The sequence below is a fragment of the Scomber scombrus genome, chromosome 4 (genome assembly GCF_963691925.1).
Source record: "Scomber scombrus chromosome 4, fScoSco1.1, whole genome shotgun sequence".
Classification (NCBI taxonomy): Eukaryota; Metazoa; Chordata; class Actinopteri; order Scombriformes; family Scombridae; genus Scomber; species Scomber scombrus.
The window spans coordinates 29492284-29558368 of NC_084973.1; the positions used below are offsets into that span (position 1 = coordinate 29492284).

Sequence of the window (66085 nt, forward strand, 5' to 3'; positions counted from 1 at the left end):
GGCGCCTGGGCCTGCTGCTGCTGCTGCCTGCCCTGGTAGACGGGCGCCTGGGCCTGCTGCTGCTGCTGCCTGCCCTGGTAGACGGGCGCCTGGGCCTGCTGCTGCTGCCTGCCCTGGTAGACGGGCGCCTGGGCCTGCTGCTGCTGCTGCTGCCTGCCCTGGTAGACGGGAGCCTGGGCTGCCTCCTGCTGCTGCCTGCCCTGGTAGACGGGCGCCTGGGCCTGCTCCTGCTGCTTGCCCTGGTAGACGGGAGCCTGGGCCTGCTCCTGCTGCTGCTGCTTGCCCTGGTAGACGTGAGCCTGGGCCTGCTGCTGCTGCTGCTTGCCCTGGTAGACGGGAGCCTGGGCCTGCTGCTGCTGCTTGCCCTGGTAGACGGGAGCCTTGGCCTGCTGCTGCTGCTTGCCCTGGTAGACGTGAGCCTGGGCCTGCTGCTGCTGCTGCTTGCCCTGGTAGACGGGTGCCTGGGCCGCCTCCTGCTGCTTCTTGCCCTGGTAGACGGGTGCCTGGGCCTGCTGCTGCTGCTGCTGCTGCTGCTGCTGCTTGCCCTGGTAGACGGGAGGCCGGTGCTGCTGCTGCTGCTGCCTACCCTGGTAGACGGGCGCCTGGGCCTGCTGCTGCTGACTGCCCTGGTAGACGGGCGCCTGGGCCTGCTGCTGCTGCTGCTGCCTGCCGTGGTAGACTGGAGCCTGGGCCGCCTCCTGCTGCTGCTGCTGCTGCTGCTTGCCCTGGTAGACGGGAGCCTGGGCCGCCTCCTGCTGCTGCCTGCCCTGGTAGATGGGCGCCTGGGCCTGCTGCTGCTTGCCTTGGTAGACAGGAGCCTGTTCCTGCTGCTGCTGCCTGACCTGGTAGATGGGTGCCTGGGCCTGCTGCTGCTTGCCTTGGTAGACAGGAGCCTGTTCCTGCTGCTGCTGCCTGACCTGGTAGACGGGCGCCTGGGCCTGCTGCTGCTGCTGCTGCCTGCCCTGGTAGACGGGCGCCTGGGCCTGCTGCTGCTGCTGCCTGCCCTGGTAGACGGGCGCCTGGGCCTGCTGCAGCTGCTGCCTGCCCTGGTAGATGGGCGCCTGGGCCTGCTGCTGCTTGCCCTGGTAGACGGGAGCCTGGGCCTGCTGCTGCTGCCTGACCTGGTAGACAGGAGCCTGGGCCTGCTGCTGCTGCTGCCTGATCTGGTAGACGGGAGCCTGGGCCTGCTGCTGCGGCCTGATCTGGTACACGGGCGCCTGAGCCTGCTGCTGCCGCCAGCGCTTGTACATGGGCGCCTGAGCCTGCTGCTGCTTCTTCTTAATACTGTTTGCTTTGTAGTAATCATATCCCCATCTAGGATCAGATTGGGCAGAAGAGCCAGAGCTAGTGGGGGAACCAATTCCAATGGCAATGTAACTTACAAAGCCATCATATGGAGCTAAAAGACAAGTGTAGTTGATTATTTGAACATGTTTCACAGCTTTAGTTGTGAGTTAACATTTTATGTTTAAAAAATAAAGTGATTTTATTTTGAAATCTTACATTTAATGCGTGCTTGAAGCTCTCCAGCAAAGAGCAGCCATAGCAACACCACACTACAAAAGAAGTTCAAATTCAAGCAACAATCTCATTCATTTCAAATACATATTGCAAAACATCTTCATGGAGCACCATTAAAATAATTTAAAAATACCGTAAAATAAGTCCCATGGCTTGTCAACAGAGACGTGTCCACAATTACGGTTGTCGTTCTTCAGCAGACCCAACACAACCACAACTCTCTTGCTCTTGCTTAATGAGTGATTGATTGGAAACAGGTGGATGTAATAGGGTTGGGCTCATTGTGATACACCTGTGTTCAGAAAAAGTTAAAAATAGTTTCTTCAAAATATCTCATTAATATTTGTCATAAATAAAGTTGTCATCAGTCATGTTATTGCTGTCACGACCAGAAACAATAGGACCCAGAGCAGACTCATGGGTTTTCTCACAGGTCATGGGTCTAAACCTGGTGTTGGTTTTAATGTTTTGCCTTTAATATGGGATGAGTTTCCAGAATATGGAGCTATATGTATTCAACCACTAAAACCATTTTGTTGCGGTGACCAATGTAGGCATCCATGGTGATTAATCTGCTATTTTGTAAATGCAATGACAAAAGATAGCCAGCAGATGGAGCTCAGCCTATACAAGGAACAAAAGGGACATTAATTCAATGGTCTAAATAAAAAAACTGTAATACCAGACCCTTTCTTAATTTAGTTACTGCCAGTGATAGAAGAAGTACTCAGATTTCAGGATATGTAGAAATAATCTGTTATAAGTAAAATTCCTGTATTCAAATACTCACTTAAGTAAATGTACAAAAGTGTCAGCATCAAAATATACATAACCCTCCTGTTGTCCCTGAGTCAAGGAAGGAAGGGAGGAAGAAGGAAGGAAAGTAGGGAGGGAGGAAGGAAGGAAGGAAGGAAGGAAGGAAGGAAGGAAGGAAGGAGGAAGAAGGAAGGAAAGGAGGGAGGAAGGAAGGAGGGAAGGAAGGAAGGAAGGAAGGAAGGAAGGAAAATTAAGAAAAGGAGGGATGAAGGAAGGGAGGGAGAAGGAAGGAAAGGAGGGGGTGAGGAAGGAAGGAAGGAAGGAATGAAAGGAGGAAGGAAGGAAGGAACGAAGGAAGGAAGGAAAGGAAGGATGAAGGAGGGGAGGAAGAAGGAAGGAAAGGAGGGGATGAGGAAGGAAGGAAGGAAAGGATGAAGAAGGAAGATAAGGAGGGAGGGAGGAAGGACAGACGGAAGGAAGTAAGGGAGGAAAGAAGGAACAGTCAAAACAGACGGGGTCAATTTGACCCGGGAGGACGACACGAAGGTTAAAGTACCAAAAGTGAAAGTACTCAGTGCACAGAATGACCCATTTTGGAACAATGATCATTATTTTATCCCTTTATTATTGGATAATTGGATTACTTTTAAGCAGTAGTATATAAATATTATCAAGTACCTAGGTACAGTACATTACAATACATGAGTTAATTAACTTGTGTCAGCCCCTGCTTTCTGTTAACCTGTCATTAAAAAGACAATGATTTAATTTATATTTGGTATGTACATGAGCATACCTTGAAGGTTTTTGCTCATATGCCTGAAATAGAGTCAATGCACTACAATGAAGTTCAGTGTAATTATACTGATAACTTCTCTCTTCTTCTGTCTTACTTGTCCTCAGAGAAACACAACAGCAGTCAGTGTCTTTAAGATTAGCAATAAAATGTTAGTAAGTGGCTCTGAAATAGACGATCGCCATTCTCTTGTAATCATCCTAGCCTGTAATGTAATCATGCATATCATAACTGTTGTATGTAGATCTATTTTCATCATTAAATAGAATTGGATATTCCGACTTTTTATTTGTTTGAATACAGTGTTGGCTTATCTATATTTTATGCTTTGTTTTGTAGATATTGCATACATGTCTAAATATGCAGCAAATATCTACTTCAAACCTCATCAAATATTGATGTAACAACAGGGTTGTTTCTGATGGCTCTTGGCACATTAATTAAAAAAAATTAAAATTAATTCAGATTTTTGTGAAATGAGTTCCTATATTTTGCCACTTATTACAAACAAAGAGTTTGTTGAAATACGTAAACCTGGCCAGACCTGGAGTGGGATTTTTATCACTATTGCTCAGGTGTGTTGATGCACTAATATTTTGTCTTTGCTCCAATTTTTAAGTGGATTCTTTTACTTTCAGTGCAAAAACTCCATGGTTACAGGTAGTCTGGGTTTGTCAGAATAACGTGCATTAACCCACCTGGGCATGTTTTCTTTACACAGTAAGTTCTCATATCTGTATCAATTTAGCAACGTAAGCTCAAGTACACTCCTGAGAATGTTAAATCATTATTTTCATTTCAGTTTATTTCTTGGTTTTATGATCATCACAATTTTTGTAATGGCCATGACCTGTAATAATCAGTCATTCTGTTATTTCTTTAGCCTTCACTGCTGCAGCGATGATATAGTTTTCCCACAGGGAACACAAAGGTTTCATTAAATGAGACTCTCTTCTCTGTTAAACTGCTGACTGTCAGCAGGACTGTAAGCTGGGAAGGCTAACAATGTTTTTTGGGATTAAGTGTGATAAATGGAGTCACTGCAGGATGAAAATGTATTGATGGTTAGGTTGCTAATTCTAGGGTGCTGCAGACAATGATTATCTCTTATGTGAGACGTGGCTGATTGAAACAAGACCTTGTGAGAAATAGTGTACCGTGTTGTTTGTACTCCACTTCACTACATTTCAGAGGGAAATATTGTACTTTCTATTCCACTACATTTATTTTTGCAGCTTTAGTTACTTTTCAGATGAAGATTTGACACAATGGATAAAATAACAAGCCTTTAAAATACAACAGTTGGGCTCACATTTCAGATGTCTATGAGTTGAACATGAAGCTCATAATAGCCTACTTATGTACTTTTACTGTAATACTTAATAGGGCTTAATGTAATACTATAACAAGCTCTTAATACGTATGTACTTTCACTGACTCTATATTATATATATTTTTACTATTATTGTTCTTATTGTTTTTCGTACTCATTATTTATGTTCTTTATTATTTTTCTTATTGCTGGTCTTCTATTTTATTGTCCACCTGCTGCTGTAATAATGCAAATTTCCCCATTGTGGGACTAATAAAGGAATATCTTATCTTATCTTATCTTATCTTATCTTATCTTATCTTAATACTTTAACTACGTCAGGCTCATAATACTTATGTACTTTTACTGTGGCAGGATTTTGCATGCATGTAATGGAGTATTTTTATATTGGTGTATTGGTATTTTTTACTAAGTAAAGGATCGGAGTATTTTGGGATCGGTCAGCCCGCCAATGCAGGGAATATATTATATTATCTTATCTTATCTTATCTTATCTTATCTTATCTTCATACTTTAACTACATCAAGCTCATAATACTTATGTACTTTTAATGCAATACTTTAACTACATCACTCATAATACTTATGTAGTTTTACTGTAATACTTTTACTACATCAATAATACTTATGTTACTACAGTTTGCTGCTAATACTGATTTACTATTTTAGTTTTGCAGAATTTCTCATGCAGGACTTGTAAAGGAGTATTTTTTTTAAATAATGTTGAATTTTGTACTTTTCCTTTAGTAAAGCATCTGAATAACTTCTTCCAGGACTAATTGTACCCCTGGTGGAGGTGAGAGGCGTGTGAATGTGCTCCAGTCGTCCCACCCAGGATTAGATAATCAGTCTGGGACCAAGCTGTGACCTCAGGCTGACGTGCCTCTCCGGCCCTGCCCATCCTGCGATGCACACACAGCCGCTCACTGTCCTGCAGCCTCGCAGCGAGAAAACAATATTCCCACAACACATTGAGGACTAGCAGCTCCACCAGCCCGGTTACCTACAGCTACACATGCTTCCTATCGAAAACAGACCCACAGCATATCACCCTGGACAAGGTGAGTGTGTTTAATATGGATTTTAATGAGGCTTTTCTTTATTTTTTGTGGATGAAAAAAATGATGGCTCGGTCGGTCATAGCGGGGAAAGACGCAGCCTCGGCTTTCGACACATTTATTACCACATTTAACCACATTGTCGCCTTTTAAACTGATTGTTATTTGTGTGTCATGTTTAATTTTAAAGATGGTATTAAGAGGATTTGTGTTGTTGGCTTGGTTGGTGGTGGCGTTATGTGTATTTTTTAATTTTTTTTTATCGCAATGGCACAAAGGCATTGAAGCGCAGGGCTCTGACTGACATCTGCGGTGTTATGCGGGTTAAAATTCATCGCAGTTTGGATTAAAAAGACACAATTAGACAAAAACAGTCAGGTTATGTTCGTTTATTATACATTAAATGTTTTATATTGCTGACACATCAGCGGCCTGCAGCCCTGTTATCATCGTATTGATCCACATCTCTACAAAAAGCTTTTATCAAGTTCATTACAATGATGCGAGATGACTTCCGCCCAGGTCCTACAAAATAAAGGTAAAGGCAGCTTTATTTATAGGCTAAAGTGCATTTCATACACAGAGGGCAACTCAATGTGCTTTACATAAAAACAAAATATTAACCAGTAAAAATAATAAAAACAAGAAAGTCTAGTTATAATAAAAAAGAAAACAAAATACTGAAAAATAGAAAGAAAGAAAGAAAGAAAGAAAGAAAACAAAAAGCTAGACGGATTGGTTTATTAAAGGGACATTTCACCAGTTTTGATGGTAAATGTAGTTAATTGAAGCACTATATTTCTCAGTGTGTGCAGTATTGGCTGAGAAAGCTGCCTACATGTACCATGATGCATTGCGGTGACCATATCCTCTTGCATAGCTAATGCAGCCACAGCTTCAGCCTCTCTACGCTGCATTTCATACTTCGGCTTGAATATCTGAATATCTGAGTCAGCCAGAAACACTGTGAACTGTATCCTTGTTCATAAGATCTACTGCACCGATATTTTGGGATCCCATTTTCACTGTTGGAAATTTGGCGAGTCTGCAACGAGAACAAGACGTTTTATCTTTGAGTTGCCACTTCAGTTCAGTGTATTGTCATTCAGACATGTTAAATGTTACCCAGGTCCAGCAGCGTATCAAATAAATAACATTAAAACCTGTTTACCCAGAGTCAGAGACTAGAAATCCAATCCTGTATCTCTTCTTTACCCCCAACTATTGGCGCCACTGGTGCTAGGAGTCCAACAGACTTTTGTAGCTTCACCCCAGAGACAATGTTGAGGTAAACTGACCTCCCAATCTGAGCAGTTGTCCTTGGTAACTGTTTCACTTTCTAAAAAAGCTTGGCAGGTGATTGGATGAACCATCTGTCTATTATCGCCTTACCTTGTGAGGCAGTTGGGTTTTAGAGATCACCAGATCATGAGAGAATCCACACAGGACGCTCATTGGTCCGATTGGACTGATGGTTCGGACACAAGCACATAACTTGCAGCCTGATGAGATGGATCCTTGTGTGAGGTTATGATCTTGTGAATCTAGCTGCTTCACAAGCTAAGAGACACTAAGAAGCGTTTTTAAACACTATATCCCTAATCTTCATAGCTAGAGATAAGGTTGAAAATGGGCGAAATTGTCCTTTTTAATGTTGTATTCCAAATAATATGAATAGAAATTAACAGAATAATCAAGAATAGTTCAAACAATGTATAGAAATTAAAACAATTATGATTGTATTTATTAGTTACAGGACCTAGTGATATCCAAACACTAATTAAAAGAAGTCAAATTTAGGGAAAACAGTCATAAAACAAGACAACATAAACAGAAGGCATTTTTTTTATATGATATGATATATCTGTTGTGGCATATACCTCAAGAAACACTTCAAAAAATGAAGCCTCATTTACAAGACACCCCTGAAATTATTGTTTCTCTGTACATGTAACACTCCCAGCTTTTATTTTGATAGCAGACTGGTTGTACTTCCTGTTTGGTTTCATGCTGTTGGTGTGTCTTTGAGGTCCATTACATGCAACACTGTGGGAATGCAGATTAGTCTACTGGCCTACACACAGCTTATTAATGTCATGCACTAAGCAGTATGGTTTTGTAGCTTGTCTAGTAAATGAATTAAATGTATTATAATAGTTATTGTGAGTAGGTAAAGTGCTCAGAAGGAATCTAGTGTAAAAAAAACCCCTGCATGTTTCAGATACTTATTATATGACTGCAGCATTTATCATATTTCTGCAAACATCAGTACAACATGTAGGATTATCTACTGGGTGGTCTACTTACCTAACTGCCCCCATGCTGTTAGAGATGAACCGATAATACTGATCATCTCAGCGGGAGAGAAGAAGGGAGGAGACAGTTTAGTACATGCATATCCTCCTGTTAAGGTAAACATCTTGGTTTTTCCTCCAGAAGGATCAGATTTGTGTATAGAGTGAATTCACATGTGCACATGTTGGCACCCTGCATACTTGTTAAGTGTAATTATCACAACTTGTGTGCTAATTTAACAGAAAGTCACTGCCTGCAGAGTGGGCACATTGTGTTGTAGCTGTTAATATACGATAGAAAATATACAAATGTGGCAACTAGCCGTTAAAAAGCTTATTTGTTTCCATATTTGAGAAAGTTACAAACCTGCTTTCTGCGTCCACGAGTCTTTGGTAAAGTGGTATATGATGCAGCTTCCTGTCTTTTTATGAATTTCATCATCAAAGTCTCAAAGTGGTTGTTTCTTGATGATTGCACCACATGATATTGAATAAAATGGACGTCATCGGACAAAGTTTGTTTGTATATTATGATATAGATGCTTTGCAGTTTTGCACATGACTATAAAACACTGTGGAAATCATACTAAATAAGAAAGAAAAGTTTTTAAGACAGCAGTCATGGCCAGACGGTCGCACCACATGATGTTTTGACACCTTAAATAACAGTATGTATATCGGAAAGATACCACATATATATGGTATGTTTTTATCCATTTAAACCTTTTTTAAGACAGAAAATGTATGGGTCTGAGAATCTGCTAGTTGCAGCAAAGTTGAGGATTTTAAGCATCTTTCTGTCATAAATGATGATTAAAAATAAACTGAATATCTTCACATTTTGGATTGTTGATTGGAGATAAACACAGAACAATGTTGAATACATGTATGAAAGGTAACTTAGCTTGTACTTTGCACCAATCCAAACATCCCTGCTGCCCCCAGTAGAGCAGAAATGAACTGAACTCACTGATTAAAGACAGAAAGTTGAGCCAGCTTAGAGCTACATATAAGGTCACACACACTAAATCAACACTAGAGCCCCAAACTGCGTCAAACCAGGATTGAAATCCATAACGTTGTAATAATAACATTTGAATGTTGTTTCAGCAGAACTACAGCTATCAGATTAATGTATTCATCTTAAGCTAAATACAGATATGTGTTAGTTTGACTCTGCAGCTCAGATCAGTAACAGTTTCATAACATTTTAAAGGTTTTCCTTTTTAAAGCCTCAATCTTACAGTCTAGATCACCTGTACACCACCATGTCTTTATTTAAGGGCCACTTAGTTTAGAAAATAAAGAAAAATGATCAACTAAATTTCATGGAACCCAAAGCGACATCTTCAAATTGCTTCTTTTGTCCGATAAAGCAGCACATCTTCTCATTCTTTAACATTTGTGACTCATAAATCACTTTAACCTTTGTGTCGTTCTCCCGGGTCAAATTGACCCGTCTGTTTTGACTGTTCCTTCTTTCCTCCTTCCTTATGTCCTTCCTCCTTCCCTCCTTCTTTCCTTCCTTCTTTTCCTCCCTCCCTCCTTCTCTCTTTCTTTCCTGCCCCCTACTTTCCTACCTTCCTTCTTTCCTCTGTCCTTCTTTCCTTCCTTCCTCTTTTCCTTTCACCCTCCCTCCCTCCCTTCTTCCTTCTTTCCTCCCTCCCTCCTTCCTTCCTTCCTTCCTTCCTTCTTTCCTCCGTCCTTCTTTCTTTCCTTTCCTTTCCTTCCTCCCTTCCTTCTTTCCTTTCCTCCCTTCCTTCCTCCCTCCTTTCCTTCCTTCCCTTCTTCTTTCCTCCCTCCTTTCCTTCCTTCTTCCTTCCTCCTTTCCTTCCTTCTTCCTTCCTTCCTTCCTTCCTGCTTCCTTCCTCCCTTCCCTCCTTCCTTCCCTCCTTCTTTCCTCCCTCCTTTCCTTCCTTCTTCCTCCCTTCCTTCCTTGACTCGAGGACAACAGGATTGTTAAATAATTAACTTCACAATTAAAATGGATTGCGTCTCTGCTCATTCGGCTACGTCCGTCATATTGAACGTGATATAACGATCTTAAATCTCAGTGAAAGTTATTTACGGCGGAACTCAAAGGGACAGATGCTGAATCAGTCCACATCAAGCTGCAGTTGATTCAGTGTAACAGGGCGACGTTCCTGCTCTCAGTGTTCAGCTGCTCTTCCCAATCTGGGAATGTGTCTCTCTTCATGTTATGCAACTGAGTGCGTGCAGTGGCCGGATGTGCATAGTTTCAATGTGTGTGTGTGTTTATATATGTGTGTTTTACATGTGTGAGTGTGTGCTGTGATGTAAGCCGTCATGTGAGTATCTCAGACTGGTGATAGCACTGTATGCAGAGATCATGCAGGTCTTTAATACGTGTTATCTACTTTTCCTCCTAATAGAGTTTTTCCAACACGCTGTTATCTGCAGCTGCATTCAATCAAGAGAAAAAAAGGAGAAAAAAAGGCTTGATTTGGAGGCTGTGCAGTGTTGAAGGATAATTTTTCAACAGCGTGATTATTTTTAGAACTTTTCAAGTTGTGCCAAAGTCATCAAAGTCTTTTCTTTTTTATCTAAACTCTCCGCTATTGAAGTTCTGCAAAAGAAACCCACACAAAGGCGATTACAGTTGTGCTCAAACCAAAACATCTTGTTCCCATTGAGACTATTTTATAATTATTAAAAGTAAAAAAAATGTGATTTCAGAGGGTGAAAGCCTGAAATGACCAGGTTATATGAATGTAAGTTGATGTTAAATCCAGTCATATATTCACTATTCATCTTAAATCCATTGTAGTTGATGTTTCAGCTGCTCTAGCTTGGAACTGCTTCTGTGGGTTTCCTTTGATTCATCCTGCGGTTCAAAGTCATTTCAACAGTGCAGGCTATTAGTCTGCATTGGGTTATTGTGAAAAGGCGGTTATATAAAATTGACTTTTTTTTATTTGAAAGTGCAGTGGATTCAAAAGAGATTTCAAACCTGCAAACCAGACAGTGCTCAAAAACTCCTGACCTGTCGGCTCTCCCTGTTAAAAAGGATCAAACATTTAAAAACAGCCATTGAATTAGTCATACGACCGCATGTCTTCACAGGCAGCTGAACTGAACCCACATGTAACCTCCGCAGGCATTTAATGGCCTTCAGATGAACTTCATTGGGCTTTTGGAAGCACTGTTAAGGTCTCTGGACCAATAAAAGGTCTTTTTAAGAGCTTTCTCATGCTTTTTAAAGTGAGAGAGTGTGTGTGTGTGTGGCTGTAGTGGGACATAACTACAGTACATTAGCTCGTTAACAAGCGGCTGAAGCTCGTTAAGGGATTTGATAACGAGCTAATACTTAGAATCAGGTGTGTTAGAGTGGTGGAGATACTGTACCTAAAAAACATGCAGGGTGGTAACTCTACAGGAGCAGGGGTTGGACACCACTGATATATAGCAGCTTAGTTAAAAACAGATAAAGCAAGTCGGTTCTTACAACTCAGAAAGCAATAAAGATGAGAGTAGAAGACAATAAAACACAATAAGGAGTTGATAATGAGACGGATGAGATTTAAAGACAATAAAAACAGACAGTAACAATAAACAAACGACATCACATAAAAGGAAGTCTATAGAAATGAAGAAGTTACTGATTCTCGTTCCAGGTCGTTCCAAAGCCGAGGGGGCCCCTATTTCTGTATTTTTACATGAATGGAGGTGAAGGGAGGATGTGGCCTTTCTTATATTGTTGTATTTTTATTTTTTATTTCACCCTTACATACTGTTCAGGGTCTAATTTGACCCAGTTTTACGTTTGAAGGAAGAAAACACACCTTAAAAACTTCTCTTTTAGCCAGAAATTTGAAGACTTTTCCTAATGTGACCCAAAATATGTGAAATATTTCAACTTTTTAAAAACATTTTTGTGGAGTGTTTGACTCATATTTATTCAAAACTACTGTTTATTCACATTTATCAGATATATAGTGTTAGATATGTATTTTTTAAATGTTTTTTCTCCAACAAAAAGTGTAAAAACTGAAGAGTAAAATCTTAGGATCAATCACCAATTTATAAACGACTGATTAGGTTTTAATGAATGATTTGTGGTTCAGAAATGATGTATAGAGACTAATTATGAGAGGATATCGTGAATAGTATGTAAGGATTGAGAGAAACATTTGAATATTTCTTCCACCACTGCTGGCTGCAGGATTCTGAGTCAGAGCGTAAGAACATGGGCATCATTTCTGTGTCTGTGAAAGGAAAATAATTATGTGGATGGTGGATGTGTGCAGCTGCCTTTATAGAGACGTGTGAGTCACTGACACACACACACACACACACACACACACACACACACACACACACACACACACACACACACACACACACACACACACACACAGCCTTCTCCCTCTAGCTTGTTATGGTAGCTCTGTTCCTTTCATGGCTCCCGGCCTGCAATGCTTCACTGGTTAAAAGGCACCCAGACGACTGTTTGGTGTGTGTGTGTGTGTGTGTGTGTGTGTGTGTGTGTGTGTGTGTGTGTGTGTGTGTGTGTGTGTGTGTGTGTGTGTGTGTGTTCATTACAGGAGCAGATGAATGTGGCTCAGGCCTGCTCCTCTTGTATTCCTCGCTCATTTGTCCGGCTGTGAAAGAGCGCTGTGGGGCTGCTGGAACACTTTCAATATACAGTGGACATTTTCATTGTGCTGTTGCGTGGAAGTGAACAACAGTCTATGATGACCGGTGGCTCGGCTGATGAGTCAGGGGAGAGAGAGAGAGAGAGAGAGAGAGAGAGAGAGAGAGAGAGAGAGAGAGAGAGAGAGAGAGAGAGAGAGAGAGAGAGAGAGAGGGAGAGGGAGAGGGAGAGGAGAGAGAGAGAGAGAGAGAGAGAGAGAGAGAGAGAGAGGGAGAGAGAGAGAGAGACGGTAACTTTCTCCAACTAATACCACACACATATACAAGTTCAGGACAAATTTCAGTATTTAAGATTTCAATTAAAAGGGATAAAAATATAAATCTTTTAAGGCTCAGGTTGAACTTTTCCTTTCTTCAGCTTGATGAAGAGATTAATAAAGTTCCTTAGAGGCACAAAAAGGAAAGACTCAGCCAATGATAGACTTTTGCTTTTCTGCCACAGACAAATGTGAGGATTTACTGTCCTGTAAATTGAGCATTTTTGTGCTTTGGACTCTTGGTTAGATGAATTTGATGATGTCATCTTGGGTGATAAACTATATTTTGATGATTTATTGATTAAAATAAAGGCTGAAACTAACCATTACTTTCATTATTGATTAATCTGCCCATTATGTTCTCGATTGATTCATTAATTGTTAGAAATAAATATAAATAAATGCCTTTTATAATTACAACTTAGAAGTGACATCTTGATATGTCTTGCTTTGTTTGATCAACAGTCAAAAAAACCCCCAAAAATCACATTACCATCATGTATGATTAAGACAAGCATTAAATCATTACTTTTGCTTAAAAATGTCTTAAATAGTTGTTCAATTATCAGAATAGTTGCCCATTCATTTTCTGTAAATCAACTAATGATTAATTGATGAACTGTTGCAGCTCCAGATAATAGACTTATCAAATTAATTATAAAAATACTTACAAATATCCAATGGTTTTATCATTAATAAGAATAATCATTTAGCTATGGTGGCATAGCTATATATATATCATTTATGGAAGATATCCTCATTAAAATCATGATATCATGCAGTCTTACTATTTACTATCTCTACTCAAATTTAAATTGAACTCAACAACAGTGATTCATTGTGTAATTTAACCTGTAGAACTAGTAATACCTCAGTTTTAGAGAAGGAATCACTGTTACTAGCCTTTATCCTACAGTAAAAAGATCAGTGTGATGCTGCACATGAAGCACAGAGTCAACACAAGCTAACGATGTGAGAGGCACAATGACATAAAAGAACTCTTAAAACACTTTACAGAGCTATAATTTAATGAATCCAGAGGCAGAAAAGCAGACATGGCTGATAAACTGTCGCATAAGACAAGAGATTGTGTATTGAGGGAGCAAACCGGGTGAAACCATCTGCAGTCCATCTTGGTTAGATATTAATTTAGTATGTGTGGCAGCATGGGAGGAGAGAGAGAAGATGAAGGAGGGAGGGAGGGGAGAGAGAGAGGGAGGGATGAAGATGATAAGAGAGAGTCAGAAGTGGATAAAGTAAAGATGTATTACACTGCAGTGCACACACACACACACACACACACACACACAGTGGATGAAAGAGTAGCAGAGAGAAGTAGGGGAGCAGGGATTTAGTGAAGCTAAAGTAGAGGGGGGGGAGGGGGAGGAGAGAGAAGAGGGTGAGGCATGATGGATCGAAAGGAGGCCAGAAAGAAAGGGAGAGGTGTTTGGAGCCGGACCAGAGGAAGAGGAGGAGAGTGACAGAGTCAGTAAAGGGAGAGAAGAGGAAGAAATGAGATAGTTCAGTGTTGTTTTTGGTGTGTTTGTGTTGAAGCGAGCTAAGAAGCATTACGTCAGTGTGTTAATCATGCTTAATTAATCCCTGTGGGGAACGTTTGCTCTAAACTAACCTGCTGCAAGGCGCTGGGAAAAAGAATAACACCCCACACACACGCCGTCAATAAAGCTAAAGCACAAATCTTACAAATCCAAAAAGCCGAAAAAGTAATGTGAAAAGTGAAGTGCAGGTTTTTTTTCTCCCCTATTGGAGTCAGATCATTTGTGAGTGAAGTAATGCTGACAGTGCTGAGGCTGCGGCTGCGGCTGCTGAAGTTGTGTTAACAGCTACTTAAAGCTTGAGTTTATAATGAGATAGTGTTACCGCATAAGAGCAAAAGTGATCGTTCATAACAAATCCCATCAATTGGAATTTCATAGATTATGAGTTTGAGACTTTTATTTCAACTTTCTTAAGGTCTTAACACACTTTTTTCATGCGATTTAAGTCACGTTAAGCTGTTGTTTTTTTTGTGAGACTTTCAGGACAAGCTTGATTTTTCCGAGTTTTCACACAGAGAATAAAAGCATCAACTGATCGTGAACTGTAACCTGCACAAGCCCATAATGGGAGGGTTGAATATCCAGCTATATGTGTTATTTACTGTATGGATTGATCAGCTTTCAGTCTGTTTCCCTGCAGACAGAGAGGTAGACTCGCTCGCTACGGTGGGCGAGGAAATAAAAACCAATCAATCAATATATTGATTCACAAACACTGTGGATTTTTTTTCCTGTGGCGCTGACATGCAAACTATTTCGGTTTATTTAGAAAGTGCATGGCCGACAGGAAACAGGGAGAGTTGAACCGAGGAAGCTGCAATTATGTGGCTTGTGCGGTAACCGCTCGGATACCAAAGTGCTCCGGTTCAGAACATTTCTGTCAGTCTGAGATGCTGAATGCAGGTCGGAGTCAGTGTGGCGATGGATATTGAAGCTCTTCTCATCACTCGTTGACCAACTAATCATCACCATCATCATCATCATCATCATCATCATCATCATCTCAAACCTGCATTCAGCATCTCTGCAGCCGAAGCAGAATGAGCTACAAACTGTCACAAATTCACGTTACTGTGTTTCTGTCGTAAACTCGTATCGCTGCCAGTCTGACGAGTTTTGATGCAAAATATTCTCAGGCAAGTATTTTACATGTTTGTGTCGTTTATTCGTCGGCTCCGGTAACTTCTAAGGCCTCTAGTCTCATTAAACTCTTCAAGTCGCCTTAAATAATGTCACTGAAATCATCAGTAATCTAATTAGATCAACGCTTGTTTTAGCTCCTGAGAATTTTACATTTTTCACTTAAATTTGATATCTTGTTTTTTCAGTTTTAATCTTTTTGTGTCTTTTATTTTATTGTAATTGTTCTGAAAGTGACTTGTAAATAAAGTATAACAGTATTTTTAAGTTTATCCAGTGTTTACGCCTCATCATCAGCTTTTATAATTATTCTGGCAAACCAGCCGATCCTTTAAAATGTTAATAATCATAATTTTGGTCCATAGAAAACACACTGAAGTCCTACGCCCTTAAAGACCATTATCAACACTCAGTGAAGCTCTCATATATACAGAAGATGCCTCATCATTTATTAAAGATAAAGATTTCCTGCCTTGCTCTTTCCCCTCCTTGCTGTGTTATATGTCAGCTGACTCTAATACATGACCGTAGTGATAGCACGCTGCTCGACTTGTTACGTAAGGATCTGTAAGCTCCTCCAAGTTCAGGCAGAGAAACAAGCTAGGAGGGAAACTGTCGCTAAGCCTTCAGGGGAAGCTGGGATCAAGGCCATGTGCCCATCTTTAGCACGCTGAGAACACAACGGTAGTCTGAGGGATTGACGGGTATTTGTTGTTTGTGCTCGTGTACTTGCATTCAAAAGTATACAGCTCATGTATGTAGTGTTTCCCTGCAGGTTGAATTCTTTAGGGGGGGGTTGGTTTCCTTTTTGAAGAACGAGTAGAGGGAGAACGACTCACAACAATTCCACGGTAACGCAGGTGTTATTGTGCATTTCCTTTTAAAGCTCACTTCAGTCCGTCTCGTGGGATTTCTCTCCGGCTTTCGTCAAGTTCTGAGGAATTTTACAAGAAAAGGGAATACGCCTCCGCTCGGTTTGCTCTGGAAGAAAAGCACAGTTGGAGGTGAGGGAGGGTTGGTGGCTGAGCTAAAACACTTGGAAGTCACTCAGCAGTCAGACATGTCTTCATTTTCTCTTTTAAGAAAGGGCTGAGCGATAAGCTCCAATATCTTAAGTTGTGATTATTGACATCTGAAGCCAAAGACACGGAGACTTTAAATACTTTAAGGACTCAAGAATCTCTTTTCATGACAAGCGGCCAACAAGGTATTTTGCTTTATTTCATTTTCGTACCATTTTTCTGCCACTGACTCAACCACACACACACATTACACACTGTCCTATCCCTTAACCCTCCTGTTGTCCTCGAGTCAAGGAAGGAAGGGAGGAAGAAGGAAGAAAGGAAGGAAGGAAGGAAGGAAGGAAGAAGGAAGGAAGGAAGAAGGAAGGAAGGAACGACGGAAGGAAGGATGGAAGGGAGGAAAGGAGGGAAGAAGGAAGGGAGGAAAGGAAAGAAGGAAGGGAGGGAGGAAAAGAAGGAACGAGGGAGGGAGGGAGAAAAGAAAAGAGGAAGGGAGGAAGGAAGGAAAGAAGGAAGGGAGGAAAGAGAGAGGAAGGAAAGAAAGAGAGAAGGAAGGAGGGAGGAAGGACAGACGGAAGGAAGGAAGGGAGGAAAGAAGGAACAGTCAAAACAGACGGGGTCAATTTGACCCGGGAGGACGACACGAAGGTTAAAGCAGCTGTGCTACTCTTTATAACCATATCATCTATCATGTAGATGTCCTTTTTAAAGAATGAGGAGAGGGAGGATGACTCAAACAATTCCTCTGTCACAAGGGCGTTATCGTTCTCACACAGTGTTGAAAATGGAAATCATTAGTAGCCCGTTGATATTAATGATGGTGTGAAATTTTAGCAGCGGTGCTCATTATTTTTTAGCGGCGATGTGTAGCTGCAGGATGAATACACAGGAAAAACTGATGCTGAAGTTTATATATAGTTTATTTAGTTTATACAGTTATATAGTTGAAAACAGCTTCAGGTATCTGTGACCTGTAGAGGAGGCAAAGTGATGAGAGCATTTTCCTCCCAGGATCAATAAGGTTTCATATTTCGCTTCATCAACCAGTACATAGACATTAGTTTACAGCAGCATTATTCACTTCCACCTGTTCTTGTTTGTTCAACATCGACACTTTTACAGTTTACAGTCGCTCAACCTTAAGATATCACAATAAATAAGGAAATATAATAATATACTTTAATTCTATCAAGTTGAATGCTTCACATAATACAGTATTAACAGAATAACACACAAAAACACAATAAAAGCAATAAGCATGAATAGATGAGACATTAAATTTACATTATTACAGAAATGCCTGTCTGTATAAGTCTTTAACCTTCGTGTCGTCCTCCCGGGTCAAATTGACCCCGTCTGTTTTGACTGTTCCTTCTTTTCCTCACTTCCTTCCTTTCGTCTGTCCTTCCTCCCTCTTTCTTTCCTTCCTTCTTTCCTCCCTCCCTCATTCTCTCTTTCATTCCTCCCCCTACCTTCCCTCTTTCCTCTGTCCTTCTTTCCTTCCTTCCTCCCTTCTTCTTTTCCTTTCTACCTCCCTCCCTCCTTCCTTCTTTCCTCCCTCCCTCCTTCTCTCTTTCTTTCCTCCCCCCTACCTTCCTTCCTTCCTTCCTTCTTTCCTCCGTCCTTCCTTCCTTCCTTTCCTTCCTCCCTCCTACCTCCCTCCTTTCGCTACTTCTTCCTTCCTCCCTCCCTTCCTTGACTCGAGGACAACAGGAGGGTTAAAAGCTTTTTTTAAATGAGGCCCTGACTGTGCTGATCTGATGCAACACTAAAAGCCTGATATAGCATGGAGATGTAAATAAAATGGACTGAAAAGGTGGAAGAAGGTTGAATTGCTTGTTTTTATTGTGTCAAAGTGTCTCAAAGCAGACAGGAACTAGAAGAGGAAGCTTTGAAACTTTTAAAGGACGCAGGTTGAAATACATTTGTTTTGAATATACCCATAAACCAGTCTGTATGTGGTAGATATATATGGTTATCTTACTGGTTTTAACTGGGTTCCACATTTCTCTGCTCCATCTAACTCATTTTAGCATATAACAGCATATATTATACCTAATATGAACTATTGGATGGATTGCATTGAAATTTGACTCCGACATTTATGGCCCCCAGATAATGCATTTTAATGACTTCTCTGTCAAACATTATTGTCTAGCACTGTGGTTCATGTCAGGATCCCTTTTAAAACAAATGATTAAATTCCTTTTAGCCTCAGCTGTACTCTCAGATTAGTGCAAACATTTTTTATTACTGTGCCAAAATCCAACATGACAACACGTGGCTGAAATGTCCGACATTGGCCACCATACAAAAAACCCTTCTGGTCTAATTATAGCCATGTCCTCCGGTGCCATCGTCACGGAAACCGTGGCAAAGCTGTGTCCCAATTTTTATATCTCCACAAATATCAAAATTTGATTTGATAGATTTGAAGATTTGAAGCTTTTCTGTGTCATATGTGATAGTTTACTGGATATCTTCTTTATCTGGATGTTGGACTGTTGATCAAAACAAAACAAGACGATGAATTTTGCTCAAAAAAGCTGAAATCTGAAATGCAAAAACTGGCAGAATTGTAAGCTAAGAGTTAAAATGCATCGCTAGAAAAGCTGGAAGGTAAAAAATATAATACTGTCAAAGCTTGAAAGAAGAAATGCTTTGTAATAATATCGCACAGATGAAGTGAATTGGGAAACACTTTTGGGACATAAAAGGTCTGAAGAGAGCTGAGAGCTGCAAAGCGTTGCTGAAAATGCTGAAATATCAAATGAATTGCTGGAATTTGAAGGTGAGCTGCTTTATCGAAGCTGGAAGCTAAACTGTAATATTGTCAATGTGTTTCACTTCTATTGGGAGAAATTGTTGGGGGGAAAAAGCTTAATAATTTAGAAAGTATCAAAGGTAGAACAACTTCTTCTTTTTCTTATAACTCAAAAACTAAAAGTCACATTGAAAAAAATATTTCAGTTTGAGCAACCAGAGACTTCATTAATAAGATAAGTTATATGTCTGTAAGATTTAAAATAAAAGAGCTGTGACAGTTTATATATCATCATAATCTCCATTTTTAACAAGGAGACTCAGAGCTCAGATAACATTGGAGTGAATGAGACTGTTAGACAGCAATTTATTCAAAAACGGAGAGTCCTGCACTATTTTATAGACAAAGATGAAATAAGTAATGATCGATAGATAAATCAATAGTTAAAATAAATAAATAATTTTAGTGTACCTAGGCTCGGGCAATATAATATTACATCAATATCATGATATAAGAATAGATAACGTCTTAGAGTCTGGATATCGTAATATCGCTATAAGACAGAAGTTGTTTTTCCTGGTTTTTAAGGCTGAATTACAATAAAATGATGTAATTTTCTGAACTTTACAGACTGTTGTAGCTGTTCTGTTGTTTACATTTAACCACCTAGTCCTTAAATCCACATTACTGATGATTATTTATCAAAAATGTCATTGTGTAAATGTTTTGTGAAGGCAGCGATAGTCATCTCTACAATATCGATATGGAAGTATTTGGTCAAAAATAATGTGATTTTTCATTTGTCCGTATCACCCAGCCCTAGTTGTACTCCTTATAGCCTCATATAGCTGCTACTGTGACTATAAACTATTGTTATCTGTCTGTTAGCGTCACACAAAAAACTGTGCTGCTTTACAGTAATTTAACAGATGAGGAAAAAAGTAATTGTAGACCAAATATTATAATAGTTGGATAATATTTTGAGGATTTGCTGCTTTCCTCTGGTTTTATACTATAAACTGACTAAATTTGGATAAAAGAAACTGAAATCGGGAGTTTTTCGCTATTCTTTGACATTTCATAAACTAAAAGATGAATTAAGGAAATAATCATTAGCTGCAGCTCTAAATATTAATGCTAGAATAAATAAATGTTTATAAGTGGTTGAGTTTAGTAGTTTATGTTAACCTGTAGTTGTGTCTTGCGTAATCTGTCCAGGACTTGGCTGCTGTTGGTGGGAAAGTTGGAGGCTGAATACAAAGCTGAGTGCAGCGTGACATTGGGGTCATTTCCTCGTTGTTGTTTTTTTACTTTTTTCTCTCCTTCTTATCAGAGTAGATGTTTGATATGTTGTGTGTTTTCCTGGTTAGATAAAGAAAAACAAATTATGTGTTTTGTTAAAGTTTAGGAAAGTGATGCGATGGAGACAGACTTTTTTTTTTTTTTTTTTTAAAGTCAGAGCAAAAACTTCGAGGTGGTTCATGTTCAACATTCCTTCTTTTCTTTTTTTTTTAGCTCGTCCGCTCTTTTTGTTCGGCTTCAATGTGAGATGGTGAATGTGTGCAACAAACAAAAGCTCTTTCATTCGGTTCAACTACACACACACACACACACACATACACACACACACACACACACACACACACACAGAGAGAGCTGAGCCTGTAACTCAACAACCAGACAGCTAAGACAGAAGAGGGGACAGCAGCAGTCTGAACGGAGGCTAAATGGAATAAAACTGAGTTGGCAGTGACAGTGCAGTTTTGTTTTGCTTGACAATCAGAAGCAGCGCTGCAAATGTCTCTTCATCTTTAGCTCGCCTGTTCACCAAGCAAACCAAATCAAATCTAAATCAAACTTTTTAATATAAGCTGCAGGATATGTCATAGTAATCAAATATGCTTAATTATTGTATTAAAAAAGTTGCATTTTACAAACATTATAAGACATAAACCAACTGTGCAAATGCTGCTCAGAGCATCATAATACTGTAATCTAACAGGAATAGCAGCAGGAACACTGGACAGCACTCAAGGGAGGGAGAGTATGCTTCCATAAATGGCTGCAAAATGTTCAAAATATGTTTCTTTTCTGTGGGGCTTAAAACAGAAGCATCCAGATTTGGAGGTTAAAACTCAGCTGAATATGGTTGAAACTGATGTGATGGATGTCTATGTTGGCTATAAGTGTTTTAATAGCATTAAATAATCATATTTAAATGTGAAACTGATTCTAACTGTGTGTCGAAATAGTATAGTCTGTTAAATATTAATGAAACTGTCAGAAAAAAAAGATTTTAACCACATTTTAGATGTCAAAATGCCTGATTACACCTGCAAATTAGCCAAACCATGCTAGCAGTAGTCTTGAAGTTTAAAGTTGTACTGTTGTTATTTTAAGTCTCACCTTCATCTTTATTAAATTTGTGAGGTTTGAAGATATTGAGGTAAAAAATTAGCTGAATTTAGCTGAAAATGTAATGATGGATGTCTATGTTGCCTGAATCTGTAGCATTAATCACTCATATTTAAATGTAAAACTGTATGTTTTAATCAGGCGGGGAGTTCTGGTCCTCTGAAATGAGGCCAACGCGGAAGTAACTTAAAACTGCATTCTATCAAAAGGCCACCAGGGGGCGACCGTTTTGGTGTCAAAAGGACTTCCGTCTCTATACAAGTCAATGGAGAATTCACCAACTTCTCACTTGATTTCTAATCTAAACGTTTTCAAAATGTGTTTATGGTCTCAATCGCTAGTTTAAAGCCTTCTTCAATGCAGTATGATGTTCATTTGTGAAATGTTGGCCTCCCTGATTTTATAAGTGACGATAAAGCAGGGTATGCATTAGGGCGTGGCTACGTCGTGATTGACAGGTTGATTGGTTCACAGGTTCAGGAGGGCGCCTCATGCTCCTCCTGATACCCATATAAGTAGAATCCGTGTTTTTATTTTTCCCAGCATGCACCGGAAATGTTCAAGATGGCGCTGCCCAGATCCGAAACTATTGGTCTCCGAGCAGCAGTCCACAAACCAATGGGTGACGTCACGGATGTTACGTCCATTTCTTATATACAGTCTATGGTTGAAATATAGTCTGTTAAATATCAATGAAACTAATAGGAAAAAAAAGCCTTTTAACCCTTTATATTAACCAAACTATGTTAGTAGCAGTAGTCTTATCTTATCTGTATTATATTCTGTTTTTTGCTCTTAAGAGGCTAAAATATTTGTTTCAAACCTAGTTTATTGATCATTTTTCCCTCTTATGGCCATCTTCATCATTTTGGCATTGGTCTAATTTGACCTTTTAGTTCTTCACTCCTCCCTTTCTCCTGAGTTACACTGACATTAAACAGTCATTTTTTATAAAGTGAGTTAAATGTTGAGTGAGCCGTTAAAATGAGCTCTAACAGAGGGAAAATACTGCATCATTATGTGAGATATTGGTACAATCATTTATCATTATTTTTCACTTTTTTCTATTTATATGAAACATGCATAAAGTTTCAATCAATGGTGACTTTCCCCAGAAGAATGTGAATATGAAAGTGAGTCATGATGGTAGGAATTTGAGCTTTTGAACAAACTTTATGCTCCAAAAGGTTGTTTTTCTGCCCATTTTTGTGTTGTTCAAAAAGTCCGACTGCATTCAGTGAACATCCAGCTGTGATTCAGGCTGATCTGTCATCATTAGTATCATCCCCCCCCCCGCTGTGCCGTCTGTCCAGTCTGTCCCGTCTGGTGAGGGAGCGCCTTCCCTCGGATGCCCTCCTCCCAGTCTCAGCGTTATTACTGGAAGTACAACCCAGATGATATAAGAGGGAGGATATCCTTTGTTACTGCTTTTCCTTTTCCTCACTGTGTGTATGGATATTTGTGTGTGTGTGTGTGTGTGTGTGTGTATGGATATGTGTGTGTGTGTGTGTGTGTGTTTTCATAAATAGGTCGATTTCCCACCCTTTCTCTCCAAAACGATGACATACAGTAACGGGGTTTTTCCAGAGGATTCATTAAGGAGCAAAATCAAAGCCAATTATATTGTTTTTTTTTACATCCACCCTTCAATGAATCCCCAGTTATTAGAGTGTTGGCACAGACAGGAAATCCTGGTGTCTGTTTCTCTCGTTTTCTCATTTATTTTGTCTTCTTCTTCTGTGTTTCCTGTTTGAATGAAGAGATTAATGTGAAGCTGAATACACTCAGGATGTGTGTGTGTGTGTTTATGTTTTAGGCACAAAATTCATCTTCCAACTCTGAGTCTAAATGCTTAGTTGAACCTCACATAAATCTCCCATCAGTTTTACTTCTTTTCCTCCCTCGCTCAGTGTGGTTTTCAGAGGAGAACCGGACCTTTGAACGATGGCTCGTTTCCTCTCACAGTGACTGATTGTCTCACAGCCAATGTTTTCTATCCCCTTCTGTCCTCTATGCAAAGATGTATAACTTCCACAATACATGGCTCTGAGTTGAGAGAGAATATAGCTATAATAATCCTAACAAATCTGCCAATACTCATATTTAAGCATAATATTATAGATGTTCAACTTTCTGAATACAAACTATACCTATAAATGACCCTATATATATCATTAAAGTAATGAACTTAATACATTATGTGCTATATATGAAGAGCATGATGAGGTTAATTACATTATAATACTGTAACTCTGTACATCTGTAATTTGTGTGCAACAGATATTTCTTATCGACGACCAATCACATCCATAAAAGGTATTTCAAAAATAGTCCGAATATAAGAAGCAGGGTTGCAATTTAGGGTTAGGGTTTATTTAGTGAGCCAATAAAACCTTCTTTCTTTGTCCTATTTGTTGTCGGTTAAACAGTATGCTATACTTGTCATTAGTGGCAGGTATATGTATCTTAACTGGTTATTAAAATATATATATTCTTGTCTTTTTTTGTGTGTTTTCCTCTGCAAGTTTGTGCTTAGTGAGCTGTCTTTAAAAGCCCCTTTGTGGATGTTCAAAATCCCCCCATAACTTAATGCATTATGGGCTTACTTTTTTTCATCTTGCTCCTAAATCTTGCAAAATAACTTAATTGACCTTAAAGAAAAATAAATATACAGGGATCCTGGTCCCATCATAGACCATCAGATAGATTAAAGCTATGAAAATAAAGGAGAAAAAGGCAGTCTAAGAAATAATAAAATAAAATAAAATAAAAATAAATAAATAAATAAAAATGAATTATACATTATACTTAATAAAAGATTAAAAAAATAAAATAAAAAATAAAATAAATAATAATAATAATAATAATAATACATAAATAAATAAATAAATAAAATAAATAATAACTAAAAATAACATTAATAATAAATAAATAATAACATACAATTAATAATAATAGAAAAAATAAAAAAAGTGTTCCTGCAGTGTTTTTTTTAGTGCATAATATCTGCACATGATCAAATCCTTTGTAACTGAGCATAATCATATAGATAAAATAACACTAATGAATCTCAGTCTATATGCATCCGTCTCGTCCTCTCTCCTCTCTTTGTTGTCACCACGCTTGTTGCCATGGTTACGTCACTATATTTTCCTCCCTGGATTATTTTTGTGGTTGTTGTCTCATGCTGTAATGTGTCTCTGTCTCTCTCTCTCTCTCTCTCTCTCTCTCTCTCTCTCTCTCTCTCTCTCTCTCTCTCTCTCGTGGCACCGCGGCAACGCTCCTCCCTGATTGGCTGGTGTTGTAGCTATGGTTTCTGATGTTGCGTGGGAAATGAAATTTGATTGGCCGGGACTCAGCCTCTTTGTTCTTGTTAACCCGTTATCTGATCTCATCGGCTGTAATCTGGTTTTTAAAAAAACCCACAACACAACAACACAGAGAGCTCAGAGGTGTTATTATTGGCTCAAAGGCACCAGAAGGACCTTTTTTCATTATTTAAATAAACTATTTCTGTGTCTTAGAAGCTTGACCTGCTCTTTGTATTATAATATTAGTTTTTCTTGGAGCTGAATAATATAATTTTCCAACTTTTCCCCATTGAAAAGTGTTGCACGTGTAAAGGAATATGTGATAAATCATATTATTGTCTTAGTTTAGATTCAGATATTTTTAATATATGTCTGTCAGCGACTGTTTTGTGTGAAAAAGCTCTTTAATTGAGCTGTTTTTTTTAGGAAGATGGATGGTTCCTCTGGCTTGTGGTATGTGTGTGTGTGTGTGTGTGTGTGTGTGTGTGTGTGTGTGTGTGTGTGTGTGTGTGTGTGTGTGTGTGTGTGTGTGTGTGTGTGTGTGTGTGTGTGTGTGTGTGTGTGTGTGGCAGGAAGCATAATGGCAAGTCTATTCAATGGCCCTCTTTCAACCCTTTCACAAGTTTCTCTGTTTCTGTTTGTGCCTCTGTGTGTGTGTGTGTGTTTCTGTGTGTGTGTGTGTGTGTGTGTGTGTGTGTGTGTGTGTGTGTGTGTGTGTGTGTGTGTGTGTGTGTGTGTGTGTGTGTGTGTGTGTGCGTGCTGGCAATACTGGAACAGTCTGGCAGCCCGTATACATGTGTCCCCACTGTGCCACTCTTACAAAGGAGCGCACAGAGTCCAGCAGTTAACACAGCGCTATTCAGCGACTGCCTGTCGTGGATGTTTTATGATCGTACTGAAGAGCTCGGATCATGTGACAGGACGACATTTCCTACAGGAGACGGTGACGTGTTTCTGATGTCATTTTTTTGGGTTCATTATTAAGTCATAACCTACTGAGCTGATAATGTATATTAAAAACTGTAAAGTCTTATCAACTTTAGTATTTAAAGTAGATTAAATACCAGAGGGTGTCATTTAATTACCTTCATCAATTACCTGTCAGATAGTTTTAACTTTTATCTCAAAAATGACGATTTATTTAAAGTCAGGTCAAGTTTAGATTCACTTAAATACTTTTTACACTGTTTTAGTCAAACCTAAAAAGGACATTTGCACTTTAACTTTAATAAGGATTAAATAAGATGTATCTTTATTGATCCCCATTGGGAGGAATTCAAATTGACACAGCAGTACAGTGGGAAAAAAGTAGCATCGTAAGGGTGAAAGTGATAAATAAAATAATAATAAATAAAATTTTAATAAATAAATAAAAAATAAATAAAACACTATATACAGTAAATAATCTGTGCAAATACATCTGCAATATATATATAACATGTTTGAATAGAATAGAATAGAAAGCTTTATTGTCATTATATTTGACATATTATGAGATAACAGGTGCCACACCATTTGTGCTTTAAAGACCAATTTAAATAAAAACAGACAAATTAAAAAACAACAACAATACATATTTAAAAAAAAAGCACAAAACAGGAGAGCATAGGAGACGCTGCACGACAGCACACCGCCATCTTTACTAACATAAAGTTAGTTAAAATAGTTAAAGTAAAGAGTTAAAACTGAATCAGTTTAACTATGAATTTACATTGAATGAGGAACTTATATAATATATAAAAGTTGATAACAGATAATTGCAGATATCTATATTGGTGTTCATATCAACCAATAAACAACAAGAAATTGGGAAAATAAATGACATAAATATCCTTTGAAGCAGTGTCACTATTCTATATTTTGTCCACTTAAAGTGATTTAAAAAAGGAGTACATTTAATATTGTTATCAGCCTCAACAACGCTGTATTATTGGGGCTGTGCTTCCCACTCATTGTAGTTTAAAGGGAATGTTTGATGTGCAATTAAGAGCCTTTTGTAGAAATCCCACTTGTTATTCGTCCCCTGAAGGAAATGTTTGGGAAGATATTAAGTGAAGTTACTAGCTGGTATTTAAAAAAAAAAAAACAGCATTAAACAGCACTTCTCAGTAGCATTCAAGAAACCATACATATCAGTACTCTGAAGGGAGGAAATGGACGCATAAAGAGGATATTTAAGTACTTCGGTGACAGTATGTAATTAAGTTAGGAGGCTTCTTTGTTTGGAGTGGTAGGTTGTGTCTGTGTGTTTCTCTCCACATAGTTATTTGGTCTGCAGCAGTCGTCCTTAAGAAAAATGCAGAGTTTCAACCTCTGAGGAAAACACACACATTATAATGTTTGAATATATTTTAATATCGCAAATGCTGCAAATTTCATGTTCAAACCAGTTATCATAACTCTGGTTTTAATGCTTAATTTGAGGTTGTTTCATCTACTAAAATCAGATTTTTCTATCATAAGATTTACAAAAGCAGAGTTTTAAAAGGTCACAGAGAGAGTGAAGCTGTTTTTTAATAGTCTGTGTTAACAGCTAATGCTAACTGACCCTGCAGCTAATCTCTTAAACCCCTTTTAGGTTCCCTTATCGGTGCCTGAACTCTGCGTCTGAACCACTAAGCTGATCTTATTAATGTCACTTTCCACAAACAGGAACCATCAGACTGTTCAGAGTTAGCTTGGATTTATTTTGGACTGGGTCTTAAAATTCATTTATCAGCTGCTTTTTTTTCAATATAAATGAGTTAAAATGAGTTTAAGTGAGGTGAAAGATCAAGTTTCTATGTCTAAAGGTTTTGTCTAGTCCATCTGTTTAAAGAGACACACATTTGAAATCATGACTAAGGGTTTTGGTCTTCCCTCGGTGTCCTTTTTGAGGTAACATGAGGATCTCTGACTTCCTCCATGATGCCAGTTTGTTAAAGCAGCAATAGAGGAAGATATAAGTGCACATCCAATACAAAGCTCTACAAAGTGTATAGAGCTGCAATGAACAATGATTATTCATTTTTGAGTCGTTATTTAAGAAAAGTGCCATATTTCTTTGGTTCCAGCTTCTTATAAATGGGAATATCTCCTATTTTCTTTAGTCTTCTTTGATAGTAAATTAAATATTTTTGGGTTATGGATTGTTGAGGTTGGGACGAAATGCATCTTGGGCTTTTGAAAACAACATTTTTCACCATTTTCTGGCAAATGTCTTATCAATCATCACCTGTTGCAGCCCTAATCATGTGTAGTCACTCAGCTCATATAATGATATATAATTAATTATAATAATACAGTTGTCTTAACTCAATGTCTCCTTCTTGGCTTTTAAGTGGATCTTGAGTTATTTTTTTGTCAATTTACCTTAAAAAGCTGAATAATTTTTTATGAGAAAATAATGTAATTAAAATCATAATAATGGACTTGATTGACATAAATGTACATACTCAAATAAGTAATGATAATAATGAACAATAGTTACAAAGCTTCTTTGAAAACTAGGTTACAGGAAGTTCTGCTTTACTTCTGTCTGCTTCTAATAATCTAATAATCTGCTTATGTGTAATGCAAAGAAAACATCAACACTACAATAATGTGATTAATAAAATAATGCAGTTAAAACAAAAAGTGAGTGAATGCAACAAAGTATAATACAATAAAATTAAATAAACAAAGAGAACAGTGAGGACATATTAGAGGTTTAATAGTATAACATATAAAGGCTTTAAAGTAAGGATGCAACTAATATTTATTGTCATTATTGATTAATCAAGCACTCATTGTGTCTATAAAATGTTCTTTGAATTGTTTGATAAGTAAGAAATGAATTGTTTTATTGACTTGAATTGATTCAGTATAACTTCAATTAGTCTATATGGGAGGAAAGTTGTGTTTTAACCCTGATATTAGTGGTTAGATTATTATATTCTTTACATGGCAAAAAGTCATTCTAGCCTCATCCACGACTTTCTTGCTTTCCCTCTTTCTTCTTCTTGTGTTCATTCCCTTCCCCCAGTGGAGGTGTCAAACTGTATTTTAGCACATAAAGTATATAAAAGCTCTTAAAAGTGTGCTTGTGGCTGTATGTGTGTTGTTTCAGTTTGGACTTTCAGGCATAAATCTGAACAGTGAAGATGAATTTATAAAAGCTCTTTCTAGCGTTCACGAGCTGTCACGAGGAGCCCTTGAGCAAGGCAGCGAGGCAGCGAGGCAGCGAGGCAGGTGACTCCCAGCTGCTCCGACTGAGACTAAACAACTCGGAGCAGCTGAGCTAGTATAAATATTTAATACCGTGCTTTCCATGAGCTGTGACAAATAATGGTAGCAATGATCGATGGGCTTCTTTTACATATTTTTATAAGGTCAAAACTCAAAAATGTTTTATCTGTTCATTCCTGCAGCAGTGCATCATGGGTAGCCATCACTTCTTTGTGCAGAGCCGGGAGATAAAAATGTGGCGATGCAGGTGAAGCCGAAGCCGAGCTGACAGCTGATATCACTTTAAAAAGGTCATCTGTCAAGAGAAGCGTCTCTGTTATTACTCTGCTGCTCAGTAAACCTGCAGCACTGTGTTAGCATTTAGCTTCAGAGCTGCAGTCTGTGACCTCATCTGACCTCTCGGCTCTCTTTATTTAGCACAATACAAATGATGAAGCATTTAATACACCTGTTACCCGTAAAGGTCTCTTCATCATTTGCATGTTGTTATCAATCAATTAATCAAGCAAACTTTATTTATATACCTTTCATACATGTTAATGTAGCTTAAAGTGCTTCACTGTTGATTTACAAGCTGGTAATAAGACAGAATAAGTGACAACATACAGAAAGGGAATAAAAACGATGGGAGAGCAAATTAAAAGACAAAAATTGAAACCAATGCACACAAGAGAAAATAAGGAAGATAAAAATTTAAATTAAGTAAGTAAAATAAGAGAGAATACGTGAAAAGGTTTATTAAAAGTATAGAACGTGTGATAATCTAGGTAAAAGGAGATTAAAAAGATTAAAATCCAATAAAAGAGATAAAGTTTAATAAAAGTTCGACCAAAAAGAGATTAGAAGACAAAAGAAACAGACGAATAAAATCGATAATAAGGTAAAACTATAGAATGAAAATAATAGAATAACATAAAATACAGTAGAACAAATTCAAAACTTAATTTAAATAAATAAGTAAAATAAGAGAGAAGGTTTATTAAAACTTAGAGTATAATAATTTTAAAAAGTAAAATAGATTGTGTATGTCTCTATAACACCTAACTAAACTCTTATTAGCCTCGGCTATACTTGTGTTTGGTGCTAATTAGTGAATGTTAGCAGGATGATATGCTAAACTAAGATAGTGAGCGTGCTAATGATAATATCCTGTTAGCATCAGGTGCTAGTAGCCTCTCTCAGAGCTGTTAGCATCAGGTGCTAACAACGTCTCCCAGAACTGTTAGCACGGCTATAAACTCTTAGCTTTGTTAAATCCTTAATCAGATCTTCTAATTCTGTCCTTCTTTACTCTCTCTTTCTCTCGCTCTCTCGCTCTCTTTCTTTTTTGTCGCTAATGCGCTCCACAGACGTCCAGAAATAATCAAAATTCACTTTTGAATTTGGCTTTTCAACCTTTACTGGGATTATGTTTTACTAAGCAGGTGTAATGGAGGGATTAGTCTTGAGTCTTAGTTAGCACTTGTAGTCTCGTCTGGTTCCGGTCTCGAGCCAGCGAGCTCATCATTTAAAGCTAAACCTTCATTCCAGATGATCCATTTCCATATTCTACCCTTTTTATAATCCTTTACTAAAGAGAGAAAATGAAAGAATAAAGAACTCAAAGAATGAATTAAATTACATGAGCCACATCTGATTAGTACTGGTTTAACGGGTTGGTGAGTAACCTTGGCAACAGCATTACATATCATCTATAAACAGCTGATGAAAAGATATGAAGGTGGTTCAGGCAGTTTCTTCTTCTTCTTCTTCTTCTTCTTCTTCTTCTTCTTCTTCTTCTTCTTCTTCTTCTTCTTCTTCTTCTTCTTCTTCTTCTTCTTCTTCTTCTTCTTCTTCTTCTTCTTCTTCTTCTTCTTCTTCTTCTTTTTTGTTGTCTTCTTCTTCCTCATCTTCTTCTTCCTCATCTTCTTCATCTTCTTCTCCTCCTCCTTCTCTTCCTCCTCCTCCTCCTCTTTGGTCTTCCTCTTTGGCCTTCCCTTTTGCCTGGCAGCTCTATCCTCAGCATCCTTCTCCCAGTATAACCAGCATCTCTCCTCCACACGTGTCCAAACCATCCAGTATTTTCTTCTTCTTCTTCTTCTTCTTCTTCTTCTTCTTCTTCTTCTTCTTCTTCTTCTTCTTCTTCTTCTTCTTCTTCTTCTTCTTCTTCTTCTTCTTCTTCTTCTTCTTCTTCTTCTTCTTCTTTTTCTTCTTTCAGTGGTCCCTGTTCCTGTTTCCTTCTCTTCTTCCTTCGTCACACCAACCACCTGCATGTCTTCTTCTCCTTCTCCCAGTATTACCAGCATCTTTCCTCCACACCTTGTCAATTTCACCTCACTCACTTTGTCTCCAAATCATCCAACCAGAGCTTTCCCCTCTAATATACTCATTCCTAATTCTGTCCATCCTCTTCTTCAACTCTGTGACCTCCAGCTCTGCTTCCTGTCTTAATATCAGCGCCACCGCCTCCCAACCATAAACCATAACTGGTCCCACTATCCTCTTCTAAACCTTTCCTTTCACTCTTGCTGGTACTCTTCTGTCTCAGATCACTCCTGGCACTCTTTTCTCCACCTTTCCTACCATGCTCTCCTTTACTTTGAACAGTTGACCCCAAAGTATTTTAAACTTAAATCCACCTTCGCCGCTTTGCCGCTAATTTAAAAGAGTTGATTCTGGGGGATGGCTCTGCAATATTTGCTATGTACTTATTAATTTAACAAGTTAATTACACTTGAGACCATTGATTTCTTACAGTTTTCATATATTTTTGGTGGCTCGTAGTAGTCTAAAGTGCCTTCACAGGCTTTATATAGCATTAACATTACTATCAACATACTGCCAGAAATACTCTCAGCTGTTTAACTTATTTTGATGCAGTGCAAAACATTGTTCAACCTCCATTTCTCATACCATTTGTCGAGAGAAAAAAAAAAAGCTTTAAGATTTCTGTGTAATTGTTTTGGAGTAAATGAAAGGCTCCTTAAAACTGTTAAATATGACTAATTGTAACAAACACCAGCATTAAATTTAAATAATGCAACTCACATGAGATAAAAGCTATTATTGTCTTCTAATTTGTTTGCTGTAATTACAAATAGTATATCTGTATTTATTATATCTAAAACCCCTTTATAATTAACACCTTTTATTAAGTGGAATAATTGATAGATAACAGGCTCAATTATTACCACCTGCTAGTGTTTGATTCTGATACCAAAGCGTGCCGAAAGTGTCCATAAATCAGAAGAACAGGGAATTAAAACAGCTTCCTTGTTTTAAGTTATATTTTAAATAGTCTGGTTATCAGCTGTGTAGCTATTTAATAGGTTTTGATGGATGGTATGGATGTTTATTTCCTTTGAATGTACTTGTACTGTAAGTCTGTGTGTGTGTCTGTGTGATGAGATCATAGCCTCGTTAAAGAGTCAGCTGCTGGGTGTGTGTGTGTGTGTGTGTGTGTGTGTATGTGTGTGTGTGTGTGTGTGTGTGTGTGTGTAAGGAACTCACCGTTTCCACTTCACATGCTGCTGACTCACCCTGCTCAGTGTAATAAAGGATATATAGTTCTGTACTGATACTGCGGCTATTTTAGAGCTTAGCTTAGTTTATGTTGGTTTTGTTGCACAAACATCAAGAGAGTGCTGCTGAAACACGTGTCATCACAAGAGTTCGCAACATAAATCCTACTGTTAAAAGGCCATTTCACCCACATGTCGCCCAATTCCATGCAAGCTCAATACTAAATTGGTGGAGATCCCCTTTAAATAATTATAATAATTAAAATCCTACTGATCCTTTTCTACTCATCTTTCAGTCTGGTGCTTTTACATATGGGTGACTTTGACTTAAATATCTCGTTACAAAAGGATTAAAAAGGATAAACGTTAAAAAAAATAGGACGACTCATTTTCTATTAAAAACACAATGAGGAATATAAAAGCAACAAAACTCATGATAGTGCTGGTTTGTCTCAACTGAGATAAACAAAAACAAACCACTTGTGATTAAATGATCTAATAGTCATTTTATTCCTCAATTTCTAATTCCTGTACTCTTGCTATATGATTTCTATGACCGCGTAGCCTGAAGTCTGGATGTGGAACATGCTCTCTTAACATCTTCCTCTCTCTCTCTCTCTTTCTCTCTTTCTATTTTCCAGATGTACCACTCTGACCACGGTGTCGACTTCCCCGACCTCTCCTTCCAAATCCCCGGCAGCCCTGCAGAGCTGCGCCCAGCAAACAGAGTGTGAACACAAAATCCTCAACGCACCACACATTTACCCTCCTCCCCTCCCCCCCTCCCTTCACCCACACAGGGCCTCCCTCTCCCTCTGCAGCTGTAGCTACAGTCGCACCCTCCCTTCCTCCTGCAACATGGACAGCCCTCCCAAGCTGTCTGGCGAGACCCTGATCGTGCACCACATCCCCCTGGTGCACTGCCAGGTGTCAGGGAGGCGGCAGGGTGGCTGCGGGGGCTCGCTGAAGAGGAGCAACCCGTTCAGCCAGCCGGAGAACCTGGGCTTGAGTCGCACCACTTCGCTTCCCGAGAGAGACGTCCTTCAGAGAGAGGCTCTGCTCTACAGCAGTCTGATCCAAACCTCCAGTGGCTCCTGGTCCTCCCACAACAGAGGAAGAGAGAGGAAGGGCGGAGGGAAGGGGGGCAGCACGGCGAGTGATGACTCATCGTTTACCTCGAGCACTTCAGAGGATCAGATGATCACAGCTCACACGTTACCCAGAGCAAAGCCGAGAAACAGGAACCCGCTGCGTCACAATCCGTTCCTTCTCAACACCGAAGATGACGAGGACGAAGAAGAAGAGGAGGAGGATGGCAACAACCTGAACGGTTACCTTGAAGACTCCTCTTTTCACCTCCACAGCGACACTAACTCCGGCCTCGATCACGGGATCGCTCCTTTCCACTTACATGACCTCGGCTTTGCTTCGGAGCCTTTCGTCTTGAACAGCTCAGTGAGAGGCAGCAGCCGGGAGTCGCTGAGGGCCGTCGTCTCGGATCTCTCCAACCACCTGGAGGACCTGGACATCCTCGGGTTGGACAGCCAGCGTCGCCATGGCAGCAGCGGCTCTAACATGTCCATGGATTGCGGAGAACACGACTGGGGCGATGACGACGAAGAGGACGAAGATCATCCCATGCGGTGCGGACGAAGCAGCAAGACGGGGTCATACTCCTCCACCTCCTCCGCCCAGCACTGCTCCTGCTGCGTGCTCTCACAAAACTACCCCCAACACTTCCCTGAAGCCTTCTCAGAGCCTTTCTCAGAGTGCCATCGGGGCTACGGCAGCGACTCCTCGTGCAACAGCTCGGACGGCGTGCTCGTCAACTTCAGCGCCATTTACAACAAGATGAACAACGGCGTCCCGGAGAAGCCGACGGTCCCCGCGCCGACCAACCTCAACAGCTCCACCGACCTCTCCTGCACCTCGTCTGTGTCCGACCCACAGGGGAACCATCGTGACTCAACTGTAGGAGCTTTTTATTTAGATCTCCACACCTCGCCTACAGAACCTCCCCTCTCACAGCAAAAACCTTCCTGCCTCGGCAACGCCTTCCCTCTCATCCGAGAGCCACAGCTGTCCACTTCCTCCACCTGCTCCTGCTCCGTGGAGCACCAGGCCGCGCTCGACCTCGACGCTAACTGCAACTCCTTCCACCCTCCGAATTTTGGGTCGTCCGGCGATCTCGCTTCTTGTCTGCAGAGCCAGGCCCGCTTGGTGGTCGCCACACAGAACTATTACAAGCTGGTCACCTGCGATCTCTCGTCCCAGTCGTCCCCGAGTCCCGCAGGCTCGTCGGTGAACAGCTGCTCTGATGAACACAGCAAAGGAAGCCCCACGCCGACTCAGCCCAGCGAGTACTTCCTGTTCAGGCAGCTGGCTGAGCAGGGTGTGCAGGAAGAGGATGAAGATGTAGAGTCATTAAGGGTGAGTGGAGAGTTATACTTTATGTTTAATAAGAGTATATTCATCTGTTTCTCTCTCAGGTTTATTACAAAGTTTGACATGTGCAAACTAACACATAGCACAGGAGAATATGGTAAAATCAAAATCACAAAACTAACATAAAATAGTCTTCTGATATCTTTTAGATTTTTTTTTCTGTGTTTTTAAGTTATTTAATATGTATTTATCAATAATTCCACTTTTAGTTTTTCAGCTTATATCCTTTTTATTGATTTTTAGCTCTGAGATAAACACTGTTTCTTTTTTCTTTCCTATCCTCTGTGTGTGTATCTGTTGATGTGGGTGGAAAACTGTTGCATACAGTCACTTTCACAGGGTTAAATAAAGCTTTATTGAATTAAATATATATATCTTGATACACAGAAAATAAACAAATAAACGGTTCGGCTTCATTACATTAGGCAGAACTTTTATGTGTATTTAAAAAAACATGAAAAAATTGTTTTGTGAGCAAATTACAACTGATTCAATTCCACTAAAATCTGATTTATGATCATTTCAATACTCAGCCACACACAAGCACATATTACCTAGTTTCCATATTATTTAATCATGTGCTTGGTGGCTGATTTGCAGCAAGAGAGACTGTTTTCTCTCTCACTTGTCCTCAAATACAGAATAATCCATGCTGCCTTCCTGCTTCAGTCTAACTGTATGTTTTCTTCTCATCACTGTTGATTGCAGATGGATTGTTGGAATTATTTGTGACATCTATTTGGGCTCTCGGGTCGTTGTTTTCTTGTTATCACAGACATGGAGAATCAAAACTGTGTCGTTCTTTACTGAGAAGAGTTTCAGCTACTGAACTTCATTACTTGGAAATGTATTAATTTGGCATTTTCTTTGTGGTTTAAGTATAAGAAATAAAACAGATAAATATATTATGATGATTATATGATCTAAACTAAAGGCAAGTTAAAGCAAGTTAATGTGTATGGCTTAAAATATAAAAGGCATCAAGACTACATGTAAAATAAACTTAAAGCATTATAAAAAAAAGACATATTTAAATAGAATAAAGATTTAAATAACATAAAAATGTACTAAAATAAAATCAGTCTGAGAAAACAGGAGGCTAAAAACTACAGTGCAGCTACAGTACACTGCAGGATATGAATAAAAGCCTCAAATTTGATTTTATAAAAGGCAAATCATTTAATTTAACGAAGACAACTGGTCTAGAGACCAGTTGTCTCTAGACCAACTAGAGAAAACTGGTCTGTGCAGGTAAGACCGAAAATCTCTGAGGAAAACATTAATGTCACAAAAGGGAGAGAAAAAAACAAATAGAGGTGAATCAGACAAGTGACTCAGCATGCAACACAAAACATAGACAATGGAAAATTGCAGTAAATGGAGTAAAATAGCCGTGAAATGACAACAACTGTGGACTCAATACTGTCCTGACTCTGGTGTTAGTCTGATTCTCTATTTAGATCAGCCGCTGTCTGGAGTTATGTGATATCATCGTGTCTGGGGATTATTTTAGCACTTATATCAGCCACAGAGCCACTGTGTCAAAGCAAATATAGCATGAAGGAAGTTTAGGTCTTAGGTTTGTTGTTCTGATGTAACTACTGACTCCATGTTGGTTGTGTTTTGGGAACTTGTGATGGTAGAATTTAAAATAACCCAGAAGATGATTCATGCACATTTGGCGAGGACTAACATGTGACTGTCGTGTTCTGTCTCTTTTTATTTCCCTGTTGTCATCGTTCAGAGAGACGACGACGACGATGATGATGATGATGATGAAAATGATAACAAAGAGGAGGAGGAAGAAGAAGAGGAGGAGGAGAAAAAGACTGAGCAGGCGGTCAGCGGGGGTGAAGCTGCTCCTGCTGTGATTGAAGGTCAGGTGTACGTCAACATCTCCCCTCCTCTGGGGAGCCGGGGCGTCATCGGGGCCTCGTCCTCCACCTCCACCTCCGCCTCCGGTAGCCGTCCCCGTTCTCGCAGCTACGACCGCAACCTGGATAAATCTCCGTCTCCTCGGCTCGGATCTCTGGAGCGCATGCTGAGCTGCCCCGTCCGGCTCAGCGAGGGCATCGCCCCGGCGACGGCCCCTCCTCCTCGGGTCACCTCCTTCGCTGAGATCGCCAGAAGCAAGCGGAGAAACGGAGGCTCGGGGGGGTCGCCGCCGATGAAGACGACTGCAGACCCTTTCTCGTCCACTCACTCACACTCCTCGGTGGATTTTTCTCCGATCCTGGAGCAGCGTGCGGAGGGCGATGCTTGCAGCCTGTCACCTGTTCCCTTCACCAGATGTTACAGCCAAGGCAGCATAGAGAGACACCTGGAAGGAGGAAAGCAGGCCCGGGCCAAAGCTGAAGGTTTGTCCTCATACATTCATCATTTTTTTAAGGTCTTTAGGGGGCAGAAGACACACAACAGTTTCGTATCATCACATCATAATACCTTGTCATACACATGGCAGACACATCATTGCAACGTTTCCCCTAATTTGGAGCCATTTACTCTGCTTTTAGCTCCGTTTTGGTCTTCACCGTCTGCCTAGAAAAACATCTGGCTTCCTCAGGGCCCTTAAAAAATACTTGGCAGGTGATTGGATGAAACATCTGTCTATCAGCGTCTATCCTGCTGTTGTCACACCTAAACTACACCTGTAGCTGCCAGTACTTCCTCATAGGACGCTGATTGGTCTGAATCACTGCTAGTTCGGCTGTAAGCACAAAACTTGAAGCCTGATAAAATGGATTTGTGTGTGATCTTCTCACAAGGTAACTCAGTGCCAACACATGAGTCCATAAATCCAAAAACAGTCAGGTATAAGAGGCTAAAAAGCTCAACAAAGCTGCAAAGTTAAGTGCAGGAATTTTCTATAAGTCTCCTGCTTTGAATCTGACTGGAGATATTATTACATGCATTCATTCTTCATTTCCTGTCATGTCTGTACTGTTGATCCCCACCGCCTCCAACAAAAATATTAAAAGGATATCAAACTAAAAAAAGCAAAAAACAAGGTACATTACAAACTTGTGTTGATTATCTTTGTTTGGAGGTTGGATTTTCAGTATTTGAGATCATACAGGAAACAAAAAGTTAACATTGTTAAGTCCCTGAATGAATAACAGGGGATGAGAGGAGTAACAGTGATGTAACCAGGCAAAGAAAAACAAGGTAAACACAGTTATATTAACACAAAATAAAGGTTTTTATTTAACAGATAAGGCCAACAGAAATCTACTTTCCACTAAAAAGAAGAAAGCTTAACTAATAAGGCTGATTAAATACAAACTACAAAACAAACTGAAGACCATAAGAAGTTCCTAAACTTCCAAATGGGTGGAAGTAAACACCACAACCTGAGTTACTTTAAATTAGTATTGCAAATACACACAGCACAGAGAGTCTACTGCAGTGGTGTCCAACCCTGCTCCTGTAGAGTTACTGCCCTGCATGTTTTTAGGCATCTCCTCCACTCTAACACACCTGATTCTAAGTATTAGCTCGTTATCAAGCTGCTGAAACTTTTTAAAGGGCTTTGATAACGAGTTAATACTTAGAATCTGGTGTGTTAGAGTGGTGAAGATACCTAAAAACATGCAGGGCAGTAGCTCTGCAGGAGCAGGGTTTGGACACCACCGGTCTGCTGACTCTCCGCTCCCTTTTAACCACCAGCGTTAATTGGCAATTGGGCACTGGTGCGCACAACTACACACATCGACCGCACAGAGGGGGGGAGGGGTGGAATCTAATGGGATAAACAGGAGACAATTAGGAAAAGAGAAAAAATCACACACCCCACTGCACCTGTAACATCTTACGTTAACTCTTTCTTATTCTAATGAATGGGAAAGTGCGTGCAAACTTGTGACTGGTAATGTATATATTCCCGTTGTCATGCACAACACAACATATCTTAATATATTGTGGTAGTGTTTATATTTTGGGGCTTTTTGTGTGAATGTGGATTCATCTGCATTGCATGATTTTTTTATGGTGTTTTTTGGGGGTTTTGTGTGATGCTGTGTGTGTGTGTGTGTGTGTAATCTTTGCTTTGTGTGCGTTTGGATAATACCCTCGTGTATGTGCCGCTGTGTATAACTGTGTTGAGAACAGAGTGATGCAGAGTGCGTATCGTCAGCTGTAGAAAGGGAACGAAGGTTGAATTGGGCCAAACGTGTGCTGAATAACAATCAGGTCAGAGGAGATAAAGGTGCAGAGAAACCCCCCCCCCGCTGAGCTCTGCATCTGCATACGTGTGTGTGTGTGTGTGGCTCTGCAGTGTGTGTGTGTGTGTGTGTGTGTGTGTTTTAAGTGTTTTGTATCGTCGTCCAGAGAACCAGTAAGTCCGACTTGTCCTAAAAACGAGTGAAGGTCAAAAAAAGTTAGACAAGGTAGAGAAAAAGTAGTAATGAACATTTATAGCAGGGGTGTCAAACATGCGGCCAGTGGGCCAGAACCGGCCCGCAGAGGGGTCCAAGCCAGCCCACTTTCCTTCCTGTCTTCTTTTCCTTCCTTCCTTCCTTTCTTCCTTCTACATGTCCTTCATCTCTTCCTTCCATCTTTCCTTCCTTTCTGCTTTTCCTTCCTTCCTTTCTGTCTTTCTTTCTCTTTCCATCCTTCCATCTTTCCTTCCTGTCTTCTTTTCCAACCTTCCTTCCTTCCTTCCTTCCTTCCATCTGTACTTCCTTCCTTCCTTCCTGCCTCCCTTCCTTCCATCTTTCCTTCCTGTCTTCTTTTCCAACTTTCCTTCCTTCCTTCCTTCTTTCCTTCCTTCCTTCCTTCCTTCCTTCCTTCCTTTCTGTCTTTTTCTCTCTTTCCATCCTTCCATCTTTCCTTCCTGTCTTCTTTTCCAACCTCCCTTCCTTCCATCTTTCCTTCCTGTCTTCTTTTCCAACTTTCTTTCCTTCCTCCCTTCCTTCCTCCTTCCCTTTCTTTCTTCCTTCCTTCCATTTGTCCTTCCTTCCTTCCTTCCTTCCTTCCCTCCCTCCTTCCCTCTTTTTAATGATCCGGCCCACTTTAGATCTAATTGGACAGTTTGTGGCCCTTGAACTATAAATGAGTTTGACCCCGCTGATCTATCGAGTCTTTTGTCTGGTTAACAAACTGCTGAGTCACTGAATTCTTCCTTTTGAATCCCAAAATGAAGAAATCTGTCGACACACTGTCCAAACCTTCAGCGTGTTTGTATGCAGTCATTTTATTTATGCATATTTATTTAGCACATAGTTAAATGATCCAGTGCAGACAGAAATGCAGCCGCAGTGGGTTCAGTCCGTGACAGCAGTCATAACAAAGAAACATATTAAATTCCTGCTGAAATCCTGCCGTGCTGTTCTGCAGCTAAGCTTCACCGCTGACCTCTCTGCAGAGGCAGAAGAAAACAAAAACTACATTTCCTAAAGGGTTTAAATAGAAAAGCTGAAAACCATACCAGATATATCCTGTTTAATATGTGTGCATCCTGTACAATAGGCAAGGTGAGGTATACACAGGGGCAACTCAATGTGCTTTACATAAAAACTAAATATCAGGAGAGGATTAAACCGTAAAAGTTGGAAACATTAAAACATACAATTAAAAAAGAAGAAGAAAGAAAACCCAATTATAATAAAAAGACAACAAAGTACAGAAAAATAGGGAGAAAGAAAACAAAAAGTTAAACTAAAATAGAGCATAAACTATGAGAGTGCAGCATAAAATAATGATTTGCTTTAAAATGAATAAAAGAACAAACAGTGCAAATGAAAGCTTAAGATTTAAAGAGCTTTAAAAGAACTCAATCATAAGCACATGAAAAGAGAAATTTTTTTAACCTGGATTTAAAGATGTTCACATTTTGGGGCTGATTTCAGTTCTGTTGGTGGTTTGTTCCAGTTGTTTGCAGCGTAACCGCTAAAAGCTGCTTCACCATGTTTAGCCTGGAAAAACTCCTCATAATAACCAACATGTTTGTTTTAGTGACTGAGTACTTTGACCTTTTTTCTGAATCCTTGTTTGCTCTGAACCGAGGGTGAACTTCTCCTGGAAAATAATGTACCATGGTGTTTTAGGAATTGATGCATTTTACATTTCCAAGTACTCTTTCTAAGTATAGTGAAGTATAAAAATATATTGAAGAAGTACACAGTAGTTAAATATCTAAAAAATGTAAATAAATACTGGGTAACTTAATTCCATACAGTATATGAATACATATAATATCTAATGAGTATGTAAAAAACAACCAGTACTCAGTATTGTTACATATAAAAATATATAAAAGAAGTAAAGAGTAGTTAAATATCTAAAATGTTTAAATAAATACTGAGTAACTCAAGTATATGAATAAATAAATAAATACACACAATATCTACTAAGTAGGTAAAACAACCAACTGACATATAAGACAGTAACATGACTAACAACATTCACTAACATCACCTTATTAAGCTCCGTTTCAGCTGCCTCCCTCACATATCTGATTGGTCAAACACATTCATGGAGGCCTGTGTACACACTTCCCCACTCACACACACACACACACACACACACACACACACACACACACACACACACACACACACACAGGGAGTGTTTGAAATTCCACTGGAATAAGACCAAGGACAGTGTGGAGTGAGTTCAGCGAGGGAGGAATGTCCCAGGAAGCTCCAGCTGTCTGCTGCTCGGAGCATGTGAGCGGAGAGGATCTGGAGCAGAGCGCCATTACTTTAACCTGTACGAGGAGGGCACTTCAACCATTCACTTATATAATAACAGATACTTGAACCCCGAGCAGATATATAAATCAAACCTGCTCAGATTCGCTCCCTGCCACTCACGATGTTGCACCTTTGACCTGATATAGGACAGCTGGATAAACGCCACATATTTGGCATTTTCCTCTGTAGCTATTTGATGTTAAATGTTCAAATCCTACCTTTGACCACCTGTTGTGATTCTGTTAATTAAAGCAGGACAAAGTTTCCCTGTCCTCATGGTCCCTTCTATTCCCATGTCTTAAATGCATAAGAGTGATAATCTAGTTAGCTAATATTTTTCTGTTTTCCCTCAGTAATATTTATATAATATGGCTCTTTTCTTGTTTTTTAAATCTAAAACATAGACTTTGCATACTCCCTTGTTGAATATTGGTAACAATCTCATTCATTTAAGCTATCATCTCATGAGCTGTGGAGATTATTGACGTTATTTCGCCCCAAAAACACTTCAGTTATTTGGCTGGTTTGCAGAATAAATTAGCAAATCTCCATTTTAACAGTCTCAGATAGGCTGCAGCCTCCCTAAATGACTGAAAATGAATCCTGATGATGTTATGATGATCTTGAATTAAGATCATTAAGATCAAATTTTGGCATAATAGCTTAAAAATGTAAATAAACTGTGTTAATTGGATTTAGCTTTATCATCCTGTTGACACCTGTTAGAGAGAACAGCTGTTAGTGTCGCTCTGTTGCTTTCTGCATATATCCAAACTCCATAAGCTGGACTTTTTCATGTGATGGCATACTTTTAATTTAAAATGTTAAAAGCTGGTGGATTGCATTGGAAAAACTCAGCCTTTATCTATAATAACTTCTCTTTTATAAAACATATCACATCATCTTCATACAGAATGAACCGCTGTGCCTCCACAACTATAAACAAACAATTTTCTCCTTCATTTACACTGGATTTGTCATGTAGCTTTCTATATTTAAACTTGTTGAATTCCTCATTATAAACACCAGTTTTGTAATTACAGCAGTGAATGAGATTTTCCAGTATATGCTGCAAAGTATGTATGTAGGTCAGTGTGCTGCATGGAGTTATTCATTCCTGTAGGTTTCCTCCACCCTCCGCTCTCCGCTCTCCACCCAAAGCTGTGGCTAGTTTAAATTCACAACCATAAATACCTGTCAAACTACTCCTGCAGCAACATTTCACTTCTTCACTGTTTATTTCCTGAATGTGACCAGTGTGAGTCACTAGGGAGGGAAGGAGAGAGCTTTTAAAAGTCAGCTTATACCTATAAAACAGTCGTGTTTTTAATACTGAATCAGCTGTGATGTTGTAAATAACAATGAAACTTCGAAAGCAAATTGAAAAGGTTTTTTGCCTTTAAGCGCTTTGTTTTAAGTTTGTAATTATTAATTAATATGATGATATTTTATTAATGAAATCATCTTTTTTGTCTGTTATATTTTCCCAGAGCCCAAAGTGGCATTTTCATATCTGTTTAATCCAACCATCAAACCATCAGTCCAAAACACAATGATATCCAGTTTATTGTCATAGTGAAAAAAAAGTAGCAAATCCTCTTATTAAAGAAGCAAACTGAGGATTAATTGATCATGTAAAATGCTAATATATAATAAAATATATTTTAAAATATGTTTTCTATAATAAGATAGTTCTTGGTTGTTCAACTAATTGATTAATGAATTAAATGTTTCAACTTTACTTTTAAAATTATTTTCATATTGTCATTTTGTTTGGTAGAAACTTATTTACATAATTATTTAATTTGAAAGCATTCACACACTCATATAACACACATACTGAAATACCTACAGACAGTATATTTCCATTAAAGATAAAATACACAAAGTGTTTCCCACAGAATTTTGAGAGGAGTGTGGTTGTACATTTTTGAGTCAAATGCATCACTCTTGTGCACTCTGAGAGCAAAATTAAGAGGTTATATCTATAAAACATAAAACATTTGTACTATGTAACTATTTTGTGCTTTAGTACAGACATGTTTGGCTCACCATGAAACTGGTGGCACACATTAGACTATGGTGGGCCGCCACAGTCTATATAATTAATGGGAAATACTCACAAATATGCAAACATCTTTGTCTTAAATCTTTATAATTTAAAAATCTTAAAATTATTAACACCGGCCAAATGTCAGTACATCTTTACCCAGACTATCAGAGCAGAGATAATATCTTTACAGTGGAAATAATTAATTGATTTATCTACTAGTTGATTAACAGAAAAATATATTAGCAAATATTTTGAGGATTGATCAATTATATCAGTCTTTTTTTTTAATGCCCAAAAGTCTCTGGTTCCAGGTTATAGTCTGGTTCTATTGTATTAAGTATAGAAAAGACAGATTTAGCTGTAATGAAATAATTGTTAGTTGAAGCTTTAATAATTTATTTTCAAGTCAGAAAAGAACAAAGCAATGTATAAATAATATAATATAATAAAGTAAAATAGATAAAAACAAACCTTTGACCCATACTCCACCATTATACTTCACTACACTTCACCTTGAAAAAAAAGGTTAAAGTAGTAATTTGAGCTTCAACTGTAGCTTCTCACTTGACTGGAGCAGTGAAACCAAGGAGGAAAAAAAAGATGGCAATATAAATGAAAGAGGGAAGACTGATAGGGAGTGATGGGGGATTTTGAAGAAATAGGTCATCCCTAAGCAGAAATCTGTCTTTGCACATGCTTCAAATACATCTTCCTCTAGCTGTGTATCTATAAAGACTGATGATTTAAGGTTATAATGAGAGGCTGTGCAGCATCTCACTGCATATATTATTCATTACATTTCACTTCAGTCAGCTGTGCTGCTTCACTGCAGTGTAAAAATAAATAAATAAAAAAAAGGCCTCTTTAAAAGCCTGTGGGATGCAGCTCCAGTGCTAATGATGCTAACGTGAAGCACAGAGAGCTGCGAAGAGAGAGAGAGAGGGGAGGGGGGGGGGGGGGGGGGGGGGGGGGGGGGGGGGGGCAAAAAAGAAGCCTTATATTTAATGGATTTATATATGAAAGAGGAGAAGAGCTCAAGAGAAAGAGCAGGTAGAAGGGATGAAGAAGAAGAAGAAGAAGAGGGATGATGATGATGGTGCAGATACAAGAGAGCCAAAGAGAGAGGGAGTGTTTCTGTCATTCATCCCAGAGGGGAGCTCAGGCCTGCTGGGTGTGTGTGTGTGTGTGTGTGTGTGTGTGTGTGTGTGTGTGTGTGTGTGTGTGTGTGTGTGTGTGTGTGTGTGTGTGTGTGTGTGTGTGTAGTCTTCCCTCCTCTTCCTCCTCCCCTCTTTCTTCTAGCCTTCATGTTTCCACAGCAGCTCAACGTCGCCCCCTGCAGCCGAGACACGTCACTGCACGGCTCAGGTGGCATCAGTGAGCTGGCATTAAGCGGTGACAAACAGCTTGCGCAACACCGTCTACGTCACACACGCTCCTGTCCGTCACACGTTGTACTGGAGCTAGAAACACAAACACACACACACACACACACACACACACATAGAAAGAAAGAGAGAAAGAGAGAGAGAGGGGAAAAAAACAGGAGAACCGAGGTGGAGAAGATTTGCAGAAAGAAGGATTTTCCTCGCTGGTGTCTCTCCTGACGCAGTGCACTCAGGTTTAGTGTGTGTGTGTTTCCTTGTATGTGTGTGTGTGTGTGTGTGTGTGTGTGTGTGTGTGTGTGTGTGTGTGTGTTTCTTTGTGTGTGTGTGTGTGTGTGTGTGTGTGTGTGTGTGTGTGTGTGTGTGTGTGTGTGTGTGTGCACGTGGGCCTGTCAGAGCACTGCCTGACAGTGGTGTGCTTGTCTGAGATAAGGACTGTTGAGCTTTGTGACTCATGACTGGGCATTTTTCTGTTTGTTTGGTTTCATTTTGAACCTTTTTCTGCAGTTTTAGAGCCGAAACAATTAGTGGATTCATTGATTAATCGATCAATAATCTGAAATAGAAGATTATTACAGAAGAAGTTTCGGCCACGTCACATCCGTTTATTGCTTTATTGTGAGGGTTTACTGCTGTTAGTTAAAAATTAAACACCTTTGGGTCGGGCTGCAACAGTTACTTTCATTATTGAGTAATCTGAAATATTTTATATAAGTTCAAGTTGATTATTTTTAACCAACAGTGCACCAAGCTAACATATTCAGTTTCCTATCATCACATTAGACAACAAAATCCTCACAAGAAGTAGCTGGAATTAAATTAAATTTTCATTTTTTCAGCTTTAAAAATGAGATTAATGTTCTGTTGCTCAACCAATCAATTAATTGACAGCTTTGTTTTTAGGTTTTGGGCCTTTTGGGGTGATAAAACAAGCTATTTAAACAACTTTTGCAAATTATGGCAAATAGCAATGGTATATTTTATGACATTTTATACATTTAATGAATATAATTTACATAATAAAACACTTTAAAGTTGCAGCCTTAATGCAGTTGCTTCATTTATGTGTCTTTCTTTGTTAAAAATGTGAGAGGAAGTACAAAAAAAAAGTTCTGGGCTGGTACGTCTTTACCCAACACTGTACTGTGATATTACCAGAACCCCCCAACATAATGCAATAGAGAGACAGAGTAAAAAAAAAGGTCTTTATTATGGAAGAAACTACAGCAAGACTACAAATGAAACTAGAAAAACTTGAGAGAAGATGGAAACCAATAACACAAATAATATCAGAGCTCTAAACACCTCTTTTTTTCTTCTTCTTTTTTTTTTAGATTTTAAAGAAGTTATTTTGGTTATTTATTATTTTTCTTTATATTTACTTTCTCACTAGCACCTGTATCGGATTAGCAGTTACACATATCTGTACTATTGGACTAGTTAAGGAGAAGTTAGGGAATTGAAATGAATGTTGAAAGATGGTTATTGTATGTATGAGTATGTGTGTAATATGGTTTAGATTTAAGGGGACTATAAACTGAGGTGGACGTGACTTTACGTACATCTTCATGTATTTCATCTGTGTGGAATAAATAAAAAGTTCCAAAAAAATAAATAAAAATGTGAGAATCATTTTTTACTTTTTTAGTTTACCTACTAATACTAACCATCTATTCTCTCTCTTCCATCCAGGTGGTCTCTCCAGCTCCTCAGACAGTCGCCTCGCTGTGGTCCGCTACAGTAAAGACCAGCGGCCCACCACTCTCCCCATCCAGCCCTTCACTTTCCATCACCAGTTCTCCTCTAAGCCCGCGCAGCCCAAACCGCTGCTCCCTCTGCTCACAGGCTACGTGTCCGGCATGCAGGCTCGCTCCAACTCTGGCTCCGGATCAGGCTCGGGATCTGGATCTGGCTCCGGAGGTCCGGGCGGAGAGGACGGCGAGGACGCAGCAGAGAATGTGCACAGGTACCAAGGTGCTCTCACTGCAACAGCACCTCCTCCCGGCTCAGTACGGCCTTCCCCTCTCGGGAGCTACTCCCCGGTCCGCCTCCACGGGGCCCCCAGCTCCGGGTCCTGCTCCACCTGCACCCCGAGCCCCCAGCCGGCACACAGTCTCTCCTGCCCGCTCTCCGCAGGCGTGAGCCCCCTACGCTCCCCTGCGCAGACAGCCAAACAGAGCTCGGGGTCGGGGCCGTTACCGTCCACTCCTCCGCCTGCGTCTCTGGGAGCAAAGAGAGGAGCGGTGCCGCCCATGCTGCCGCCGGTGCAGGGACACTGTTTCCACCGCGGAGGTCTGAACAGTTTACCGGCGTTGCCTAGCGACACGCTGAGCCCGCTGGGATGCCTGGAGTCTGGGAACCACATGGATGGAAGCAAAGGATCTGGAGCCAGGACACATAATGGTAGGTTACAAAAGAATAATTCATAGGGTGCAATCACGAGAAAATGCTGCTGATCTTCAAACTGAACTTTAAATTTATACAAAAGCAGACTTGAGGCAATCGTTTGAGGAACAGGAGCAATGCTGAAGTTAAAATAAAAAGCCTGTCGAAGTAACATGGCAGTGAATGTTTTAAGTTATGTTGGTCAGAATCAGAGTTTAAAGTTTGCTTTTGTATCCTAATAATGGATGAAACACAAAATGTCAAATATAGTGCTTATAATGATAAATCAGAAACAATTACCTAAAAAGACCAGTAAGTTTTAAGTGTAAGTTTAACCAATTTATTTTATTTACTGGTTTGTTGGAGAGGAAGAAAGAGTCTAATTAATTGCAACTTATCAATAAAACAAATTTATATAAAACAAATAAAACTTTAATAACAGCGAGAACATAAAATAAAAACTTTTCACATGGACATAAAACCAGATTTTAAGAAAAAGTGTTTAACATAACTTTATTGTCATTAACAATATGTGAGACTCTGATTTTCGAATGTTAAGAAAACTGATGATAAATAAGTAAGTTTAAAGGTTATTTCCTACTTTCTTTCTTTTTTTCTTTCTTTTTGTCCTGTGTGATTTTCATGATTCTCCTTTTTTTACTTAAATTCACTTCAACTGAACTCTGAAACACGTCATTTCTCAGTTTTGGTGCTTTTTGCAACAACAGGTGGCTCTGTGGTGCTTTCTTATATTTTACTGATTAAGTTCTGTTTGTGATTCAGTGCTGAAAAGAAGCTTTTCTGCGTTCTTACTCTTCTCTTTTTTCCTTCTTTTCTCCCTTCATCCCAATTCTTTTTTGTTCTCGCCTGCATTTCCCTCTCTATTTCCACTGCTGCTCTACTTCCCATTTATATTTTTCATCCACCTTTCTACTCAAAAATCCATCTTTTAACCCAAACCTGACCACCACCCTCCCCCCCTCCTCCTCCTCTTCATAACCCTAACACCTCCCACCCCCACCCTAAAAAAAAACCAGCGCACCACCTCTCTCCCCAGGCTCTGAAGTGGAGGGAGTACCGTCGTCGAAACCCTCTCGGCGTGGAGAGGGTCTCCTCCTCTGTGGCCTCGTCCGCCCCCGCGTCTGGTAGCTGTGAGTCTCGAAGGGGCGGGGGTCAACGCCTCGTCAGACGCAACGTGTTCGATTTCCCTCCAGCTCACTCTGGACACGCGCTGGGACGGCTTAATGGTGCTCATTGCTTTATCGTCAGTGGTGGAACGCTGCTGAAATATTAAAATATATGAAAGAAAGTAGACGTTGATACTCTTTAAGTACTTTTTTAAGGAGTTCAACGTCCAGAGAATGCTTTGTTTTTGTGTATAATGTGACTCGAATATCCTCCAAATGCCTTAAAATGCCTGAAGGCTGCTCTTATTTTTAAGTGATGCTATGTTTTTATGTGTGTATCTGATTGTGTGTGTGTGTGTGTGTGTCTCTCAGCAATGGGCCTATCAGCGAAGCAGCTTCAGCAGAGCTACAGCGACTTCTTGCCGGACTATTTCTCTCTGACTGAACGGCCTCCGGAGGAGTTCTGCCTCTCCCCCGACGCCTCCACTTCCTCTTCCTCCTACTCTTCCTCACAGTCTCACATCTCTGTCGACCTGACGCAGAAGAGAGGTGAGACCATACGAAATAAATGTAACTGTAATCCGTTAGTTACTGATGAAAATGTTGATGATTACAAAGGAGGTTACATCTGAAGTCAGACCTTTAAGATTTTCCTCAGGAGGGTTTTTAATATTTAACATGTTACTGAATACACATATTGATGTTTTAATTCTTTGAGATCCATATCTTTTTATATTTAGTAAATAAATCATGATGTGGGTTTAAATGGTGTCACAGTACCAATTAAGCTCCATGCCAGATTTTTGAGTTTTTTCATCAAATATCTTTATTTTATATTCTAAAATCTACATGAACTAATGAATACATTTTAAATGAGAGATAAATGTTGCTTTATAAGAAATGATCTCCCTTATAAATCATGTCAGTATCCATGAAATACAGCTGGACTTAGATTTTGGTGCTTAATGGGAACACTAAGGAAGGAAGGAAGGAAGGAAGGAAGGAAGGAAGGAAGGAAGGAAGGAAGGAAGGAAGGAAAGAAAGAAAGTAGGAAGGACAGAAGGTAGGCAGGAAGGAAGGAAAGTAGGAAGGAAAGAAGGACAGAAGGAAGGACAGAAGGAAGGAAGGAGGGACAGATGGAGGGAAGGAAGGACAGAAGGAAGGAAGGAAGGAGGGACAGATGGAGGGAAGGAAGGACAGAAGGAAGGACAGAAGGAAGGAAGGAGGGACAGATGGAGGGAAGGAAGGACAGAAGGAAGGAAGGACAGATGCAGAGAAGGAAGGAAGGAAGGAAAGTAGGAAGTAAAGAAGGAAGGAAGGAAGGAAAGTAGGAAGTAAAGAAGGAAGGAAGGACAGATGGAGGGAACATTTACTCTAACAGATGGAAATACTGGTTATAAAATTAAAAACTAATAAAAAAAGTAATTAAGTTACATTACTTTGATGAAGTAATTGAAATAGTTACATTACTTATTACATTATAAATATAGTAACTAGTAATCTGTAACCTATTACATTTCTAAAGTAACCTTCCTAACCCTGGTAGCTGTGTGTGTTTTGTATGTTCGGTGTTACTCTTTAAATATGTATTTAGCTAAAAGCTCCAGATATCGACCTCATGGTACAAACTCATTTGCTGCCGTCCGTCTCTGAGTGTTGATGCTGCATTTGTAGAGAGTTTCACCACAGTTTGACTTTTCCAGGAGTCATTTTAGAAACTCAGGAACATAATAACGTTATTATATGGAATTGAAGGACAGGAAAGTAGTTAATTTTTACTTCCTGCTCCTCTAGTCGTACTTTTTTATGGCCCATGAACTTTGGGTCACACTCCAGCATCTAGACAGCTACATCATGTGTTATGTGTTCATACAGCAAGTTGTTGCGAGTATAAATATAAAATGAGGGCAAAGTTATGTAACGTACTTCCTGAGTGATCTATAAAAAAAACAGATAAGAAGATTGTGTCGATGCAGCGGCACTAAAACCAAAAAATGACCAGAAAACACTCCGAAAATGGTTTAACCTTTCTATCAGTTTATAATCTCTTTCCATCAATCAATCAATCAGTCACACTTTATTTGGTTAGTACTTTTCATATACAGCGATGTAACACATTACATAATAAACACACAAACACACACTCTGATCCACACACAAACAATAAATCACTGTTATAAATAAGACTGAATAAAAACAGGAACTGAGGAAACGCTGTCATAACTCTCATGAATCTGTAATGAGGAAACACCAGAGGTAGGATTAAATGTAAAAATTCAGAATAGTCTAATAAAATAAAATAAAAGATAATTGTGAGATTCATAAAATATAATAAATAAACAATAGAATAAAATAAAATGAAGATAATGAAAGACTCACAAAAGAAAACAGAGAAATAATTAAATTAAATTAAAGATAAAAGATTAATAGAATATAATAGATAAATAATCAAATCAAATAAAAGATAAGGGATTTTAAAATAAAATAAAAAAAAATAATAAAATAAAATAAAAAATAATAACAAATTGATAAAATATAATAAATAAATAATATTATTTTAAAAAATTATAAATAAAGTAGGTACATAATAAAATAAAATATTGATAGAATATCATTAATAAATAAATAAATAAAAGATAATCAGAAATTCATAAAATATAATAGGTATAATAATAAAATACAGTGAGTAATACCAGAAGTTTAAGATGTGGTACTAAAAGGAAAATAAAGATAAAAATATTAAGATAATAAAGTAAATGATGTGATGAAGTAAAACCAGATATAAGAAGTAAGTTATGAAGAGGAAAACAGTAAAGAAAATAAGACTAGAATAAAAAGGATAGATTAAGTAGTAGAACAGAATAAAACAAATGAATAAATAAAATGAAGTTTAATTAAAAAGCCAGATTAAGTTTGGTTTGTTCCAACTTCTACACTGTAAATTAACTTTAAACACAGACTTTGTGTGTTTTCTCATCATCACATGCAGAAAGGGTCTCATGTTCACAGATCAAACTAAAACATCCTGAGTTAGATCCTATAACTTCCTGAGGCTCCTGACTTTCTTAGGAAACTATTTATCTGGTGAAAAAGACTCATCTGTTTGTTTCTGCCTCTGCTTCTCTCTCTCTTCATTTAAAGGTCCTTTGTTCTTCACTCATAACCAAATTCCTCTTATATGTAGAAACTCTAGCAGGGTGACGCTTGTGTTGCTTGGTAACGCTGTTTTATGTCATATTTCTAATGTAAGTTATTGTTTTAATGTCATTTTCTTGATAAAACATCCCGATTTAAACAGTGAGACATTAAACAGACAGAAGCAAATAAAAACCTATAAATCAGCAATACACAGCGTGGTCGTCGAGGAGGAACAGAAAGTGAAATGATGTCACTTGATCAAGGGCCTCTCGGTGAGAGAAGCCTACTTGACTTGCTTTTAGAGGCTCTCGAGGCTGTGCGGTGTTGTGATGAACAAAGAGAGAGATGCTCCTTCACATTTCACCGCCTTGCTCGAGTGTCACTGAGCAGGATGCTGAGGGACACATCTGCTAATCAGATGATTAAATATGTTTTTATTAGTAAGAGCTGGATCGTGATCTTTTTTAATGTTTTGTAATCTTCTCACCTACTTGAGATGTTAATATGAGTCCATCTGCTCTTGTTTTTTTAGCTTGCTGAAGGCAGAAAGTCTAGTTACTGAAATTCATGCAGATTGCAGCCACACAGATAATAATGGACTGAATTTAGCTCTAATGCCTCTCCCCTGCCTGCAGAGGAATACAAAATGATAGATTAATATCATTTAACAAAGAAACAAACAGACAAACTGTGACTTATAGCAACAAAAAAAAGATAATTAATCAGCTCTATTTTCTCCATTTGCTCTGTCAGGTTTGGTGAAAGCCGTGAATACAGCTGTGGATCTGATCGTTGCTCACTTCGGCACCAGTCGAGACCCAGATGTGAAGGTAGGAGATTTTAGTGAATCTGACTCACGACCGACTATGACTATTGCTATTGTTACCAAGTGCTTGCTAATGGGAGTAAGTTGGGTCCCTGCAAATAATAATAATAAATATAAAGAAGTACGATATAGATCTGCTCTGTGTGAAAAGTTCTCCTATAATAAAGATAAATTGACTATTGCCTGTGAATGCATCGTCCTTCTAAAAGTGTTCTCTCTTTTAGAAGGACAGATTTTGCTGATATGCACACACCTGCAAACCTCTACAATAAGATGATTGGTTTCTATAAACTGATACTTGCTGATAATCACCAGCATTGATAATGAGACCATACTGAGACTCTTAAGCCTCACACAGCAAAATCTAGAAGCTATAATGACATTTAAACAAGTTTGAAAGGACCTAAAATCTTCCAGTTTCACACTTCACAATAATAAATAAATGTTGCTGGAGCTTTGTTTGTCCCTCCTCCATGCACCTTGGAAGTAGGTGAAGTTGTACCAGAAACCTTTACCTTGTTTCTACACTTCACAATGGCTCAATCATATTTCATGCATTCATTTTTTTTAGGGGAAAGAAAGGTGATCAATTGATTTACTTCCCCGTCACCCATGCAACTTTTTGTCCTACCGAGTCAAAATTGACCTGGTGAGGTTTGACTGTTTATAAAGCACAAGGAATTAATTATCACCCAATTCTGTGTAAGACCTTTTTAGCCAACTTATACTTATATAAAACACATATTTTGGGAAATTGTGGTCAATAGGGCTCTTTTAAATTAAATTAAATCTCATTTTTAAGTTACACCTATTGTCCTCCTGGGTCAAAATTGAGGCAATAAGTTTGGACCAGCAGGATTTAGTCAGAACTATTTTACCAAAGCCTGGAAAAGATCTTTATGTTGTTAAAGTTTACAGGTTTAAATATAGCACACCTGTCTCGACCTCCTCCTTCTCAAAGTGTCTCATAAAATATTCACTCTCACTTTGTTATTTTCAGAAAAATATTTTCCCTCTTTGGTGTGCCGCTGTGTGTGTGTGTGTGTGTGTGTGTGTGTGTGTGTGTGTGTGTGTGTGTGTGTGTGTGTGTGTGTGTGTGTGTGTGTGTGTGTGTGTGTGTGTGTGTGTGTGTGTGTGTGTGTGTGTGTGTGTGTGTGTGTGTGTGTGTGTGTGTGTGTGTGTGTGTAATTGTGGAGCAGATGCACCAAACAGCAAACACATATTTTCATTTTCAGAGGTTTAATTGGTCTCTTATGACTTTTAGTTTTGTTTATCTTTATTTCAGTGGCTTCAACCAGGAAACAGTTTTCTTGCACATAATGTTTCTCAGAGTTCGGACAGTCGATATAAACTAGGCCGAGAATCTGTCTAATCCTGAGAATGAAAGAGCAGACAAATACAGTCGATCATTAATCATTGATTTGTTTGCTCACTGTGAGTTAAAAGATTATAAATTGACTTTCTGTTTCTTTATGTTGACGATAAACTCACATTAAAATAATAAATGTATTTATCAGCCAAGACAAAAGCAACGTTCCCTGATCTCTTTCACTTTCTTTTCACTCATCCGTTGCTGTTTCTTCCCAACCCCTTCCAGGCTAAACTGGGCAACAGCTGGGTGAGTCCCAACGTGGGTCACCTGATCCTGAAGTATCTGTGCCCCGCTCTGCACGAGGTTCTGCAGGACGGGTTGAAAGCCTACGTTCTGGACCTGATCATCGGCCAGCGGCGCTGTCAGCCCTGGAGCCTGGTGGAGGCGTCCACACAGCTGGGTGAGAACTGTGGGAAAAACGCACACAGTGATATTTAACCTTTGTGTCATCCTCCCGGGTCAAATTGACCCCGTCTGTTTTGACTGTTCCTTCTTTCCTCCCTTCCTTTCTTCCGTCTGTCCTTCCTTCCTCCTTCCTTCTCTCTTTCTTTCCTTCCTTCCTCTCTCTTTCCTCCCTTCTTTCTTTCCTTCCCTCCTTCCTTCCTTCCTTCTTTACTCCCTCCCTCCTTCTCTCTTTCTTTCCTCCCCATTACCTTCCTTCTTTCCTCTTTTCCTTTCCCCCTCCATCCCTCCTTCCTTCTTTCCTCCCTCCTTCCTACCTCTCTTCCTTCCTTTCCTCCCTTTCTTCCTCCCTCCTCTCCTTGCTTTTTCCTTCCTTCCTTCCTCCCTCCTCTCCTTCCTTTTTCCTTTCTTCCTTCCTTCCTTCCTTCCTTTCCCTCCTTTCTTTCTTTCCTTCTTCCTCCCTTCTTTCCTTCTTCCTCCCTTCCTCCCTTCCTTTCTCCTTCCTTTCCTTCCTTCTTCCTCCCTTCCTCCCTCCTTTCCTTCCTTCTTTCTCCCTTCCTTCCTTCTTCGTCCCTTCCTTCCTTCTTTCTCCCTTCCTTCCTTCTTTGTCCCTTCCTTCCTTCTTCCTCCTTTCCTTCCTTCTTCGTCCTTTCTTTCCTGCTTCGTCCCTTCCTTCCTTCTTTCTCCCTTCCTTCCTTCTTCGTCCCTTCCTTCCTTCTTTCTCCCTTCCTTCCTTGACTCGAGGACAACAGGAGGGTTAAACAAGACATTTTGACAGCTAGGACACTTATGGGCAACGTATAGCTAACACAGTGTATATTTGTCTCCGTCAGGCCCGTCCACGCGTGTTCTCCACAGTCTTTTCTCAAAGGTGAGCCAGTTCTCAGAGCTCACCAGCCACAGCATGAGACTCAATGCCTTCATCTTCGGGCTGCTCAAGTAAGTTTCTCTTTATCCCGTCTCATCTCATTTACAAGTTTCTTTACAACAGTGATTCTGAAAGGTCTGAAAATGATTAACCCTTTACATACTGTTCATATTCTGACTCATAATTAGTCTCTACACAAATTCACATTCATAAATTCCCCCGTGAGTCATTGATAAATGTTTCATTAATCCTTTTTGTATACTCTGGGTCACATTAGGAAAAGTCCAGATGTTAAAAATGGGTCAAATTTGACCCTGATCAGTATGTAAGGGTTAAAGGAGAGTCACAACTATCAGTTTATATTAACTTTATATTAAGTTAAGATTTGCTACCAAGGATTATTCCAATAACCTGAGAACATTTTCTTTATTTCAGCCTGAAATCTTTGGAGTTCTGGTTCAATCACCTCTACACACATGAAGGTAAGACCCAGTTTTAACTCCCAATTCCTAAACCTGTAAACATTAGCAGCATGCTTGAACACAGGGGTGTCAAACATATGGCCTGTGGGCCAGAATCGGCCAACTGGATAACTTTGCAAAGTATAAAAAATTGCAGAAAAGTAATTACAATTTTCTGCTGCTTCAGATGTTGTTGTTTTTTCACACCCTGACCGGAATAAAACTGTCTGAAATAAAGAATGAATTCATATTGCGGCCATATTTAAATCATTTATATTATATATTGAATATCGTGCAAAATGTTGTCCATCAGCATCTTCTTTGTAGAATAATCTGCAAAAGACTGAGACATAATATTGTTGAAATTGCATCCACTTTTCTTAAGATATCTCTGTTTTGTAAATAGATGGTTTATTATAGTAAAGTTATAATATATTATCTATTTTAGTACGTTATTATGAACTGGTTTTACTGGTTCGGCCTTTGATCTAAAATGAATTTGACACCCCTGCTGTAATATTTTCAACTACATAGATAGATATTAGCATGACTTCTTATCCCCCTTTGTTGTTTTTCTTCTTTCAGACATTGTAGCAATGCACTACAACCCCTGGGGTTTCCTCCCCTTGTCCCACGGAGCGTGTCAGCCGCTCTTTGAGGAGCTCCTCCTCCTGCTGCAGCCGCTGTCGCTCCTCCCCTTCGACCTAGACCTGCTGTTCGAGCCTCACCTCCTCCAAAAGGGCCAGGAGCATCTCCGCCGCAAGGAGCAGCTCTGCTCCGCGGGCCAGAGCGTCGACCAGTCGTCTCGCTCCACCTTCCAGCTCATGAGAGGATGGAGCACCACCGTGAGCGAGATGGTGAGGGACTCGAGCGGGGAGGCGAAGAAGGAGAAGGCGGGGCTGAGACGAGAGGGAACGTGGCCGAGGATGGTGAGGAAAGAGGGGGAGACGACCGAGAGCGTCACAGCCGGGCCTGTCAGCAGACCGACAATGATGGATGTAGGGTTTGCCAATCTTTGGAAGGAGAGGGGGATGAGTGGGCAGAGAATGAAAGGTGTAGGGCAAGAGAGCCAAGGAGAGGGTGAGGAGGGGCAGGAGAAAGACAAGAGGAAGGAAAGAGAAAGGGATTTGGTGGAAGAGGGTCGTCAGCGGCAAGAAAGACAGGCGGGTTGGTGGTACCAGCTCATGCAGTCGTCTCAGGTCTACATCGACCAATCTGCAGCGGGGTCGAAATTCGTCAAGACAGAGAAGAGGAAGAAGTCATCGGACAGGCGACGGGGCCAACTACCACCCACCAGAGAGGGTGTGGTGGAGGGGGCGGAGTCCAGCCAGGAGGGGGAGGGGTGCAGGAGCAGGAAAAGCAGCAGCAGCTCCAGCGGAGAGTCGGCCGGATCCAGAGGAAGACCCTCGTGGATGGGCAGCCCGCCGGAGTCTGTTATCAACCACGACAAAGTGACAAAGTCTCTGGAGGTTACAGGGAGCGGAGGCCAAGCTGCAGCCCAGGAGGAAAGCCCCTCACAGGGGCAGAGCCTGCGCTGGAGCAGGCTGTTTGGGTCGAGTGTTGGATCTCCTACAAGGATGGAGGGAGCTGAACAGAATGCAAAAACTCAAAAGACAAGGTAGGTTCAAAAGAGAAGTCTGTTATTATATTTATTGTTGGTTATTTGGCTCCAAATCTTCAGGTGAATGTGTGTAAAAGTGCATCCTGGGAGTCAAAAGTCAGGGTTTCAACTTGCTCTCAAAACTTAATTTACAAAGTTACCTCCACTTCTTCCTCAAATTGTTCACACATGCCAACAAATGGACATCCATTCTGCAGTCTGTGTTTTTCTACAGGTTGTTTGAATTGTGTCCACTCGCATATTTCAGATCTGATTTGTTTCCATTTTAAGTAAAGAAGAAGAAAAGTGAAATGAAATCCTGCTACTATAGTTTGTCTATGTAGCCGTCGGAGCTGCTGGAGTTTGCTAAGGGATAAAAAACCAATAGGAATATTATGTAAATAAATAAAGATGAAGAGCCCCAGAATATAAATACAGACCTGGAAATGTGCGTCATACAAGCAACCTATTTGCCAAAAATGTAATTTAAGCATTGAAAGAATGAATTTCACATTTTCACTCTGCTGTGTTTTTCTTTCTCAGGCCTCCATCAGGCTGGCTCGGTCTGGATAGGTCTGTCCTTGACCTCGTAGCTCAGACTATTGGAGCGGGGAACGGGAAGAAGGCGGAGCTCCCAGCCACACCGACTCACACCCAAAGTACTCCTGCACCAACGTCAGCCCGACCAACTGAAGCCAAACAGCAGTCTCTGTGGTAAGAAAATACTGTGAAGTAGCTAATATATAAAGTATACAGATCAGTGATGGGGTTTTTTGTGTCCATGTGGTTTAGTCAAATTTAAAGGGGTTAAAATGTGAAAATAAACGTACGAATAACTTGCACACATTCTTTTTTTGTGGACCCAGCATCAAATTTCTGCTTTTAATCCATTTAGAGAGAATATATTAGAGGATTATGGTAAAAATGTCTAAGTGGTAATTCAACTTGTTTAAAAATGCTAAATTCTCAATAAAACACCATATCAACTAGTTTGGCATGATCTTACATTATAACTTTTATATTAAATAAAGGTAATGGAATACAATTGTTCTAAATATTACATTAATCTGGTAACCATGGAGATCAGGAAACATTTACATTGTTTTAAATGAAGTAATTATTAGTATAAGTCCACTTAAATACACTGTAGGTGATAACATATGTAATATTTATCGTTCTTTTGTGGTTACACCATTTGACATTTTCAGGAGCATTCAGTCTTACTTTTGGTTAAAACATGGTGCAAATGTCATTTCAAATGATATAAAACCAACAAAAATACAAAATGTACATTTTAACAAACCTGATGCTGCTTTTAAAACTATTTTTTAAGATATTTTTGAATTGCTCATCTTGCCATCCCTTATTTGTCACTGACCCTTTATAATAATGACGACATACAGTGTAATCACTTTTCTATTTTCTCACTTTTCTTTCCTCAGTGAGGTACGAGCGTTGTGCCACCACATAGCCACCGAGCCGGGCCAGCTGAGCTTCAACAAGGGCGACATCCTGCACGTCCTGAGCAAGGCCGATCCTGACTGGCTGCTCTGCTCCGTGGGCTCCAGCAAGGGTTTGGTTCCCATCATATACGTCACCCTGAAGGGGATGGAGGACAGCCACGATGCCATCGGGCTGGGGCAGTGCTGAGCTTAAAATAAAACTGCCTCAAGATGGGAAAAATCGTGTGAAAGACGGAGGAGATCCCTGCTACTGCGAGCAAAAGTCTGTGTTTGGCTGCTGTTGTAAAGCGAGATACTTTGTGGATGATTCCTGGGGAGAGAGAAAAAATAAAATAAAATGTAAAAAAAAAACAACATTGTAGAGAATATGAAGATTATGAGGACGATGTACAGACACATGCAAGGGAAAGCATGCAGGCTCCAACACGAACTCACATCTACTTCACGGGTACATCCAGACAAGTATGCATGCATACATCCACCAACCAAAAGACCAGTCAAGAAGAAACAAAAAAAACCCCCAAAGACTTCTTCTTCTTCTTCTCTCTTTCTCTCCACATGACTCTTAGAAAAAACAACAAAAAAAATCTCTCTCTACTTCAACAAGATTTCTCACAGATGGTAACCTTCCCAGTATGATATAATATAACATGCCTAGCTGCACTTTGCTGTACTGTCTATACATTCACCTAGCTGTGCCACACTTTGAACACAGTGCTCAGTTATTCCCCCCTCCCCCCTCCTCCCCCTGCAGTAGAAAGACCGGTCGGCTTGATGTCCTGTCGCTTACTTAGTGCCGATTGATCTTTTTTTTCGTTCTTGTAGAAACCAGTGAATCCTTGCTTTTCAGTGAGATTTTAAAAGTGGTTTATTGTAAGCAGCAAAAAAAAACTGAGTAAATTGTAACTTCTTGATCCACCTTGGCAGTGGTGTGATTTAGCATATTGTTATTACGATTATTATCATTATTATTAGAGAGTAGAGAAATACACCAGAGTGAGAAGAAGCTTAAAAAAAATGGAAATAAGCTGTTTTACATTCTCCAAAAATGTCTGATTTTACTTTTTATTGATAATCTGAGACAGCTGGATGGATTGATTCACAAGCAAATTGCCTTTTTTTTTTTATTATTCCTCTTTTCTGCTCACATATCCCACAGCAGCAGGTGTTGGTGTTGTTGGCAGTGGGTGGACGGTTGTTTTACATGCATGCAACCTTGCAAAAAAAATGTTTTCCCCCTTTTAAAATCCTGTTTCACCGGTGTTCCTGCCACATCCCGCACCTCAGTCCCCCCTTCTTTCCTCTTCCTCTTCCTCAATCTCTCATCGAAGAACGCTTCACGGCTTTATAGGAGGACCCGATCGAGCAAAGTCACGACAGTCTGAGCTGAGTACGCGTGGGTGTTATCTATCGGTACATACCGTAAATGCATACATATATATCTTGACTTACACATACGGTGAGTTTTATCTATTTATTGACCTTTTAATAATTCATTAAAAAGCTGAACGAAGCGTCTTAAATGGACGGCAGCAGAAAAACAGGGGAAGGATGTCCAATGAAAGCAAAGCATGGCTGCGGAGGTCTTTTTTTGAATGTGTTTGGGGTTCACCCCCGACCTGGCAAATTCTTAGCAGACAAAATTATTGTTAATTAGTTCAATGTTTTGCATTTTGCAGAGAGGTTATGATCTTATCTATATGCCTTAAAGCGCTTGTAGAAAGAAAGAAAAAACGGGGGGGGGGGGGGTTGCACTGTTGGACACTTCAAGACTGCTGACCTAATATTTGTCCTGACATTATATTTTGTATATGCTACGATGTGTCTAACTTGATCCCCCCCCCTCTTCCTGAGATTTACGTCTTCAAAGATTTGAAGTGTTGTGCAGAAATATGGTGATATTTTTTGATGTTTAAAGGGAAACCCCAACACATTTTTGTGTAAAAAAAAAAACAAAATAAAAAGTTGTATAATGTGGCCTTAGGTTCAAAATGAGACGACAAAGAGCTGAAGCTGGATATCTTGGATAGATGCTGAGTGTCAGCAGCTTGCCCAATCCAAATATTACACAGTATAAAAAGGTTCAAATGTACATTTATTACATAAATGAAGGCTTGTGTAGTTTTTTGGAGAAAACAAACATACATAGATATATAATTTTCTTTCAGTTTCTTTATTGTACAGTTTTTATTTTATTTTAAACATTTAATTTCGACAAAAAAGCATTTAATATTTCATTCTCATTGAACTGTAAATATATTTAAATCCTTCAATGATTAATTTCTGCCATAGAGCTATATGTATGAATGTTATTAATGATTTTGTTTAATGCGTTTCTTTATGTTTTAAATACAGAAAGCAAGAATAAGCTTTAGTTTCGCCAACCTGCTGACGGTAAATTGCGAGTTTGCCCCGTGGCAGCAGCAGCAGAGGGTTTCATGAGTTTCATTTTCAGTCCTCCAGGCAGTTTGCTGTTCATTGACATCCTGTTCAGAGTTCACATGGGACAGGCGGTAATAAAAACACATAGTAGTGATCAAACCACAGAGATGGGGAGGCTCAGGGCTGAGAGGCAAAGACAGATTCACGTATGATTGGGTGTTCGATTAGGTGAAATGGGTGAAATGAAAAGAGAGAAATAGAGAAGATGTGCCTTCTCTCTCTCTCTCTCTCCTTCTCTGTCTGATCTGTTTTCTCTCTGCTCTCTCTCTCTGTCCCTGGCGGCCTCCTGCCTGTAAATACCTTCAGCATCAGTGACACTGCTCTTCTCTCTGTGTCCAGGCTATATGACGTGTACGTATGACATTATCAAAACTACTATGGATGTTAAATAACAAAGTGCTCATGTGATCACAAACTCATTTGGCTCTCGTGTCTTTTGTCCTCCAACACAATTCACCTTTTGAAGTTGTTCTCCAAACCTTTCATTACATCATGAAACACAGATGAAAGGCAGCTGAAAACTGGTTTTTACTTCCCACAGAGAAATGTAGACAGAGGCAGTGTTGAGGAGTAACTACTTACATGTAATGGTGTAATTTAATTACAAAATAAATGTAACAGTAATCTGTTACAGTTACTGAAAACATATTTGTCATTAACCTTCGTGTCGTCCTCCCGGGTCAAATTGACCCCATCTGTTTTGACTGTTCCTTCTTTCCTCCCTTCCATCCTTCCTTCCGTCTGTCCTTCCTCCCTCCCTCCTTCTCTCTTTCTTCCTTCCTTTCTCTTTCCTCCCTTCCTTCTGTCCTTCCTTCCTCCCTCCCTCCTTCTTTCCTTCCCTCCTTCTTTCCTTCTTTCCTTCCTCCATCCCCCTTTCTTCCTTCCTTCTGTACTTCCTTCCTCACTCCTTCCTTCCTTCCTCCCTTCCTTCCTTCTTTCCTCCCTCCCTCCCTCCTTCTCTCTTTCTTTCCTCCCCATTACCTTCCTTCTTTCCTCTTTCCTTCTTTCCTTCCTCTTTTCCTTTCTCCCTCCCTCCCTCCCTCCTACCTTCCTTCCTTTCCTCCCTTCCTTCCTCCCTCCTTTCTTTCCTCCTTCCTTTCCTCCCTCCCTTCCTTCCTCCCTCCTTTCTTTCCTCCTTCCTTTCCTCCCTCCCTTCCTTCCTCCCTCCTTTCTTTCCTCCTTCCTTTCCTCCCTTCCTTCCTTCCTCCCTCCCTCCTTTCCTTCCTTCTTCCTTCCTCCCTTCTTTTCTTCCTCCCTTCCTTCCTTTCCTTCCTTCTTCCTCCCTTCCTTCCTTGACTCGAGGACAACAGGAGGGTTAAAATACAGTTACTTATGAAAATGTTGATGATTATAAAGGAGGTCAGACCTTTAAGATTTTGCTCAGGAGGGTTTTTTCCTCATTTTTTAATATTTAACAAGTTACTGAATACATATATTCCTCTTTTTAATTATTTGAAATCATTATTTTTTTATATTTTGTAAATAAATCATGACATTTGCTTCAGGAAATCTGAGATAACCCCATAAGGAAAAGGGAATTATTTCACAAATGACATTTTCTTAAAACAAATACAATTTCAACATTTCAAGCCAAAAGTTTAATAAATATACATGGTGATATTTAATTTTCAGAAATGCATATTTTCTCAATGAAAGTACATGACTGTCCCACATTAGTCAAACCATGCAGTCCCAACGACTAAAGATTGCCTCAAAAATAATTTGATAGCAATCAGAAGCATTGTTTTATTTATGACAAAATGATATCCTTAACACTGATTCTGTGTAAATCCTACATCACTGACCTGTTAGTGGACTTCACAAGGGGTACTTCTTGTGTGACTATTTTCCTGTCAGCCATATATGACATCATACCCACAAAGTCACATGATTTCTATTACATGACATGGGGTTGAGATGGCGTGTGTTGGTGTTGGTACTGAAAGTTTCAGAATTTAGGTGAGATGTTACTTCACAGGTAATTTCTGGAGTAAACTGCTCGACATTAAGGTGAGAGGATGTGAAAATGTAAATATTCAACTCTTCAGTGTTTCTCTTCTAGGCTTTCACACAATGAGTTTATAATAAAAGAATCATTACCATTAAAAAGTATGAAGAGAGAGCTGATAGGTAGGAAGGTTTTCTTCTTAGCAAAACATCCCAGTTGGGGATGTTTGTCACTTTCTCTTCAGAGTTGGTTGTCACATGTTGGTATTATATACATATATGGTGTAATATATCTAGTTCCTTCTTTCTTTTAAGAGAGCAAAATGAGCAGGAACTTTGTCAGGAAGACAAATGAGGGCCAGATGTGATGCGAAGTGATGCTGTGATGCAGTCAGAGAAGTGAAAATGCTTAATATTGTCATATAAGGACTAAAAATGCACTTATAGGAATGATTTTTCCTGTTTGTTCTCTTGGTGCATGTTTATTTTCCCCCATTAAAATAACTCAGGGACAACCAACCGTGTGTGACTACCAAACCCCACGATGGGGACGGTTGTCACAAGTTCACAAGACACATTTGATGATCCATATCTTTTAAAACAGAATCAGCTGAAGGAGAGTAAGACCTCTCTATTCCTAGCTGACGCTATAGGCTTCAATTACACATTAAAAGGGGATTTATTGAGTGTACGGTTTATGAGGAATTCAAAGGAAAGTAAAAGGTGTCAGTCACAGTAATAGTTTAATTCAATATGCAGTAAAACAGATTTAATTTTTCATGCATTTTTAACCTTTAATCTAAAAAATATTATTTCTCATGATCCATAGGAACATTTCAGGTTTGCTGTTGGGCCTGTCCTTCAGAGAGTTTTACGCTGCCAGTTAAGGGTCAGACACTACAGATGCTACAAAAAGTGTGTGGACCTCTGGTTGAAGATGTGGCTGTGGTATCGGACACAGTGGTTGCTATGACTACAGCTGCAGTTGTGGATGCTCCGACAGTACAATGCTGTGGATAAACTTGTATAATTATAATTAGAAAACATAATACATTATATGAGACAGCTCAGCTTTCATCTATGGATCAGAGGGAATGGTACAACTAGGGCTGCAACTGGTGATTGTTTTTTTTCATTATCAATTAATCTGTTATCTTCTCAATTAGTTGTTTGGTTTGTTAGTTAAAAAATGTCAATCAATATTTCCAAAAACCTGAGATGCAACTTAAAATTTCAACAGCCCACAACCCAAAGATATTCAGTTGACTTCAGCTGACTAAAGAAACTAAAAAATATTCACATTTGAGAAGCTGGAAAAGAAACATTTTGATATTTTATCTTGAAAAAATGACTCAGACTAAGTAATCAGTCATCAAAATTATCGAAACTTATTTTCTGTAAATCGACTAAATGACTAATCGCTACAGCTTTACTGAAAGCATACTACTGTACTGAAAAAGGGAAATGTGTCATTAAACATCTGCTTGTCATATAAGGAAAGATTTAACCTTTAAATGCTTCCATCCTACAGTGAAAAGAGGAAGATAGAGACAAATAAAACCATGACCTCGATCATTTTGCATGATTAGTTTTTCAGCTTTTCAATGATGAAAACTTTAAATATGAATAATATAGTGCAGGAGCCTGACCAATATGCCATAATGACAACGATTATATTTGCATTTCCCTGCTCCTATTGAAGTGTAACACTTTGGTGTTTGTGTTTCTTCAGAGATGAGATAAGTCTACATGTGACTGGAGAGCGTCCTGACTCAAAATGTCACAAAACTGTTCCTGTTACCTTGGAATCTCTAAAGTGTGTATTCACTATATTCATAATGGACTTATGTGTGTGTGAGTGACCGGAAGGGCAGAAGGAGGAGGGGGAAGAGGTGCCAAGAGGTGAACATGAAACTGATAGACACTGCATATATACAGCGGCTTGCACACAGAGGCAGTCACTTCATTTCCTTTGCCACTGCAAGTGCTGAAAGGAAGAACAGGCTATTTGCCAGCTAATCAGCCTCCAGTCAGACGAAAGGACGACCTCTCCAGCTCAGTGAACAGACATGGCGTCCATGGGGTGATGGAAAGCATGACGTCACCAGACTGGAGCACAGTACTTGGCAGCTGAAAACACCAAGGCCTCGGTGGAAATGTGCAGTGTCTTTGTCGTGGCTCCCCATGTGGTACCAGCTAGATGGCGTATCAGTGTGGCTCAGGTGGTCGTCTATGCCTTGACACTGACCAGGTGTTGTTTAACATACACCCAGGTATGTGGGGAAGGGCTGGGACTGTAGCCTGTCGATATTGATCACGATATTCATTTCGCAGGTCGCTTTTTTGTTGTTGAGGTGGAACATTGATGTCACGGTCTTGTCAACACTGAGCTTCAGGCACCAGTTCTTCAGGTATGAAGACAGGATGTTCATGTCTTCAGAGAGGCCCTCTTCTACTGCTTATATATAGATGTTGAACAGCGTAAAGTAGTTGCAAGGTTGCATGCCCTTTAAGATAAACAAATGTCTTTACAACATCCACAGACCGCAACGCTAGCACCTCTCCAGCTCAGCGTAGAAGGCCTTACCATAGAGCAGACATAAAGACTTGTGTAAAAGAATAAATAGGTGTAAGTAAGTTCATAGACATCTGAAACATGATGAGTGGCCTCAACCAGACTCTGTTTCTTAATAAGAGGTCAAAAGTCTGACAGTCTGTGAACAATTTTAAATCTTAACCATGTGTTGCATTTTACACGTGCTCTGAGAAACATTTGATCCCCATTTTCTGCTATGAAAATGTGGCCACTATGGGTTGTTGAAATCTGTTCCATGTGAGCAAGAGAACTGCAATCTTTTTTACAGACACCTTCGAAGC

The 66085-nt window shown here is 39.6% G+C and overlaps 1 protein-coding gene across 1 annotated transcript; it reads left to right on the forward strand.

Moving 5' to 3' along the window:
- Window positions 1–5345: 5345 nt before the first annotated feature.
- rusc2 (RUN and SH3 domain containing 2) lies at window positions 5346–59019 on the forward strand. Its single transcript, XM_062417449.1, has 12 exons — window positions 5346–5466; window positions 33247–35035; window positions 36795–37407; window positions 46870–47580; window positions 49062–49238; window positions 52581–52657; window positions 54251–54425; window positions 55261–55366; window positions 55731–55777; window positions 56342–57374; window positions 57900–58070; window positions 58799–59019. The coding sequence occupies exons 2-12, from the start codon at window positions 33464–33466 to the stop codon at window positions 59004–59006; spliced, it is 4890 nt and encodes a 1629-aa protein (XP_062273433.1). The 5' UTR covers window positions 5346–5466; window positions 33247–33463; the 3' UTR covers window positions 59007–59019.
- Window positions 59020–66085: the final 7066 nt, after the last annotated feature.

Excerpts from the sequence above, each read along its gene's own strand:
- rusc2 (XM_062417449.1), top strand. The coding sequence starts at position 33,464 with ATGGACAGCCCTCCCAAGCTGTCTGGCGAGACCCTGATCGTGCACCAC. Across the intron at positions 37,408-46,869 it reads GGCCCGGGCCAAAGCTGAAG|GTGGTCTCTCCAGCTCCTCA; the intron begins GTTTGTCCTCAT and ends TCTTCCATCCAG. Across the intron at positions 49,239-52,580 it reads CGACCTGACGCAGAAGAGAG|GTTTGGTGAAAGCCGTGAAT; the intron begins GTGAGACCATAC and ends TTGCTCTGTCAG.